The following is a 72,089-nucleotide window of genomic DNA, read 5'->3' as shown; positions in this document are numbered from 1 at the left end:
TCCCAAAAAGAAGGAAGAATTGGAAGCATTTAAAGTGACCAGGATGGATGAACATAGAATTTAAACACTTGTTAAAAAGTAAAAAATAAATGTATATTAAATGGAAAGAGGGGGGAATATCTAAAGAAGAATATAATGCTGTCTGCAAGGAATGCAGGGCAAGCGTTAGAAGAGCTAAAGTCAGTAATGAAGTGAGGCTTGCAAGGAATACCAAAAGCAATAAAAAAGGATTTTGGGGTACGTCAAAAGCAAAAGAAAAGCCAAAGATGCTATAGGATTTTTACAGGATGAAAAGGGTGAAGTGGGCAAATGTTGTCCCTATCTTTAAAAAGGAAAGAAGATGTAGCCAGGAAATTACAAGCCAGTGAGCCTTACTTCTATACAAGGAAAGATCTTTGAACAAATTATTAAACAGCATGTATGTAAGTACTTGGATAAGAATACAGTAATTAACCAGAGCCAGCATGGGTTTGTAGCAAAGTCATGCCAAACTAATCTAATTTAGACTAATCTAATTTCCTTCTATGATAGAATCACTGACTGAGTGAATCAGGGAAATGCGGTAGATATACACTGCTCAAAAAAATAAAGGGAACACTCAAATAACACATCTTAGATCTGAATGAATGAAATATTCTCATTGAATACTTTGTTCTGTACAAAGCTGAATGTACTGACAACAAAATCACACAAAAATCATCAATGGAAATCAAATTTATTAACCAATGGAGGCCTGGATTTGGAGTCACCCCCAAAATTAAAGTGGAAAAACACACTACAGGCTGATCCAACTTTAATGTAATGTCCTTAAAACAAGTCAAAATGAGGCTCAGTATTGTGTGTGGCCTCCATTTGCCTGTATGACCTCCCTACAATGCCTGGGCATGCTCCTGATGAGGTTGCGGATGGTCTGCTGTGGGATCTCCTCCCAGACCCAGACTAAAGTATCCGCCAACTCCTGGACAGTCTGTGGTGCAACGTGACGTTGGTGGATGGAGCGAGACATGATGTTCCAGATGTGCTCAATCGGATTCAGGTCTGGGGAACGGGCGGGCCAGTCTATAGCTTCAATGCCTTCATCTTGCAGGAACTGCTGACACACTTCAGCCACATGTGGTCTAGCATTGTCTTGCATTAGGAGGAACCCAGGGCCAGCCACACCAGCATATAGTCTCATAAGGGGTTTGAGGATCTCATCTCGGTACCTAATGGCAGTCAGGCTACCTCTGGCGAACACATGGAGGGCTGTACAGCCCTCCAAAGAAATGCCACCCCACACCATTACTGACCCACTGCCAAACCGGTCATGCTGAAAGTTGTTGCAGGCAGCAGATCGCTCTCCACGGCGTCTCCAGACTCTGTCACATGTGCTCAGTTTGAACCTGCTTTCATTTGTGAAGATCACAGGGCACCAGAGGTGACTTTGCCAATCCTGGTGTTCTGTGGCAAATGCAAAGCATCCTGCATGGTGTTGGGCTGTGAGCACAACCCCGATCTGTGGACATCAGGCCCTCATACCACCCTCATGGATTCTGTTTCTAAAGGTTTGTGCAGACACATGCACATTTGTTGCCTGCTGGAGGTCATTTTTCAGGGCTCTGGCAGTGCTCCTCCTGTTCCTACTTGCACAAAGGCGGAGGTAGCGGTCCTGCTGCTGGGTTGTTGCCCTCCTACCGCCCCCTCCACGTCTCCTGGTGTACTGGCCTGTGTCCTGGTAGCGCCTCCAGCCTCTGGCCACTACGCTGACAGACACAGCAAACCTTCTTGCCACAGCTCGCATTGATGTGCCATCCTGGATGAGCTTCACTACCTTCTGTGGGTTGTAGAGTCCATCTCATGCTACCATGAGTGTGAAAGCACAACCAACATTCAAAAGTGACCAAAACATCAGCCATAAAGCATTGGTACTGAGATGTGGTCTGTGGTCCCCACCTGCAGAACCACTCCTTTATTGAGTGTGTCTTGATAATTGCCAATAATTTCCATCTATTGTCTATTCCATTTGCACAACAGCATGTGAAATTGATTGTCAATCAGTGTTGCTTCCTAAGTGGACGGTTTGATTTCACAGAAGTTTGATTTACTTGGAGTTATATTCTGTTGTTTGTGTTCCCTTTATTTTTTTGAGCAGTGTAGTATATCTCGACTTCAGCAAAGCATTTGATGAAGTATCTCATACTATCCTTATTGAAAAAATGACCAAATATGGTATTGACAAGGCTACAGTTAGGTGGATTCATAAGTGGCTCAGTGATCGTACTCAAAGAGTGGTAATAAATGATTGCACATCCAATTGGAAAAGTGTTTCAAGTGGGGTACCACAAGGCTTTGTCCTGGCCCCAGTGTTGTTCAACATTTTTATAAATGATCTAGAGAAGAAAACTGAAGGAAAAGCTAATCAAATTTACAGACAATGAAAGGCTAGGAGGGATAGCTAATAGAGAAGACAGAGAAAGGATTCAGAAAGATCTAGATAAGCTTGAACAATGGCCAACGACTAACAGAATGGTATTTAACAGGGAGAAATGAAAGATTCTACATCTGAACAAGAAAAATGAAAATTACATCCACAGAATGGGAGGAATAGAACTAAGCAACAGCACGTGTGAAAAAGACTTGGGCATACTAAGGGCCCCGTCACACTAAGCGATGCAGCAGCGATCCCGACAACGATACGACCTGTCAGGGATCGTTGCTGCATCGCTAATACATCGCTGGTGAGCTGTCAAACAGGCAGGCTCACCAGCGATCAGGGGAGCAGCGATATCGTGGAAAGAATCGTTCCACGATGTCCTGCTCCCGTTACCAGCCTGCTGCAAGCAGGAGCAGGCTGGTAACTATGGTAAACATCGGGTTACTAAGTGCGCGTGTGCCCCTAGTAACCCGCTGTTTACCATGGATACCACTCTGCTACGGTGCGCGGGAGCCTCCGTGCACCGTAGCAGAGTGGTATCCATGGTAAACAGCGGGTTACTAAGTGCGCGCGTGCCCCTAGTAACCCGATGTTTACCATAGTTACCAGCCAGATCGTTGGTCCCGCTGGTCACACACAGCGATGTGTGCTGGCCAGCGGGAGGCCAACGACCAAAAAATGGTCCAGGACACTTTGCAACGATCAGCGACCTCACAGCAGGGGCCTGATCGTTGCAAAGTGTCACACACAGCGACATCGCTGGTGAGGTCGCTGGTGAGTCACCAAAACCGTGACTCAGCAGCGATATGGCTAGCGATATCGCTATGTGAGACGGGGGCTTAACAGACCACAGACTGCACATGAGTCAACAGTGTGATGCAACAACAAAAAATGCAAACAACGTTTTGGGATGTATGTTAAGAGAAGCATAGAGTCTAGATCACGTGAAGTAATTATTCCCCTCTACTCCTTCTTGGTCAAGCCTCATCTGGAGTACTGTGCTTGGTTTCTGGGCACCACATTTTAAAAAGACATTGAAAAACTGGACCAAGTTCAGAGAAGAGCTACCGAGATGGTGAGTGGACTGCAAAGTATGTCCTACGAGGAATGGTTAAAGGATCTGGGAATGTTTAGCTTGCAAAAAAGAAGGCTAACAAGAGACTTAATAGCGGTCTACAAATATCTGATGGGATGTCACAGTGTACAGGGATCATTCTTATTCTCATTTGCACATGGAAATATGAGAGGCAATGGAATGAAACTGAAAGGGAGAAGATACTGATTAGATATCAGAAAAAACTTTTTGACAGTGAGGGTGACCAATGAGGGGAACAGGCTGCCACGAGAGTTGGTGAGTTCTCCTTCAATGGAAGTCTTCAAACAGAGGCTGGACAGACATCTGTCTGAGATGGTTTAGTGAATCCTGCATTGATAAGGGGGTTGGACATGATGACCCTGGAAGTCCCTTCCAACTTTAAAATTCTATGATTCTATTATTCTAATGTTTACACTAGAGGTTTCTCATTTTTATATGGTGGTTGCTGTAAACTGATTGCATCGTTCGTGTCAGAACCTATTTTGTGTTTTTTAAACCCTTATAATTTACTTTTCAAAGCTTCAAAATAGCAAATAGTTTATTTCTCTTTTGAGCTGATGAGACATTTTCATTGACCGTTAAACACCATCTATATATATAATCGTCTAATTCCGTCTGTTTGTCTGTAACGGAAATCCCGCGTCGCTGATTGGTCGCAGGCCGCTGGAGCTACCAATCAGCGACAGGCGCAGTCCGGCCGCGAATTGGAGCGGGATTTGAATCACGCTTCGCTGATTGGTCGCGCCCGGCTGGCCGCGACCAATCAGCGATATTGGCGCGGCTACTTTAAATTAACCCTCCAATGTATCCCCCGGGGCCCCGAGCACAGGCAGCACGTGACCCCCGGCTGCAATCGGCTCTTGATTCTGCTTACGTCGCAACTATTTGCGGCTGCAGCCAGAGGTCTCCTGTTCCGCGTTTCACAGTAAGTGATGGGTTGTGGGCAGGGTTATCCCCCATCGCGTCACACCCGGCATCCACCGCGCGCTCTCTCAATGAATGGGCGCACGGTGGATGCCGGGTGTGACGCGATGGGGGATAACCCAGCCCACAACCTGTCACTCACGGTGGAACACGGAACAGGAGACCCCTGGCTGCAGCCGCAAATAGTCGTGATGTAAGCAGAAACTGCAGCCGGGGGTCATGTGCTGCCTGTGTGTGGTCAGCGATAGCGCCGCGCACAGGCAGTTTCGGCAATATGAGGTATTTCCGAAATTCATTAGGGGCCCTGGGGGGATACATTGGGGGGTTAATTTAAAGTGGTGGACAACCTCTTTAAACCCCGCTTCGCTGATTGGTTGCTGCTGGCCAGGCTCGACCAATCAGCGATATTGGTGCGTAATTTAAACCCCGGTTCGCGGATTGGTAGCGGCCCGCCGCGACCAATCAGAGATATTGACGTGGAATTTAACCCCCAGTCACAGCGCGAAGTAATTCACTCACGTTTACTGAACAAGATCTGTCAGTCACAGTGTGATGTAGTTCAGTCATGTTTACTGAACACGTTCTGTCAGTCACAGCGCTCTGAACAGATACTTCTTTACTGTACGCTATCATGATTTACGCTGTCTTCCAATGGGTCGTAAGCGAAAATACGCCAATGAGGATGACAGAATAAACTACGTACATATTCTAGAATACCCGATGCGTTAGAATCGGGCCACCATCTAGTTGTTATGATCTGCAACAAGTACTAAGGAAAGAAAGTGGAAAGCTGTCCCTACAATAAGACTAAGCTGAATCCCTACGATGTAGCGGGCTGCCTGTTCCTAGCGAACAGACCCGCCTTAGTCCTCGACTAGTCTGAACGAAGACCTATAGCATAAGGTCCTCTTAAGGGGAGGGGTCCCTAAATAAACTAAGGACTGGAACAAAAATGGGACACCTCCTAAACAGAGAAGTTGTTGCAGAACACAAAAAGACAAACTGACAAAAAGGTACTAGAGGTCCCAGAAGTACCAAGCAAACTGACAAAGAAAGGCACCGAAGTACCTGGCTAGAGAAACAGTCAAAACAACACTGAAGTCCAGCACAGCCAGGAGGGCAGAGCTGGAATATAAAGGCAGATGGTCACGTGACCACAAAACACAAGATGGAAAAACAAACAAACAGGAGGGTTCTAACAGTACCCCCTCTCTTATGAGGATCCTTCGGATCCTCCAGGCCCAGGACTATCCAGAAGCCTCTTGTGGAAAGCTTTAACAAGCCTAGGAGCAGAGACATCATCCGTCCTTACCCAGGAGTTATCTTCTGGACCGAAACCCTTCCAGGAGACAAGATACTGTAATCTCCCTCTATGCCATCTAGAATTCAAGATATGAGAAATTTCATATTCGCCGTCTTCCACCACAGGAGGAACTGTGACAGTGGCATCCCTATCTGATACATCAGCCTTTTTCAACAAGGAAACATGAAACACAGGATTAATCTTCCAGGAAGTAGGGACATCCAACCTAACAGCAGACGGGTTAACAACCTGAATCACTTTAAATGGACCCACAAACTTAGGACCCAGGTTTTTAGAGGGAATCCTCAACCGCAGGTTCTTTGAGGACAACCAAACCATGTCACCCACAGTAAACAAAACCTCCTTACGTTTCCTGTCAAAATACTTCTTGGACTTCTTGTTAGCCTCTTGAAGGTTGCAACATACATTAGTCCAAACTCTCTCCAAATCACCAGAAAAATTCTCCTTCTCCGGCACCTCCGACCCCAATTTGGAGAACGAAGCAAAAGACGGATGTCTCCCAGTACAACAAAAAAAAGGAGAACACCCAGCAGAGGAGGATGTATTACTGTTAAGAGCAAATTCCGCGAGAGGCAGAAACTCAGACCACACCTCTTGATTGTCCGCCACAAAATAACGCAAAAACTGTTCTACATCCTGGTTCTTTCTTTCTTTCAGTCTGTCCATTAGACTCAGGATGATACCCAGATGAAAATGACAAATGGACTCCCAACCTGTCACAAAAAGCACGCCAAAAGAGAGCCACAAACTGAGGTCCTCTATCAGAAACAATATCCGTGGGAACGCCATGGAGCTTGACAATCTCCTTAACAAAGGCCTTAGCGAGTGTCTTGGCGCAGGGCAACTTAATCAATGGAACCAAATGACACATCTTACTAAAACGGTCCATGACCACCCAGACACCTCGGACACAGGAAGATCAGTAATAAAATCCATTGTGCGATGCGTCCAAGGCGCATTAGGAATCTCCAGAGGGCAAAGCACCCCCGCAGCAGGAGTATGTGAAGCCTTTGACCTAGCACACACAGTACATTGACACACCCACTTGATGATTTCTTTATGCAATCCAGGCCACCAAAAACTGCAACTGATAAGTCTCTTAGTCTCAGAAATTCCATGATGACCTGCCAACCGAGACTCATGACACTCTACAAACAAATCTCTCCTAAAGGTTCTAGGCACGAACAACCTCCCATGGGGAGTGTTAGATGGGGCATCATCTTGAGCTTTCAGAATCCCATTCTCCAAAATGGAGTCCAATGCCGCCACCACAACTCCTTTCTGTAAAATGCTCTCCTCCTCCTCAGCACTGACAGTAGGAGAGAAGCTACAAGATAAAGCATCAGCTTTAACATTCTTAGTACCAAGGATATAGGTAACAGAAAAATGAAACAGAGAAAAAAAAAGTGCCCACCTAGCTTGACGGGCATTCAAGTGCTTGGCAGCATCCAGATAGATCAAATTCTTATGATCTGTGAAAATCTGAATATGAAATCTAGCACTTTCCAAAAAAATGACGCCAACGTTCAAACGCAAGTTTAATAGCCAGCAACTCCTGATTTCCAACATCATAATTCAGTTCGGTTTCCGCACCTTTCCTGGCGAGATCGGTTAGAGGCTTAACAAGTACAGAAAAATTGTTAATGAATTTCCTGTAATAATTGGCAAAACCTCAAAATCTCTGTATAGATTTCAAACCAATAGGCCTAGGCCATTCCTGCACAACCTGAACCTTCATAAGGTCCATCTCAAAGCCCTCGCTGGAGACAATGTAGCCCAAAAAACTAATTTTCTGCTCAGCGAACTCACATTTCTCCAGCTTAGCAAAGAGTGAATTATCACTCAATAACTGCAAAACTTCACGTACACTCTGCCAATGGGACTCTAGATCTGGTGAATAAATCAAAATGTCATCCAAATACACAACCACATTTTTACCAATCAAAGGTCTCAGGATGTCATTAATAGGGATCTGAAAAAATGCAGGTGCATTGGTAAGACCAAAAGGCATCACCAGATTCTCAAAATGACCTACCGGAGTGTTAAAAGCAGTTTTCCATTCATCACCCTCCTTCACTCATAGCAAATTGTATGCCCTCCGGAGATCAATTTTAGAGAACCACTTAGCCCCCACTAACTGGTTAAACAAGTCAGGAATTAATGGCAATGGATAGGAATTGCGTACAGTAATCTTATTAATTTCACGAAAATCCAGACATGGATGTAAACCCCCGTCCTTTTTTTTTAACAAAGAAAAATCCAACTGCCACAGGCAACTTAGAAGGTCTAATGTGACCAGCAGCCAGGCTAGTCTGTATGTACTCCTCCAAGGCCTTTCTTTCAGGGATAGTCAGATTACACAAGCGACTCTTGGGAAGAGAAGCTCCCGGAACAAACTCAATGGCGCAATTATAATCCCTATGAGGAGGTAAAACTTGCGACTTCTCCTCCGAAAAAACCCTTCAAAAATCTTGAATAGGTACAGGTAATTCCCCTTTTTCCACAGCCGCCATGCGACCATTACAACATTTTTCATAGCACTTCGGACTTCAAGACTTAATCACATTAGTAGACCAGGCCAGTAAAGGATTGTGCAGTTTTAACAAAAGCAATCCTAGAACGACTGGAGAGGGTAAATTATCCAATACAACCAAGTCCAAAATTTCTTGGTGAACTCCATTGATAGTGAGGAGAAATGCAGCAACCTTGTGAGTAATACATTTCAAGGGAGTGTTATCAATTGCAATCACAGAAATAGGTGATGACAAAGGTTTGGATTTCAATTTAAGTTTTTCGAAAAACCCTTTATCAATCACATTAAGTGTTGAACCACAATCCACAAATACATGAAATTCAATCAAATCTTCCTGCAAAGTAGTACTCCCAGAAAGAAATACTCCTGCAGAGCGTAAACAAGCAATACGAGCGTACCTGACCTCTTTTTTTTTTCTTTACTTAAACGAAGCTCACAATACTTAATCAAATGGTCAGCTTTACCACAATAAAGACACAATCCCTCAGCGAACCTCCGGTCTCTTTCCTGAGAGCGGAGCGACATCACCCCAACCTCCATCGGTTCTCCGCCGTCAGAGCAGATTTTCTGGGGACTAGGACCTGACATTACAGGAGTCTTTACCTCATGCAGCCTGGAGCTCAGCCTCCTGTCCACACGAACAGCTAATTGCATGGCATCCTGCAGAGTCTCAGGTGCGGGAATGCAATTAGCAAATCCTTAACCCCTTCACTCAGACCACCAAGAAATAAACACTGCAGAGCAGGATAATTCCATTTGACTTCTGAAGCCCATCTTCTGAAGTGTGTGCAATAATTTTCATCATCACCTGACCCCTGATTTAAACGCCTGAGTCTTGCCTCAGCAGATGAGATTCGATCAGGATCGTCATATAACAGCCCCACAGCAGAAAAAATTCTTCTACCGACCTTAATCATGAATCAATAGGTTGGAGAGAAAAGGCCCACCCTTGTGGTTCACTGCGCAAAAGTGACATAATAAAACCAATGCGCTGTGATTCATTCCCAGAGGACCTTGGTCTCAAACGAAAATATAACAAACAAGCATTTTTAAAGGAAAAAAAATCTTGCTGTTTACCATAAAAAACATCAGGGTTCCACAAAATGTGCTCCAGAACAGCTACTCACGTGTTGCTGGAGCTCGGCCACCTCCAGAGACAATCCCTGCAAGCGTTGAGCCAAATCCTGGACTGAAATCATACTGATCCCCGAATTTCTTTCCTTTTAGTTTTTTGGGCTGGACTTACTGTTATGATCTGCAACAAGTACTAAGGAAAGAAAGGGGAAAGCTGTCCCTACAGTAAGACTAAGCTGAATCCCTACGATGTAGCAGGCTACCTGTTCCTAGCGCACAGACCCGCCTTAGTCCTCGGTAGTCTGAACGAAGACATATAGCATAAGGGGAGGGGTCCCTAAAAGAACTAAGGACTGGAACAAAAATGGGACACCTCCTAAACAGTGAAGTTGTTGCAGAACACAAAAAGACAAACTGACAAAAAGGTACTAGAGGTCCCAGAAGGACCAAGCAAACTGACAGAGAAAGGCACCGAAGCACCTGGCTAGCAAAACAGTCAAAACAACACTGAAGTCCAGCACAGCCAGGAGGGCAGAGCTGGAATATGAAGGCAGATGGTCACATGACCGCAAAACACAAGATGGAAAAAAAAAAAACTGGAGGGTTCTAACACTAGTATGATATAAAGGTCCAGCTATTTTTTCTGTATTTGTTTTTATTATAAATGGATTTATTTTTCTGCTAAAGAGTGGGGTTCTGCTTGGATGTGATCAGTGAATAGACTTTTTATTGTGCTATATTGGATAATTTGTTTCATAATACTGTCAACTTTTTTAAATAAGGCAGATACTGTAAAGACAAAACCTAAGAAACAATCGCGGAATTGCATTTTTTCACCAATTCATCCTATTTGGAATTCTTTTCCCATTTTTCATCACATTATATGTTAAAATGAATGACATTATTCAAAAGTACAACTCGTCTCTGATGTAAAGCGCCATGGAATAAATGGCGCTATAATAATAAATAATAATAATACGTCAATGTTGATAAAAAAAAGGTATGGCTCTTGGAGGTAGTGAAAGAAAAATTAAAGCGCAAAAACAAAAAATTCCCTGCTCCTTAAACGGTTAATAGATGATTAGTCATAACTCAGCCTACGAATACAACTATGGTGCGTAGCTCTCTTTTGACATACATCAAATAATACAGGTAAGCTACATCTGTAGGAAAAAACCCTCATATTCAAGTCATATATGAAAAATTGAAGGGTTTGTAAAGTCCTTCACATATGAAGATGTCTGTCATAAGCAGGGATCTTGCAGAATTCAGGACAGACAGTAATCAAATGAACAGGATCAGGAGAGAAGGGTGATGCTTGTGTAGATTTTCCAGAATGACTAATGAAAGCTAACTGCCCAGGGAAGTAAGTTTACCCAGTTGACTTGCCGAAAGGAGACAAAGGCAGTGATTCATCAGTGTTTTCGCCAGAAAATTGGCATAAAACATTCTGAAGAGTCGCAATATTTTTGCGCAATGTGGAGTTAAGCAAAAATGTTGCTACTTTTGGCGCCTCCAGTTTGAAGCAAAATGGGCTGAGCTTGGGAGGGGCATTGCTACGCCCACTCGTCAAAGTGAGCAAAAGTGCCAGGATTTCTGATGAGGCAAGGCAGTGAGAAGATGCACCAAATTCATGAAGTGGCATGCACCTCTTAATGAATTCGGAGCATCGTACTCCGGCAAGCCCTTCAGTAAGACTGGCGTGTGCAATGCCAATCTTACTTAATCAACCTGATGTTTCTGAAAATGTTCTCCAGAATCTGATTTATTCTTTCAGTTTGGAATAGTTGGATTTGGATTTAAAGGAGTCAAAAAGTATAAGTTGACTAGTTTGAATAGTTTCACATAGTGCTCATTGTCAGAGACTATGCCTTGTCAGAGACTATGTGCTAATTAAGATAGTGGAGGTAGAAGATGTGTGTGCTGAATATACTGGATAATGTGACCAAAGAGGGGAATACAACACTTAAGGGAATAGAGCTTTTTTAAAAAAGTGACCACCACTTGCAAGAAAAAAAGTTCTATGGAGATATCAGACCTTGGGGGTTTGTATGGAGCAGGCAAAGGAAGAAACAACTCCACAGATCAGATTGTTCGTATGACCCATTGTTTTGATCACCGGAAGAACTAACTACCACAAACAGTAAAGAATGTAGCTTGAATATATGATATATTGTGATTCTGGAGTTTCATGGCGAGGGTCAAAAATTATAATGTGGTGCTCTTTTTTATTTTTTTTTATCAGTCAGAGTTTTATGATGTGGACTGTACAGCAGATTCACTCCAAAATCTATGACAAAAAAGCTTTAAGAACTTCAAATTAGTATTAATTACTAACCGTACCTATACTGCACGTGCTTCTATACCTGCTTTTTCCATGTGTTAATAAATTTGTGATACTTTAGATAATTTTTAGGAGCAGAATAAACAATGCATTGGATTTTTTAAGTAGTTTCAGAATCAGATTTTTCTGCCAATAAATTCCATGTAAAAAACAACGCTTTGTAAGCATAACTTTGGGCTATGATTACCTGGACTTTTTGGTGTGGACATGCTGTAGAAACCACCTCAAACCGCTTGAAAGCCTCTCCTTCATTTCAATGTTAATCCACTTTGCTTTACATATGTTCAGTCATTTGAGTATTCTTTTTCTATTTAGGTTTTGAATAACACCTGGTGGAATAAAAAGAAGTGAATGCTATTTCTTTGAGATAGATTCCTCCTGGAATCCACTCCAAATATAGACACATTCAGACAAAAGGCTACAAAAGTCTTTATTCACATGCTGTGTTTTTGCCGCGGTTTGTCTGCTTGTTTTTGCAAGAGAAATAACACATTTTACAGTAAAAGCAATGCGTGCATATTTTTGAAGCATTTTTCCTGCCAAAACATTGGCAAACTTTGCCAAAGAGTGTGCACATACCCAAAAACCACTTCAAGAAACTCCTCAAGAGGTCTAGAAAAAAATACACTTCTGGAAAATAAAAGCTCTTCAAAAACTCTTTATTTTTAAACGCCTTAAAAAAAGCTCAGTGTGGACATAGCCTAGCCAATGTGTTGAGCTGAAAAAACACTGAAAAGTCGGAAATACTTACCGGTAATGTAATTTTCCAGAACACAAGATTGCACCACGGAGAGAGGGAATCAGCCCTTCAAGGACAGGAAACATACAGAATAGAAGGGTGGACCATCTCCCACGCATCAGTTGGATTACAGAGCATGAGAGGACACCCCTTTAACAGTTACAGTGCCTACAAGTAGTATTCAACCCCCTGCAGATTTAGCTGGCTGACACATGCGGAATTAACTTGGCATTGTGACATTTGTACTGTAGATCAGCCTGGAAGTGGGAAATGCACTGCAGCAATTTTTTTTTTTTTTTTTAAAACGTTAAAAGTTAATTCAGAGTGTCATTTATTATTCAACCCCTCAAACCACAAGAATTCTGTTTGGTCCCCCTAAAGTATTAAGAAGTAGTTCAGGCACCAAGAATAATGAGCTTCACATGTGTGGATTAAAGATCTCTTTTGCCAGCCTTTTCTGACTATTTAAGACCCTCCCCAAACTTGTGAACAGCACTCAGACATGGTCAACATGGGAAAGACAAAGGAGCATTCCAAGGCCATCAGAGACAAGATCGTGGAGGGTCACAAGGCTGGCAAGGGGTACAAAACCCTTTCCAAGGAGTTGGGCCTACCTGTCTCCACTGTTGGGAGCATCATCCATAAGTGGAAGGCTTATGGAACTACTGTTAGCCTTCCACGGCCTGGACAGCCTTTGAAAGTGTCCTCCCGTGCCGAGGCCAGGCTTGTCCGAAGTGTCAAGGCTAACCCAAGGACAACAAGGAAGGAGATCCGGGAAGATCTCATGGCAGTGGGGACATTGGTTTCAGTCAATACCATAAGTAACGTACTCCACCGCAATGGTCTCCGTTCCAGACGAGCCCGTAAGGTACCTTTACTTTCAAAGCGTCATGTCAAGGCTCGTCTACAGTTTGCTCATGATCACTTGGAGGACTCTGAGACAGACTGGTTCAAGGTTCTATGGTCTGATGAGACCAAGATCGAGATCTTTGGTGCCAACCACACACGTGACGTTTGGAGACTGGATGGCACTGCATACGACCCCAAGAATACCATCCCTACAGTCAAGCATGGTGGTGGCAGCATCATGCTGTGGGGCTGTTTCTCTGCCAAGGGGCTTGGCCATCTGGTCCGCATCCATGGGAAGATGGATAGCACGGCCTACCTGGAGATTTTGGCCAAGAACCTCCGCTCCTCCATCAAGGATCTTAAGATGGGTCGTAATTTCATCTTCCAACAAGACAACGACCCAAAGCACACAGCCAAGAAAACCAAGGCCTGGTTCAAGAGGTAAAAAGTCAAGGTGTTGGAGTGGCCTAGTCAGTCTCCTGACCTTAACCCAATTGAAAACTTGTGGAAGGAGCTCAAGAATAAAGTCCACATGAGACACCCAAAGAACCTAGATAACTTGGAGAAGATCTGCATGGAGGAGTGGGCCAAGATAACTCCACAGACCTGTGCCGGCCTGATCAGGTCTTATAAAAGACGATTATTAGCTGTAATTGCAAACAAGGGTTATTCCACAAAATATTAAACATAGGGGTTGAATAATAATTGACCCACACTTTTATGTTTAAAATTTAATAAAATTCAACTGAGCAACATAACTTTTTGGTTTGTAAGATGTATGCTTCTGTTCATAAAACCTACTCTCGTTTGCAGTTTGAAGGCTCTAACTTATTTGCATCTTATCAAACCAGCTAAATCTGCAGGGGGTTGAATACTACTTGTAGGCACTGTATATGTAGCACCCTGAGGATTCGGCTGCTACAGGGGTATTGCACCTCAGCCAGAGGTGTGGTATTCCACTCCCGGGTAAGGATGGAGTGTGGAGCTGAGCTCAGAAGGCTGCATGCACTACACACATCCCATTTCCGGAGGGCAGACCAACGGTACTCCCACTTAGAAATGTGCAGGTACGACCGAGTCTGTCCTTGGCTGGAGTGGGAGGGGGGGTGGACCATCCCAGTAGTGTAGGGGCAGATAGGGGGAGCAGTCTGGGTAGTGCTAGGAGCTCATTGGGTGCTGGTCACCTGAGCTCACACATAGAGGGAGTATAAAAGGTGGGAACCATCTAAGATCAGGGTCAGTCAGTAAGTCTTTGTAGAGGAAGAGAGCAGAGGAGCAGAGCAGCCCCAGAGCCAAGAGTGAGAGAGGAGAAAGAAAGACCCAGAGGGGGAGAAAGAAGGAACTCTGAGAGCCCAAATACAATCAAAGGGTGAAGAGTTGGCAACAGGGTACCGGATCCCAAGCTGGCAGAGGCTACAGCACACCTTAGCCAGGAACCGGAGGTCGTGGGCAGGACTGATCTGCCACGGCCACCCACTATATCCACCCGGAAGGCAGACCACGAATAGGGTCAGGGAGCCCAGAAACAAGGGTTCACCAACAAGAGGCCCGAGGGAGCCGGACTTAGGTGGATCCCTGGTGGGGAAGGCCAGAGACGAGGACAGGACAGAAAGGGAGCTCAGAACCACGCTCCAGAACTACTTGGGGGTTGGCCGAGTCCAGGACCTGGTGGACGCAGCACGGCTCGGGTGGTCACTCAAGGCCGGAGTGACCGGTACAAGAACAGCAGTAAGTAAAGAACCCTGAACTGCACAACCCGACTCTGACTCTCATTACCATCTTCCCTGCACTTCCACAACCACCATCCTCTGCACCTGACCCCCTGAGGCTATACCCCTCCCGTTGGGGGTTATACTACCTAAGCTGCACAAACACCATCAGCCTCAGCGGACCCTGCTGCAGCGGCGGCCGTAGTGACCGCAATTCAACGGGTGGCGTAGTCGACATAAAGAACTTTAGTAACATCAGTAAGGACTGCCACACACTGAGTTTGACACCCTGGGCACGGACCGGGTCACAGCCACTCGGAGACTACAACCCCCATCTGATCCGGCTCCGGGTATCCCTAAACAACACTGGCCCAGGGGGCGCGTCATATATACAACATCAAACATTAACACAGAATTGCTTTCCCAAGCACTACGTGAAACCAATGCACTACGTGAAACAAAGTGTCAGAAGGGAATATAAGGGTGCATGCCATTACCGGTAAGTAATTACGTCTTTTCCTATCACTAATTAATCTAGGTAAGTGGACTACCAATCAAGTTAACAATTACATGGTCAGCAAGGTAGGGAGTATTAATAAAATATAACTTTTAATTATGGTAATGTAATTTAAAATGCCTAAGGTTCGTGATATTACAGTACATTGTGAAAGTATTTGGCCCCCTTGAACTTTTCTACCTTTTGCCACATTTCTGGCTTCAAACATAAAGATATAAAATTCTAATTTATTGGGGAAGAATCAACAACAAGTGGGCCACAATTGTGAAGTGGAACAAAATTTATTGGATATTTTAAACTTTAACAAATTCAAAACTGAAAAGTGGGGTGTGCAATATTATTCGGCCCCTTTACTTTCAGTGCAGCAAACTCACTCCAGAAGTTCAGTGAGGATCTCTGAATGATCCAATGTTGTCCTAAATGATGGGTAATGATAAATAGAATCCACCTGTGTGTAATCAAGTCTCCATATAAATGCACCTGCTCTGTTCTGTTCCAAGTGCAGAGAGCATCATGAAGACCAAGGAACACACCAGGCAGGTCCGAGATACTGTTGTGGCGAAGTTTAAAGCTGGATTTGGATACAAAAAGATTTCCCAAGTTTTAAACATCTCAAGGAGCACTGTGCAAGCGATCATATTGAAATGGATGGACTATCAGACCACTGCAAATCTACCAAGACCCAGCCGTCCCTCTAAACTTTCATCTTGAACAAGGAGAAGACTGATCAGAGATGCAGCCAAAAGGCCCATGATCACTCTGGATGAACTGCAGAGATTTACAGCTGAGGTGGGAGAGTCTGTCCATAGGACAACAATCAGTACACTGCACAAATCTGGCCTTTATGGAAGAGTGGCAAGAAGAAAGCCATTTCTCAAAGATATCCATAAAAAGTCTTGTTTGACATTTGCCACAAGCCACCTGGGGGGCACACCAAACATGTGGAATAAGGTGCTCTGGTCAGATGAAACCAAAACCGAACTTTTTTGCCACAATGCAAAACGATATGTTTGGCGGAAATGCAACACAGCTCATCACCCTCAAAACACCATCCTCACTGTCAAACATGGTGGTGGCAGCATCATGGTTTGGGCCTGCTTTTCTTCAGTAGGGACAAGGAAGATGGTAAAAATTGATGGGAAGATGGACGGAGCCAAATACAGGACCATTCTGGAAGAAAACCTGTTGGAGTCTGCAAAGACCTGAGACTGGGACGGAGATTTATCTTCCAACAAGACAATGATCCCAAACATAAAGCAAAATCTAAACCTATCCAGGTGTTAGAATAGTCAAGTCAAAGTCCAGACCTCAATCCAATCAAAAATCTGTGGAAAGAGCTGAAAGCTGCTGTTCACAAACGCCCTCCATCCAACATCAATGAGCTTGAGCTGTTTTGCAAGGAAGAATGGGCAAGAATTTCAGCCTCTCGATGTGCAAAACTGATAGAGACATACCCCAAGCGACTTGCAGCTGTAATCTCAGCAAAAGGTGGTGCTACAAAGTATTAACTCAAGGGGGCCGAATAATATTGCACACCCCGCTTTTCAGTTTTTAATTTGTTAAAAAAGATTAAAATATCCAATAAATTTCGTTCCACTTGACGATTGTGTCCCACTTGTTGTTGATTCTTCCTAAAAAAATTTGAATTTTATATCTTTATGTTTGAAGTCAGAAATGTGGCAAAAGGTAGAAAAGTGCAAGGGGGCCAAATACTTTCACAATGCACTGTACAATGGACAAATAGACACATAATGGCTTAAAAATGACCATCATTTGTCTGGATAAGGTTACACTAGAATGTATTTTCAAGCATTGTGATACCCATCCAGGTGATGTATATATTCCGTATAATGAAATAATAGGAACAATCTGACCGTGTGATCAGGTGGTGTCCTATGGAGGAAGATTCAGGTCAGATCCCTTATGCAAGATAGATCAATTTCCATATGCCCGATAGAATAGAGGAAGGAAGGGGGGGGGGGGGGTTTCACAAAAAAAGCCACACATATGCACACAATTATTCTCCCAGGGATCAATAAAAAGAGTGTCCTGTGGTGCCCCCAATGCATTTTGTCATTGACTCATCAGGGGAGTGATGTGGTATAATATAACAGCCGTGTTAGCTGAGGCTTATGATTGCCACACAAATAAGCCCCAGCTAACACGACTTATATTATACCCCATTTCTCCCCTGATGAGTCAATGACGAAATGTGTTTTGAGCACTATGGGGCACTCTTTTTATTGATCCCTAGGAGAATAATTGTGGGGAAATGTGTAGTTTTTTTGTTACAATTCACCCCCCCTTCTTCTATCCGGCATATAGAAATTAATCTATCCAGCATAAGGGATCTGACCTGGATCAACCTCCATAGGATACCACATGATTACAAGGTGATATTGTTCCTATTATTTCTTTATACGGAATATATAAATAACCTGGATGGGAATATGCTAACTAGATAGCCTCTAATGAATCTAGCTAGTGTGCTTTACCTCTACAAGAATGACTCAATGATCGGGGAAGAAACAGACTGAAAGTTATCGAGAGCTGAACATCCTGAAAGACAAAGTAGTTGCTGCGATAAAGCTTCTGTCAAATAACAAAGCGCCTGGATGTGACATAATTCCAATAAAGCTAACAAAATTCTTCATGCGCGGGAATGGAACAGTCTAGACTAAATGTCCCCTGGCTAGTATTTCAACCATAGTTTTCTACGGGCGGCTTTAGATAGGGCAGCAGACCTAGCTGCCAACTGCATTGAGTCTGCTGAAGCTTCAACCAGGAATGCTGCTGCCCTCTGCATCATAAGAGTAGTGGATATTTTCCTTTGCTTTTTTTATTATTTAGTTGACCTTCCAACTAATCCAGCCAAGCCAAACCATCAGGCACCTGGCTGTACAGGTCACTGAAATGTCTGTCTTAAAGGAACTTGCAGAGGATTCCCAAGCTTTCCTCAGGAGACTATCTGCCTTCATATCCAGGGGGTCTTCAGAGCTCCCATATTGTCAAAGGGTAACTTCCCTTTGTTCAACACTTTTGAAACAGCCATATCAATTTTTGGAGCCTTGTTCCATATAGCTGGGGGATCCTTCTGACTCGCCCCCTGGGCCGAGGGGCACCCGGAACCGGGCTTCTGGGGGTTGTAGTATCCATGGCGGTGACCCGGTCCCGTGGCTCAGGGTGGTCAGGCCAATGGCGGTATTTTGTGGGTTTTAGGTTAATTGTCCGACTACGCCACCCGTGGATTGCGGTCAGGGTGTACCGCCGCTGCGAGGCAGTCCGCTGAGGCTGGTGTGGTGTGCGCAGCAAAAGATGGGATAACTCCCCACGGGAGGAGTATGGCCTCAGGGCAGGGAATGTGGATGATGGGAGTGATGGTGAGCGGGCGTCCCAGCACTAGTAGTACTGGTGTGGCGATGAGCAGGAAAGACTCAGAGTCTTTGCAGTGCAGTTCAGGGTCTTTACTGGTGATATGAAGGCAGACCCTCCCGGGAGTACTGGCTAGCATAAGGGGCCTGGTCAGTCTGCGAGCAAGCAGGAGTTCCCCTGGCCAGGTGGAGTTGTAGGCCTCCCCGTCTATCTGCACTCTTTCTGGCTACCTTGCTGTAAGCGGGTAGAAGTAGCCCACGTCCCTGAGTATACCGTGTGGTGCTCACCCGTATGGCTGGTGACTTGGGGCCTTCTGTTAGCCTCCGCTCCTGGATGGCGGTGCTGGTCCCTTCCTTGTGACTGAGCCTCTGGGCTTCTATGGCCAGAGGACCTGGAATCCCCTGCCGGCTGGTTTCTGCTGCTGGGTGGATATCAGTCCCCACAGCCTCGGACTCCGGTGTCCGGTTATCAGATTCTTCTGCCAGGGCGAGCTATATCTCTGCTTAGCTTCCAGCCCCCGGTCTTCTGCTCCTAGCTCCTACAGAGCTCCTTGCTGACACTGTCTCCAGGCTCTAACTCTCCTAATCCCGCCCCAGACCCAGTTTATAAGGGCAGATTCTTCCCCTCCCAGGTCTGGGCGGGAGGTGTTGCATGCTCAAGGGCTCCTGACCAGAGAAACCTCCCTCTTGCTCTCAGACGTAATATTTCTATTACTGTGGCAACCAGACCCCTGGGGTGCCACACTTCCTCAAAGTCATATTTGCATTTTGAAGGTGACGGTAGGGGTCCCTTCCTTTCGGGCTATTTTCACTCCCTTTTAATGAGGGACAGAACCTTATCATTACCGGAAAGGCTCTACGCTTCTGCTGCTCCAGCCCCCTGAAAATAATATACTGAACTGATTTTGGGGCCTTGGTTTCCTCTACTTCCATAGTTGACCTCACAGCTTTAATTAATTTGTCTGTTCCTTCTATCGGAAAATGTGGACGAGCTCCTTTCCCCCTGAACAGGAAAAGGAAGACAAATACTCCCCTTCTGAGATAATCAGCCCCTCAGAATCCAAAGGAACCACTCTGGATTTTTTAATCTTTCCTCTTTTAGTCACGTTATAGTGAATTAGGGATTTAAAGAAACTTTTAACTTCCATTTTAATTGAAGATCTTATATCTTAGGTGAAGTTAGTGGATTCCTCTAACTGTGGATTAGAGGGGAGGGGGAAACATTATAATTAATCCAGGAGGTGGGGATTTTTTGCGGGCCCCGGGTCTCCAAAGCATCAGAAACCTGTAGGAATAAAAAGAAGTTTCACAGGAAATAGACCTCTAATATGAGGCACACAGGTAGGTATAGATTTTCATTTCTATCACCTGTATGCCCATATTAGAGGTCAGATAAGTGCCAGGGGGTGACAGATTCCCTTTAAACTCTTCATGACAGATGACGTATATATATGTTATACATTTACTGCTATGTGTAACACAAGCGATCTAATGATCGTAGCTTCTAGTCTCCTATGGAGACTATTAAAGCAAGTAAAAAGTAGAAAAAAAAGGTTTTTAAAAAAATTACATTCAAAATAAAATAATAAAAAAAGAAAAACTACACATATTTGGTATCGCTGCGTTCAAAAATGCCCGATCTATCAAAATATAAGAAGAATTAATCTGATCGGTAAACACTGCAATAAGATGCAGTAACAGGCGATCAAAACATCGTATCTACCCCAAAATGGTATCAATAGAAACGTCAGCTCGGCACCCAAAAAATAAGCCCTCACCTGGCCCCAGGTCTAAAAAAATTGAGATGCTACAAGTCTTGGAATATGACGGAATTTTATTTATTTTTTTAACAAACTTTGGATTTTTTTTTCACTACTTAAAGATAACCTGTCACATCCTAGCTGCCCTCTAGACTGCCCCCATAGCATTGTTAGTGATGCGATGTGCATCAATAACGAGCTGTTTTCATTAAACTTGGTGCAGCTATAATGATTTTATAATGTTTAATATACTTAGATCCTACCTGTGTTTTCAGTCATAGGGGCTTGCTTGTCATATTCAGTCACGGGAAGCACTGCATTAACTCACTGCTGGCAACGCCCATCTATTTGAATCCTGCTCCCGGCAAGTGCTGATATTGTGGGGCGCAGGCGCACTTGTATATGTCCGGCCACCTGGCAGTGAGGCTGTGTGATTACCACCTTCACTGCGCATGCACTATGACGCTCTATTCCCCGTGTATGCGCAGTGAAGCTGTGTGATTACCAGCTTCCCCGCGCACGCGCCATGTTCCCCGCGCATGCGCAGTGAAGGTGGTAATCACACAGCCTCACTGCGCAGGCGGCCGGACATATACAAGTACGCCTGCGTCCCACAATATCAGCACTTGCCGGGAGCAGGATTCAAATACATGGACGACGTCAGCAGTGAGTGAATGCGGTGCTTCCTGTGACTGAAAAGGCAGGAAGGATCTAAGTATATTAAACATTATAAAATCATTATAGCTGCAACAATTTTAATGAAAACAGCTAGTTAGTGATGCACATTGCATCCCTGTTTTTTCATACATGATATGGTAAAACCAATGATGTTGTTCAAAAGGACAAGCAAAAAAAAAGTCCTTACACGGCCATATTGGCGAAAAAATATAAGTTATAGCTCTGGGAAGAAGGGACGCAAATAACGGAAATGGAAAATGGCCAGGGGGTGAAGGGGTTAACAAGGTGCCGAGATTAGAATCTGGGAAGTGGGCAGAAGCCGGGGTATTACATAGAGATGTGTGTGTAGGTTCTCCTGAGCGGTTTCTGATCCGTTTCTCAGGTGTATTTCCGCCTGAATAAGCTGTGGTGTGTACACTCCCTAATGCTATGTGCACACAGCTTGTGGGGGAGTTTTAGGGGTGGAAGCGGAGTCTTTATGGATTAGTAGAGGGTCTGCTACAAATACGGTCTAAGGTACATGATATAAGGAAAAAGACGCATCCAAAGAGAAGCTCGGCGCTCTCCTGTAACAGCAGCCATGTGATGGGAACCCCGGGGCCAGGCGGCGAGTGGCGGAGCCGCCCGTGACCCGCACAGGAGCGCCGGGGACACATTCTTCCGCGCCGCATCACTGCAGACTCCGGCAGGAATAATGGCCGGTCTCTGTGCAGGACACAGGAATAATGGCCGGTCTCTGTGCAGGACACAGGAATAATGGCCGGTCTCTGTGCAGGACACAGGAATAATGGCCGGTCTCTGTGCAGGACACAGGAATGCGCCCTCTCCTCCCGGCCCGGGCTGACTGCGGCTGGACGTCGCCCTGACTCACAACCGGTGACACAAGGCGGGGGACTTTGCTCTCCTCCCAGGTAACAGAATATGACTCTCCGCGCAGTCACAGGTGGGAGGCAATAAAAGTTTATTTATGAAACTGGCGAGGCCCCGCCCGGCGGGGAGGTCACACCTCTATGGCCTCCACCAGGGAGGGGACAGGTGAGCAGTGTGATCAGGGAAGACGGGCAGACAGCAGCTGAGTGTGCAGTGTGGAGGAGCCGACAGCCAGGACGGACAGAGCCGCACTGACAAGGAAGCCGGCGGAGTGTGAACCTTCCCCATCTTATCACCACCTGGAGCGGCTAACCCTTCACCTGCCGCGGGGACCTGCTCATCATGGGGTGCGGACGGTTGTGTCTTCTGGGCTGCTTCCTGGCGCTGCTCCTGGTGAGAGCCATTATTATTAGTGTTAACCCCTTCTACTTCACTCATCCGTGTCCGACACCATAAGACCGAAACGCGGTGTCAGGCCGCTCCTCAGCGACCACAAGTCAGAGCGCAGCCTAGTGGCCGATCCGTGGCTGTAACAGCAGAGATCGGAGGAGGGAGTGCTGCACGGACGGTGTACGGGAGTGCCACAAACCGATCGTATCGATGTAGCAGAGCTAAGTGTGTCATTAAGGTTAGATAATGGGGCATCACACACTGTAAGCCAGGAGAGGACAGGGCTGTGTGTGCCCCCCTCCTGATTGTGCCCCCCTCCTGATTGATTGTGCCCTGTGCTTCACCCTCTCCTGCTTTGGGTTTCCATATGCGCAGTGCCGGCCCCTGTAGTGGGACCCTCAGCTCTGCTCCACCTGTACCCCACACGTTCAGTCTTCTCTGGGGCTCGGTGTCCTCTCCGGCCTCTAGATGGCTGTGACATAATATTACAATCTAAAGTCTCACTTTATACCATTAATGCCCATGCCGCTCCTGATGGAGGCAATGAATGGCGGTGGTATCTCTGGTTGCATCTGATGTGGTAGAAATACTCTGGGATTTGTATCAGTCTGTTCTAATTATGTCAGTAATATATGTTTTGGCCTCAGATTATATAGAATCGGTGGAGAATTCCCAGTTGTCCTTTGTGTGCCGCCCTGACAGCTCGTGTCCTCAGCCAGCAGCGGGCAGCCAGACACTTAGACATGGCTTCCTATGTTTTTCCCACGTAAGGGCTCATCCAGATGTCACTTTTTGGTGTACAAGCTCTGTGTTTTTCATGGATACACAAAAAAGGGACACATCTGACTTTGATCTAAGTCACGATCAGACCCATATATGCAAGTCTGTGGAAAAATCGGACAGCACTCGGATGCTGTCGGTTTTCTGTCTGCGTTCCCTGTGTGAAAGAAGTTTGAGGAATCTTTTATTTTCCCCCACATCAGAGAAAACTGATGAAACTCTTGATGGTAAAAACTGACACTGATCAAATCTGATCCTAAACACTGCTGAAAATTGGTCATTGTTTTTTTTGTGTACGTGTGAAATCCCTGCCGTCTGAGCCCTGATGGTTTGACTGTTTGCTCTTACATTGCTTGTACAAATAGTAGCTCAGTATTTTAAAATACCTGAGGACCAAAAGTCCTATGTAAATATTTGGAAACAACACCATGAGTTTTGCCAAATTACAATCCCAGCACTGCTACATCTGCTTGGCCACAATTTGGTGTAGGAGTGTACAGGATTTAGTATGGTCACTACCTGTCAGTATGTTTGCCAAATATTTGCTTTTTTGACTCTTGCTAGATATGTAATATGCTTTGGTTAATGTGTGCCAGGACTTAACCCTTTGTTTGCTCAGTGCATTTATCAGTAGTGCGGAGGAGGTCAGGGTGTAGTAATTGTTTGGGTGTGAATGGATACCTTGGCTCTTGTCTCTGTGCTCTGGTATCGACACTAGCGAGTCATGGGTGGAGAGAAAGCCATTGCCCCATCATTGGGATGGCACTTATATGGGAAGTATTTGTCTCATGGAACATTTTACATCTGTGTCACAACGTGTGAGTGGATGATGGCCTGTGCTTCAGGTCTGGCTTGTTGGACGCTATTTTTTATTTAAGGCATAAATCATAAGTGGTATAATGATATGGTACAACATGGCAGCAGGAGCCGTGAACATCAGTGGAGAGAGGGTGATGCAATGCATTGATTAATGCCGGCTATTTACTGGTGTAGACTCGCTAATACGTGAGCTCCATTCTGTCTTATTTCTTATAAATATAGGAAAAGTAGGACAGAGCTTCGATTGGGCTGATGGGCCAACAATTGAGACCTGACGCCGTTGTGTTTATTTTGCAGGAGGTCTAGATCCTGTTTTCCTGGTCTCGCTTGTGTTGATGGCTTGTATGGCTCTTCTAGACATAGCCTTATAATCTTTCATAACTGCAGTGTTCACACACATTTTTTATGCTGGATTTTCAGCAGATAAGCTTCAAAATCAGTGTCCAGAAATATAACAAGGGATTTGATTGGTCATTTTATTTTTAAAATCTCTGCCATGACCTTTTTTCCAAGTACACTTTAAGGCCACTTTCAGTATTGGGTCAGTATTTTACATCAGTATTTGTAAGTCCAAAACCAGGAATGGAACAATCAGAGGAAAAGTATAATAGAAACACGTCACCACTTCTGTATTTATCACCCACTCCTGATTCTGGCTTGCAAATTGTGAACTTGACTTAAATGTAACAGGCCTTACATATATTAGAAGGGTAAATTTCCTAATAAATTATACCAAGCTTGAATTATATCTATCAGAATCGATACAGGAAATCCATAAAGGGCTTTTATGACTACATAAAATAAGCTTTTGTTTTCTTGAGAAGTGTCGTTGTCTTTGTTTTTAATCACTTTGCACTGGTACAATGTCTGGTACAGTAGCTGTGGCGGATTGTATGTCTCACCCAGAACTATATGCCAATAATGTGGAAGTAAAGCTCCTTTCTTTGTACTGTACATAACAATCCTGCATGTTAATTCTGTAATGACAGCCCGGCTTTCATACTTGTTAAGTTCTTTTAAGTTGGATCAAATAGGCTTGTATATCCGGGAGTTTCATATACAGCAATTGCCTAATATGCTTCTATTGCCTGTGTTTTGTTAGAGCGTGAGAATGATAATAGATCTCGGGTTGGTATTGTATTTCTTTATTGTGTTGGCCAAGCCTGTAATAGAGGGTACAGTCTCCCCCTTTTTAGTTAAAAACGCAGGGCGTTTTTGTGCATTAGTGTCTTATCTGCATTTTTTTTTAACATTACATGTCGTGTATTTCATGGATCGCGTGATTTCAAGAGTTCTCATAAAATCACAAGTTTTGATGTGAAAAATGCAACAAAAGTATGACCTTGGAAAACGCTAAACAATTTAGACAAAATCCATTGCGATCTGAGCGAAAACCCGCCGCCAACCAAGAGACCTAGTGCATGTGGGATTAAAAATAAAAACAAACAAGCCAAAAAAAACAGTTCAGCTATCAATAAAATGTATATTGTATGGAGGAAAAACACAAACTGATCAACAGAATTTCCTATTTGGTTTTTGAATAAAAACGGTCCAATAAAACCAGCATTATTTTTCTCAACGGTTTGCACGACGGCTTACTGAACTGGACATTAGCCAAAAACCAAGGGTATTTGGGATTATTTATTATTTAATGGCCTTCAGCTTGATTTTCAGCCGTGGTGACTTGATGGATGTACACCCGGTTGGAAGATCGATCTTATGAAAGACTAGATAGGTCCACCAGGGTCTCCTCCGCTGTTATTTTGATTGTATCAAGCCATCGGGTTGCTGGTCTTCCTCTTCGCCTTATTTCTGTTCTTCCGAGTATAATGTCCTCTCTTCATATGATGTGTCCAAAGTTGGCAAGTCGTTGCTTGGTGATCCTTACAAAACGCTGTGGACACTGTATACTAGTTAGAATATTGCAGGAGCCAATTTGACCTTTAGAATGGCCCCTGAATACCAATTTTCACAGACCTTAATAGAGGCGACCTGTGAGAATGGAAACTGCTGTGGAATGTTGGTGCTGTATAAATAATGAGAATATTTATGTAGGATAGCTATAGAGAGCTATGTAGCATCAGTACAAGTAGTTATTCATTATCGGGTTTAATTTAATCCTCATTCACACATCCATGTTTAAACACGTACGTGCTAAAATGGTGCCGCTGTCCTCAGTGTGGTCATCCGTGTTTTTCATGTATGTATAAATAAATGACAAAGCTTCTCCTATACTTTGCCATGGTAAATACAGATGGCACACATTGTACACTGATGCCATCCATGTGCTGTAGGTGTTTTTCATAGACTTGTATTGGCTCGTTTCATCCGTGATACCGGAGAAAAATAGACACATGGTCTGTGAAAAAACAGATGTGTATAGCACCATAGGTTATAATGGGTACATGTTGTATCTGGGAACAAAATGGATGCCACACGGATGTCTGAATCAGGCCTAAGATGTATGAATGTACAAATTAAATTTAAAGAACTGAAAATAGTTTAATTGCCCCCTAAGTGTTGAGGACCCCAGTACTGATCTAGAGGGCATGTGGTGGCACTATATGATTGTGGACGTAGTGCTGGGATTTCACCACATTAGGGTGTGAGGCTGGTGTTTTTTTTCCATTCATTACAAAATGCTGAATTCTCTGAATAACCTTTTGAACTGGGTTAACTACTGCTCCTTTATTCCCAGGATAAGCAGTAAAGTGATCTGTTCCTCTCCAGGAGACGTGCTGATGTATTCTGTCCAGAGATGCTTTGGTCTCATGACCCCTAACACAGGTTACTTAGGAAAGACCATCACCAAGACGCAGGAATGTGGAGGGTGGGCACTTGGGAAGCCCACTGACAAGCAGATGAATTGGTTTCTGATAAATAAAATTGCTTTACAGCATTCCATTTTACTTTTTTTTTATACTTTTGAAATGGGTTTATAGGAGATTCTGCAAGATTTAAATAAGAAATAGTTAAATGTGTTTCCTGACAAGAAAACCTCTTTCTGGTCTCTTTGTGTCCCACACATTTTACAAGGAGCTGAATAAAGCAGCATGTCATGTACATAAATCTCCATGATACTGAATGTCTTCACATGTTCTTATGTATGTGCCCAGCACAACTTAGGGCATGGTCTGTGCAGCCCGAGGGAAAAAGATAGTGGAAAACCAAACGATAATGAAAGCTGCAAATAATTCTCCTACAACAAAAATGAACCTGAGTGGATCTAAATTTCTGCTTATTTTGCTTAGAAGCTGGCATGTTCTGGATGGGCAAGTGCTTTTACCTTCGTTTTCTGTGCGGAAGAAATAGGCCCCAATTCATCATTTGTGGGATTTTTTTTAAGGCACTTTACTTTCCTGTTTTGTGGTATTAGTTGTCGTTTTTGGCATTAAATTCATCAAAATACTGAGGTAAAATACTGACCGATCAAGAGGAAAAGTATAATAGAAATGACGCGCCCCCTGGGCCAGTGTTGTTTGGGGGATACCCGGAGCCGGATCAGATGGGGGTTGTAGTCTCCGAGTGGCGGTGACCCGGTCCGTGCCCAGGGTGTCAAGCTCAGTGTGTGGCAGTCTTTACAGATGTTATTAGTTGTTCTTTGTGTCGACTACGCCACCCGTTGATTTGCGGTCAATACGGCCGCCGCTGCAGCAGGGTCCGCTGAGGCTGGTGGTATGTGTGCAGCTTCGGGTAGTATAACCCCCAACGGGAGGGGTATAGCCTCAGGGGGTCAGGTGTAGAGGATGGTGGTAGTGGTGGTGCAGTGTGGATGGTAAGAAGACTCAGAGTCGGGCTGTGCAGTTCAGGGTTTTTACTTACTGCTGTTCTGTTGGTCACTCTGGCCTTGAGTGACCGCCCGAGCCGTGCTGCGTCCACCAGGTCCTGGACTCGGCCAACCCCCAAGCAATTCTGGAGCGTGGTCCTGAGCTCCCTTTCTGACTGTCCTTTCTACTGGCCTTTCTCACCAGGGGTCCACTTATATCCGGCTCCCTCGGGCCTCTTGGTGGGTGCACCTCTCCGGGGTTCCCTGACCCTATGCCTGGTGTGCCTTCTTAGTGGACTTAGTGAGGGGCTGCTCCACATGTAATGTCGCAGCCTCCGGTTCTTAGCTGAGGGTTGTTTCTCTCCTCCACTAATTTGGGATCCGGTTCCCTTGCGTGCCAACCCTTCACCCTTCTGGTTGTATACTAGGTTCTTGGGGTTCCTTCTTCTCCCCCTCTGGGTCCTTCTCTTCTCCTCTCTCTTCTCTCTGCAGGCGCTCCTGGACCTCTCTCAGAACTCACTCACTCTCTACAGAAGACTGACTGACTGACCCTGATCTAAGATGGTTCCCACCTTATATACTCCCTCTATGTGTGAGCTCAGGTGACCAGCACCCAATGAGCTCCTAGCATTACCCAGACTGCTCCCCCTATCTGCCCCTACACTACTGGGATGTTCCACCCCCCTCCCACTCCAGCCAGGGACAGACACTGTCGTACCTGCACATATACCTAGTGGGAGTACCATCGGTCTGTCCCTCGGAAATGGGATGTATGTAGTGTATGCAGCTAACTGAGCTCAGTTCCACACTCCATCCTTACCCGGGAGTGGAATATCACACCTCTGGGTTGAGGTGCAATACCCCTGTAGCAGCCGAATCCTCAGGGTGCTACAGAAACACGTCACCACTTGTGTATTTTTCACCCACTCCTGGTTTTGGCTTACAAATACTGGGGAAAAAAACTCACCAAATACGGAACATATGCATGTGGCCTGATCTGTCTTGAGCGGCTTTTGTGACGATTGGTGCCAAAAGTCACACGTTTTGCAAAGTGGTGCAAAAAAAAAAAGTGTCAAAATCCACTGGGGAGAAACTGGATCAGCGTTGCACCAAAAAGGCAAAATAGTATAATTGGGTTCAGACATAAAGGCACAAAACTAGACAAAAAAAACAAACAGGCGCAAAGGCAATGATAAATCGGGACCAAGGTGCTAGCTAAGCCGAATGAATTAGATATCTTATTCTAGAGACATTTTTGTTACGACTAGCGCACATTACTTATTTCTCTATTTTTATTTCAGCCATTGATCGTCTTGGGAAAGTCATGCCACAAAGTGAAGCTCACAGTACCACCTGTTATCTACTCCGGGTATTCGGTTGGCAAAGGTGAGTTGGGTTTTGTCCTTTTACTTGTTCCAGGTAACTGTAGACCATCCCTGTGTTTAGATTAATATTTTAAAAGGGGTTTTCCAGGATTTTGATTTTGTCTCATAGGGAAAGTGATAATATAGTAAAATAACCCTTTGAAATCTGGCTGCACTGGTGGTCCTCATCGTGTATATATTTCACATGACTGCTGCAGCCAGACACTGGACTTGGTGATGCCGGCTTGTGCAGCATGAGACCACCTGGTGAGACATGGTTATGTTATAATGTTATTACATTGCCTGCTGTTGGGTGAATTTCGTATAGTCCTGGAAAAGATGGTTGGAGTGTGCTAGTGAAATTGTGTGGCTAGTAATGATGAGCGAAAGTGCTCGTTACTCGAGTTTGCCTTGGGTATGTCAGACAATCTCCGCATGTTTTGTGTATAAAAGCTGAGAAATGTGTGGCCGTGAGGACTCGAACATGTCACTCGAGCAGCCGTGATACTCTGTGCATACCCGAGCACCCTAGGAAAACTCCAGTAACGGGCACTTGTGCTCATCACTAGTGCCCAAGCTTTAAAACACAGGGTACATATGGATTTGTGAGCCAAAGTGACTTCTAATAGCATAAAACATTTTTAGGTCATTGATATTCTCAAATAGGTCAGTGGTTAGGACGTAGCTTACCCAAAATGTTATTGAGCACACCCAGCTTGAGAACGGGGCCCTGAAGTAATTGGTCATTTATAAGGAAATTATTTTGACTACAATGAAAAGGTTTGACCACATTCTTCAGTTCCCGCATTTATTACCACTTTTATATTACATAAGTTAATAGGATGCCGCATAACCACAGCGATGCTCTCCGACTTTAATTAGTGACTTGGCTAAAATTTATCTTTTAGGGTGCCTGCAGACGAGCATATGGAAAATCGTCCCAGTTTTCTAGATGAAACTCGGATAATTTTCCATACAGTCGTCTACAAGCACTCTAAAGATGATTTTTTGTTTTTCCCCTCATTTTCATACATGTGCCATTCGTGTCTGTTTTTATGTGCGATCCATTTTCATACAACTACATTAAAACCTGTGCATGATCACTTACATTTTCCTAGGTTTATAATAAAAATCTTCCCTGTAAAAATCAAATGCCACGTTTTTTTTTTCCTTCATGGTCGCTCGGACCGAGAAAAAATTGACTTAACTGAACAGCACTATTAAATAACATGGGTCCGAGCGCTGTCCGATTACAAATGGCACACATCTGATTTATACACTCGTCTGCTTGAGCCCTTAGGGTAAGAATACATTCAGATAATACCATGCTTTTCATGATTGTTAATGGTCGTACAGGTTTGCAGGTAGAATTGCCGTCTTAGGCTTATGTCCACAGAGTTTTCTGAGGAGTTGACATCATGGTAGTAACATGACAACTACACATTTGTGTCACATGGACAAATGATGGTAGTATAAATATTCAGTGCTATTGTGTAACACCGATAAAGCCGATACATTGGTTTGTTTTTAGTGCTGTTTCTTTTCCTCGAATGTTCACTGAATATTTCGGATAGCACATAGAGATTCTCTCTTATAATTTTTTATATATTTCTTTTTATTCACTAGTTGACCTGAAATCATGTATGCATCTCAATGATGTTATCAATGGAACAGACAATCCTGATTTTGTTGTTGAACACGTGGATTCCCATTACACCATATATGCTACTAAGAAGATTGCAATGGCTGGCCGTTCTCTGTCATTTGGAATTATTCTGAAAGATGAAGTTTCCTCCTCTGAGAAGATTATTTCTGTGAAGCTTGTAACAGAATCAAAGGTAAATCCAATAATTTGGATAATTTAATCTCATGTGAAGTCTTGAACTCCCAATGCAAACAGGTACAGCATTTCTTGCTGTTCTTATGAATACTGCGCTTTACTGGGAACCCAGATATACAAAACAGGAGCAACCGCTTGATCTAGTATAAGATTTGACACTTCACACCAGCCACATCAAGGATTTTCCATCTGACTTGCACAATAGGAGCTAACACACCATCTCTCTCCGTTTCAGAGAAAGACTAGCGAGCAGATATAGTGCAATCACTGTATACATCAGATGAGTGCTATCCAATTTTTTATTTTTTGTGTCCCTTTGAACAATCAACTCTATAGAGCCTTTTATCCAGTTGGGAATTGATTGCACTACGTCCACTCACTTTTTTTCTATCCCCAATACAGAAATAGATGGGGTGTTTAAACTCTAATGTGGAAATATGGTGCTCAATTCACATTAGCTGTTACCAGTATTATCAACTCTTGTCTTGAATGATTAAAAAAAAAAAAAAAAAAAATCAGTTGTTTTGTGGATGGTTTCATGGAGAAATGCAACAATTGCTTATTTTAAAGGGAGTCTGTCAGCACAATATGAATTTCGCAGCCTGGCATAGGCTCTCGATGCACCTTTGTGTGGCTGAGTAGTTCAGTGCACCTTCCATCTATCTCTGCCCTCCTCTACCTCTTGTACAGTGAGTGCTATCAATCAAGGAGAAAGGGGGTGGAGATAGATGAATAACAGATGGGTGGGAAGGTCCATTCATGCCAAGAGTACACCGATCGCCTGTGTTTGGTTTGAACAGTCGTTTTGTTGTGACAGACTCCCTTTTAATTAACTTTGAATTACTGATCCTCGATGTATCCTGCTGACGTAGCTTCAAACTGCTGAGTCTGTGTGTAGCCTGTGTGATGTGACCTCAGTCTGGTCCCTGTCTCCTTCTTCTGATAGTTTCTCCCAGTCATCTCTTACCAGCAGAAGGCAGGGGAGCACTGAGAAATTGCATTTCGTCCAATACACAGGCAATTCTGCACACAGCACTTGTGGATAAAAGAAGTTTTCTTGCTTTGCAGCTCATCATTGTATACACTCACCTATCAACTTTCTTATATAACAGAAAAGAAATTTCCGCTTCAGGGGGTCAAACATAGGATGGTGGAGATGTGAATGGAAGGGGACAGAGTGACCTCTTGCCAACAAAGGAGAGCGTGTACTATATTGGTGGTTAGACGGGGATGACATGACACTGCTGCCTGTAATGATTTGTTCAGAATCCCTGGCTGAATCTGAGCTGAGGCGAAACTACTTGCTCTGCCATTATTGGTCCGATCAGACAGCAGCTTACTGCATGCAACGGAAATTCCGCCCACTGAGATGGTCATACACTATAACTGGGGAAAAAAATGCTAAAGTGCTGCTTTAACAGCACACAAACTTTGTATAATATGTCCTGTTTGTCCTCAAAGAATGGCCCATCACCATGAATGTTGGGTGTGTAGTGCTAAAAATAATTTACAGAAAACACCTGCAGAAGCTTTAGATATCTCTTGCAGGTAAGAAAAGTCTGATGAAAACATTGGACCTGCTTTACATGGTATTCTTTATAATTGTGCCAAGCTTATTTTCTGTTATTTCTTAATGTAATTGATCATGAGGCTAAGATCCCTTCTTGAATTACATTATTTGTGGTGTAAAAAATGCCACCAAAATATGACCTTAAATGGGTTTTCCCACTTTTAGAAAAGTGGACCCCCCAACTGATTTCCGTAATGTAGAATAACAAAGATAGTTTTCTGCCTCCCCTGTTCTGCCATCTCTTCCCCGATGATGCTCCAGTGCCTATGTTTTGGCTGCAGCGGTGATGTGAGCTGTGACCGCTGCCAGCAAAGCCGGTGCTAAACACGAGGAGGCAGATTATTGTGGGTCTGGTCTCTTATTTTAAATTACTGGAGTGGAAAGCCCCATTACTAACAAGCTTTTTTTTTTTTTTTTTTTTTGTAAAATATTTCACCTTAGACTTTAATGCAACATCTCTGAATGGACAGCTAGACAACAATGCTGAGCAATGGAGAGAGGACATAAACTTTTAAAACGCTATTGTTTCCCTGTTTGTGTTAATATTCTGTATTTTGTTTTTTAGGCTAAAAAAACAAGACATGCCAGAGAACTATTAAAGCGTACAAAAAGAAGATGGCGCCCTATGCCCTTTTCAGTCCATGAGAACTATAGAGGAAAATACCCTTGCTTCGTTGAACGGGTACCATAGCACTAAGCTTTGTCTCTCTTATGTCTTAGTACCATTTTTTTTTTTTTTTACTATAAGACGCACCCCAGGTTTAGATGGCAGAAAAAAGGATAACAAATTGTCCTACTAATTAAAATAACCCTGGTGGTGTAAAGTGGAGGGGTCATTCTCATTAATTTTAATGCACTAGGGAGGTAATAGTGCTATTGTCTCTCTAATATCTTGTGCATTATACAGGTATAGCTTCACAACACAAACACACACACACACACACACACACACACACACACACACACACACACACACACACACACACACACACACACACACACACACACACACACACACACATACACATACACATACACACACACACATATATACACACACATATATACACACATACATACATACATACATACATACACACACACACACACACACATACACATACACATACACATACACATACACATACACATACACACACACACACACACACACACACACACACACACACACACACACACATACACATACACATACACATACACACACACACGTACATTTACCACACACTTCCATTTTTTCCAGGTTTTTCTAGGCATGTGATTGATCACCAAGTCGGGTAGAAGGTATTTCAGCTGCTTACGACATGCCCTATACTGATCAAATAGATCAATGTGGGGTAGGAGGAGAGAGAACAGTTCTCTCTGATCAGGAAGGATGCTGTGACAGCATTCACCTGCATCACAGGAAGCTGCCTCCAAACTAAAAGACACGCACACTTTTTAGCAAGATTTTTTTTCTTGCTAAAAACTGCGTCTTGCAGTCTGAAAAATATGGTATATGTTCTATACATGTGAAATGCTCTGCAGCTCACCACTGGTGTTAAACCCAAACTGACACCTGACAATTAGGCTGAATTAAGACGTCCAATACAGTTGGTTTCCTGAATCCTCCACAGGACTTCTAACCTAATAGGTATATTTGAAGTTTTTGACTTTGGGTCCGGAAATTGTGGTCTGTTCTTGAATTCAGCCTTGCATGCAGATGGACAATGGAAGTTATTATGGCTGTATACATTTAAATTATAGCCAAATTACTCAGATACAGTCATTCATAATGAATAACTTTGTGATCCAACAGCAATTATTACTGAAATTTGGAAAGGAAGGTGTTTGCATGTCGGTCTAATGACGAGGGTAGGCAACTGCATGCACCCCTTTATATAACCAGGTGTGGGGAAGCCAAGCAGAATCCAGGTTTTTGGGCTGTTTTATGATAGCATCTGTTTGCAGCTCTATAAAGAGGACATATAGCACAATTTAGTATGGTGTAAACCTAACAGGTGGTGATGGGGCATCTGTTGCTGTTTTAAGTTCTTGCTTGTATCGTAAGTGATTGCAAGGATGTCCTTTATATGGATGGGATGGTTTATGTAGTTACTGTTAAAGGGAACCTCTGATTAGCTTCATGCTGCCCGAACCTTGTCCAGCATGGATCAGAGCCTGGCTGCGTGATTACAGCTATGTATGATTTATTCTAAAAGTAGTAGCATTTCAGAGAAAACATAATTTGAAAACTTGGCGGTGTCCTCCTTTCCTCCACTCTAGAGACCTGTCAATGAACTGAAGTGGGACAGGTTGAAGCTGGCTACGGGTCCGCCTGGGTTTCAGACTGTTCACTTTGAAATGCCGCATTGTTTTAGAGTAGAACATGCCTGGATGCAGTTGTATTTTCGGCAGCATGAATCTAGTGACTGGTTCCCCTTTAATATTTGTGTACATACACTAAGACAGATGAAGAAGAATCAGAGGCAGGTTCTTATGCTGAGTTTTGAGTTTGCTATGTGCTCTTCCTCCATGTCAATGCTAACTACCTTCTCAGTTTTCATGCATTGTAGTGATTTTTTTTTTATATTCTCAGCCAAACTTAGGGCATGTTTTGCCATTCTATCAAACCCCTAGCATGCAGTACAGTATGTCTTCCTACGAATTTAGTATGTGTAAGTTATTGACAAGTGTTTAAAGAATCTATTTTTTTTTTCTCCTGCAGATCCAGTCCGACACTCAATTAGATTATGAAATCTACTACTCTATCACAGGACAGGGGGTAGATCAGCACCCTATTGGATTGTTTGAGATAAATCCTAAAACTGGTGATATATATATTACTGCCCCAGTTGATCGTGAAGAATTTCCGTTCTTCCAGGTATATTTTCCATTTTATTTAATCTGATGTGAGAACATATTGTACAAAACAATCACTTAATGTTGTTGTGCACTACTAGGACAGCCTCTTAGCGATCTGAATGTTATCCTCCACGAAAATAAAAACTCTTATACTCGCCTCCCGGGCAGGCGCTGTTCCAGTGGTGTCAGCACTCGTTCTCCCAAGGCTCACGTAAAGTTATGACACGTGAGCCCTGCGATCAATCGGCGCTGGCGTCACTGTCCCCACCTTCGGCCGTAGAAGTAATCAAGAGGTAGTGAGCGGCCAGCTGCAACTCTCACTTTTTCTTGATTACGTATATGTTCAAAGGCGAGGACAGTGACGCCAGCGCTGATTGATCGCAGGGCTCACGTGTCATAACCGTACACGAGCCTTGGGAGAACAAGTGCCGACACTGGTGAAACAGCGCCAGCCTGGGAGGGGAGTATAAGTGTGTTTATTTTCACTGGGGAAAAACATTCAGATCGAGAAGGGATTATCCTAATGGACAACCACTTTAATGAATTAAGAACTATTCAAATTATTGTCACCTGGATGTAAAACAATAAATGTCCTGATTAATATGTCTGCCTGCAGAGGGTCAAACTGTAGGGAATTAATAAAAAACGACTAGCTCAGTGAGTTTTATCATTTGCCATTTTAATTGTTACTTTATTTTGCTAAAATAGTAAATTGAGGAATGTAAGCTTTTAGACTTTGATGGGCATTGTCTTGCCAATTTCTTTCACAGCCCAGTCTAAGAATAGAAAAGCACATTACCTTTAATAATGCATGTATAGGGCTTATTAGCATCTGCCTTTTACACTTTGTTTTTAAATATTCTTTGTATTTTGCTTGTAGCTTATGGCTTATGCAAAAACAAAAGATGGCTACGCACCTGAATCTCCCCTCGACCTGCCAGTCATAGTGGAAGATGACAATGATAATGCACCTGTTTTTACAGAAGCGATATTTTGTGCAGAAATTCTGGAGCATAGCAAAGCTGGTAAGTCAAAACTTTAGCAATATTATTTCCTGTCACATTGGTGCATTAAAATGCTCTTGTATATGCTGCCATCCAAGTGTTGTATCTAACCATGTGGTCTTATAATGGTTATTTTGGATGTATATGAGGCACTTTAGCATGCACAAAAGTGCCTGACAACTGGCATTTACATGTAGTTAAGAGACAATAAGATCAGCACTGTCATATTTTATTCTGCAAAGCCATCTCATATCTCAACGGACATTGCTGCTACTTGTCATTGCTGCATTACAGTGGGTGCTGGCATTTATATACAGGGCCGTTCAGCATAACCATTACCACTACTGCTTAGAATTTTGGAGGTGTGAGAACTTTTCCACCCATTAGGCTTCACTTGAGCTCAGGCACTTTATCGAGCACCACAATCCTTTTGATGTAGGATTTGGCAGGGATTTAAGCCCGCGGTCGCAGATCTAACAGTTGGCGCTTCTGACACGCTGTGATGGCATTTCTCAAGATGTGTTTATTTGGATTGGCAGACTTCCTCTTTTAAAGGGAACTTGTCATCAGAAAATAGCCAATTGTATAAATCAAGTTTTTATGTCAAAGGGAACCTGACAGTGGATCTGCACTTAAAAGCTGACTAGGGACCAAGCCACACAGGTGACTAGTTGAAAAGGCTGATCCCCCAGTGGCTTTTCCCCTCTTAATGCAAATGATTGACAGGTCTCTCCTTATACATGCACACTACAGAGACCCATCGCTCAAGGGGAGCCGGTGGGGGCTTGGTTCCCAAACTGCTTTTAAAGTGTGTTTCAGTGTCATATATACATGTCAGCCATCACTCAGTCAGCGTCTAATATGTGCTGGCCTTGGATCGGGCAACATGTCAGGTTCCTTTTAACACAGAAACCTGCATTATACAATAGGTCATCTTTTGATGATACGTTCTCACACGACTGTAGATTATCTTATCTGAGAGAATCTGGTTAAATACGCTAATGCCACATTGATCAGAATTTAATCAGAGAGTCAGATGAGAGAATCGGAGCACATGGAGTTGAAGATAGAGAACAGAATTTCTCCATCTTCTTCATTCTGTGAGTCCGTGGAAATCCACGCACCTATAGACTTGAATGGATGATTCGGATCCTACTTCAGATTGAAATCGCAGCAGGCTGTGTTTTTTTGTTTTTTTGTTTTTTTTACTGACTGATTCGATCAGTGCAAAAAAAAAACGGGCATCAATATTGCCCCATTGAACAACATTGTCCCGAGTGCTATCTGATAAAAAATCGTCTAGCACTCGTCCGATGTATACGCTTGTGTTTGCGAGCTTTCAAGGTAAAATTTTCTTCTGAAGTGCATTGTCATTTTATTTAGTAAACGACTTTTTAGTAATTCTATATTTAACTATAAAACTTATTTGTTTGCTCATGCATTTTCCATTAATGTTTTCTTATTTTCCTGTGTAGGGAGTGTTGTGGGGAGGGTAAATGCTACAGACAGAGATCTCCAAGGCACAAGGCACACCCTTCTGAGATATGCTCTTCTTCAACAAATTCCTCCGTCGCCTATCATGTTCAACATACACCCAGAATATGGCATAATCACTACAGCTTCAAACAGGCTCGACCGAGAGGTATTACATTTTCTTCTGACACATGAGTTGTTTAGTTTAGGCTTTGGAGTATACAGCAAGAGGACAGCTGACCGTGCAGAATGCTAGCGAGCCCAAGCTGTCAGCTCTGACTCCAGGAGAGCTAGAAGACCTGCCACTATTGTAAGGCCTGACATTGCAAAAATAAATGCATTGTATTGAAAATAATATTACAAGAACGCTGGGTAAAGATGAGAAAACTTTCAGACAATGAACGCTCTTTCTTCTCCGTGGATTTTGAGGTGAGAAATCAGCAGTGTAGTACAGCAAAGTGAATGAGATTTTACCAAATCTTATCCACACGCTCTGAAAAAATCTGCAGTGTAATTTGACCTTCGATTTTTAAATTAGAAACAAGTCAATTTATGTGTTGACTGTACCCACTGAGGGACATAAGTACTATAAAGGAATAATCTGGGCAAAATAAAACCTTTTGCGGGTGACTTTGAGAAGCACATCATTGGATGTTTTGTAATCACACACTGCTCAGCCACTTGACCACTGCAGCCAATCACAGTATGCAGCGTTCCAATGGCTGGTTGAACTGTGACTTTTCTTCCTTTCCCTGCGTAGACCAGTGGGTGCCAGGAGGTGAGAAATTGCTGAAGGTTTTTTTTTTTTTTTTTTTTTTTTTTAAACATCTTGCCCCCTTTTGCAAGACTGTAACATTTTGCCCAATAAGTCCTTTTAAATGTTTCTCAAACTTATTAATAGAGGTGCTCAGAAACCATTCAAAAGGTTAAATAAGAAGGAATGCCAGAAAGTTGTTAAATTAGAAATTCTTTGTTTGTAGCAGAATAAAATGTAGCTTCCCATTAGACAGACAGACTTTTGATTCTATGTTTTAACTTTTATGTGCGGTCTTTGCTTATGTTCAAGACTCAAAACCAGTACACCCTTATAGTTGAAGTTCGTGATATGGGAGGCGGCATCGGTGCTTTATCTTCCACTGGAACAATGTCTATAACTGTCGTGGACGTCAATGACTATGCTCCCGCTTTCGTTAAGCAATCAGTAAGTATTTCCATTTTCTGTAGTATCCTTGATACACTAACATATATTGACTTATTGGGTCTTTAGAACAAAGCGCCAGATTTACTACAGGAAGAGACATTACCAAGTACTGAAATCTGTGAATACATCATTTTCATCTCCGTGTCCTTTATTCTACATTTACTAATATTCCTATGATTTTTTCCATCAGTATCAAGTAGAAGTAAATGAAAATGAAAGTGGAATGGTCATACTGCAAATCCCGATAATAGACAATGACCTGGTTGACACGCCCAACTGGAGAGCTGTGTTTTCTATCACCCAAGGAAACGGTTTGGGTCATTTTAATATTACTACTGATCCAAAAACAAATGAGGGATTGCTCCGTGTTATAAAGGTAAAAAGACTTCAGATTTTGATGTACTATTGCTTCTTCTGTTACATCTTTGTTGCATACAAATAAATGACAGTATGGTAGTTTCCGCTAAGCTAAACGTAGGAAATCTCTTGGTTCTTTTTTTTCCCCTGAAACAGATCTTATCTCTGCTATTTGTTGTGTATGGTATTGAATTTCCTTCAATGAGATGGAACTGCAGTACCAGACTTGTCCATTACATATGTGTGGTACTATTTCTGTCGTAAAGCTATAATCTCCCACTGCCACTATAAGAAAGGTTTAGTATATGGGCAGCACGGTGGCGCAGTGCTTAGCACTGCAGGCTTGCAGCGCTGGGGTCCTGGGTTCAAATCCTACAAGGGCCAACATCTGCAAGGAGCTTGTGTGTTCTCCCCGTGTTTGCCTGGGTTTCTTCCACATGCAAATACATACTGATAGGGAATTTAGACTGTGAGCTCCAATGGGGACAGTGATAAGTGCTGTGGAATTAATGGCACTATATAAGTGAGTAAAATAAATATATGGACGTGAAACATTCAGGCTTTGTTTATGAACATTAGCACCAAAAATTGAACACGAAAGGGCCAAACAAGCAACCGATGCCTCGGATCATTAGTGCAGACTTGAAAATGACATCTGTAATAATCCATCCTCTCATTTTATTCATGTCTATATATTATATTATATTATAAATTAATAATTTTTTAAGGGGTTGTCGCATCTTGTTAAATGGGTAAAATTCTAAAGTGGTATTAAAAACAAATAATATTTAATTTACCTCTGGATGGGGAAGGAGAAGCTTTTAATTCTGTAGTGTATTGCTCATTGCCTTGACTGCAGTAGTGGCCGGTGTCCTAAGCAGGGAGCGCCTACTCTGATTTTGAGCTTACAAGCGCGGCTCACAAGCTGGCTGGGTCTGGTCAACCTCTGAGCCGCCTCCTATGCCAAGCTGCCTCTGCTTCTAGCATGGAAGAGCACACAGATCAGACTAGCGCTGCGACTATGTCACTGGTCCGGGCGCTCAGTCATGAGGAGCACATTGTCTACGGCAAGCAGTTAGCTGGACCTAAAATGAGAGAAAATAATTTTAATGCTTTTTTTACCTGATTATTTATCTGGCTTACCATTCTTCACATGCAGATCAAGTTACAATGCACAATTCTAAACTAAATTACATATGGAGTATGTGATAGACATGCATGGAGAAAGGATGCAGTCCATGTTTTACTGATCTTCACATAATCAAATACGGACCGATTTTATTTTCGTCCGACCGTGGTTTGAGAGTGGTCTGTTTTTCTCATGTAGAGAAAATATTAAAAAAAAAAAAAAATCTCCATTCTGACAGTAAAAATTGGACTGTAGTCTGAGTGCAGGCCAATTTTTTTTTTTCTTTCACACACATTGTTTTTCATTGCCGAATCTTGGATAAAAATTGGACATGTCTCTGTGATTTTCCTAGAACCTCTTTCCTCGAAAAATCACGGACGTGTGAACGGCCCCATAGACTGTCACAGGTATGAGTGTTATTCATAAAAAACTCGGATGGCACTCATACATGAAATTCGGACATTTGTATTTACTATTCAGCAATGACTCGAATGTGGACCACTGTCAAATAAACTTTCTTTTCTCTTCAGGCAATCAACTATGAAGAAACCAAACAATTTGTATTACAAGTGGCAGCTGCTAATGAACTGAACGTTGTAACACAGGCCGGGACAAAAACCAGTGGTGTAAACACTATTCCAGTTACGGTCATTGTAAAAGATGTGGATGAAGGACCCGAGTGCCATCCCATGATTAAAGAAGTACGTGTGAAAGAAAATCAGACAGCCGGAATTATTGTTACTGACTTCCCAGCAATCGATCCTGAAACTAAAAGCAGTTCTGGAATACAGTAAGTGACTTTGTTCGATGTATTTATCCACTCTAAAAGGGACTGTGCAGTACTAGAAAATCATGGCTGCTGCCAGTAACTGCACCGTTCCTGACTGTGGGCTGTGCATGCTACAGCATCTCTGCTCCATTGTGGCGAGTAGGGCTGAGCTGCAATATCGTACCCAACCTGCGGACAGGTTGTGGTATGAAGGCAGCCATGTTTTTGGAATCCTAGGCACCTACTTGAAACGCACTGGTTCTCGTATCTTTCATTTTTAGTGTACTAATAATAAATACTTCACCACAGGTACAAGATTCTGACAGATCCTCTGTCCTTGGTTAAAGTTAATGGAAATACGGGCCAGATAACAACGGCAAAAGTATTGGACTATGAGTCTAAAGAAATTCCAACTCATCAATACAATGTAACAGTTTTGGCAACTGATCAAAGTAAGCTTTTCTCCTTTTTTTTTTTTTTATTAGCAATGTTTGTTTTGGTGCGGTTTTATTTTACTTGAATTTTGAGCCTAGAGATACGTAATGGCAATGTTTGGATGGAAGAATGAGCTCAACGGGTTGCAGCTTATTTCAAGTTTTCATGATTCTTGAGTATAATGCCTTAACTACCTTTGCATAAAGAATAATGGGCATTTCACACCATTAATGCAATGCACAGTTTGTGGTTTCTAGCTAGCCATGGGAAATCATGTTGGTGGTGGAGGTGAGTGGGGGGGGTCTGGGGAGGGGAAGCATTATTAGCACTTCTCAAAAAGTCTGTAAACTGAGGCTTGGTCAATAACATGAGTGATTTATGACCGTGAGCTTGTGTATCCAGAAATGTTATATATTGCATGAGACACTGAAATTGTAGAATTGGAAGGATTCCCTATAATGTCGCCTTGAGACCTCCTGCAACATAGTCACAAAGGTTGACGATTTTCTGTCACTGCTTACAAGTTGCACACTACTTGCATCAATGCCAAGGCACATGCATTGTGATTATTTTTTTTTTTTACAGCAAAATCACCGCTTTAACATGGCCTCACAACAAGAAGTCTCAGTCATTTTTTGTTATCTATGAACTGCTGTTGCATCTCGCACACACGTTTATAGTAGCGTTTTCATGTGGTTGCTTTCTAATCTTGAAATGATGCAGCCTCGTTTTCTCCCTATAAGTGAAAAAGGTAGAACAAAGGCAGATGTTTATCCAAAGGAATACATTTTATACTGAATGAAAGAAAGTGGAAATCTTGAAAGTTGCTAGGCACTTTCATTGGAAAATTGTATACCTTTCATTATTGAACACATTTCATTTTTACATAAGGAGTTGAGCAACTGTGGTCAATGTGTCAAACAAGATTGCAACTCCATCCTAATTTTTTTTCCTTATAACTAGGTGGAAAATCTGGTACCTGCACATTAGTGATGACAATTGAAGACGTGAATGACAACTTCCCTGTTGTACCAAGAAGTGAATATACCATTTGCCAACTTGGCAGGACCTATACACTGGTTGAAGCGACTGATGATGACAGTGTGCACCATGGCAATCCCTACATTTTTTCCTTGGATAGCAGCAGAGATGCAACTGTCACAAAGAACTGGCACATTGAATCTCAAGACGGTATGCACTGTGGCTGGATGTGTTATGCAGTTGGTTATGTGTCTATGGATAAAAAATTTAATATATTCACATAATACTGAATATTTCCATTATGGATAATTTTTTTTTTTTTTCTTAAAGTCTGTGGCCAAATTCATTTAGACTTGCCCATTTCATAGGTGGTGTTATATACATATGTATTAAAACCATGCCTCTGAGTAATTTCTAGCTGCTCTAAATTATTATTGGCAATATTGAAACAGTCTAATTGGTTTGTAAGACTTATTGATTAGCCCAAAAGCGTGACTTTTGCCTAATACATGAAAAAATGGTAACAAATTTCAGTTTGACTACATTCGTATATCTGTCTTCTGTAGGAAATTCTGCACGTATAGCAGAAACGGGCAGCCTTCCAGTTGGAAGTTATATAGTTCCATTGATGATAGTTGACAAGCAGGGTTATGGCGTTACACAGGAAATCGTTATCCGAAAGTGCGATTGCTTCGATAGTCTCTCTTGCTCCAACCGAGCGACCGATAAAAATGCTTCTCTTGGAGGTCTGGCTATTCTCGTCATGGTCCTGTCAGCGCTGCTGTTTGCGTTACTTCTTTGTAAGTTCATTTTTATTTGTGTTCTTGTTTATTCAGTTGACTATCAAAGACTTTCAAGAAAGTGAAAAAACACTCCATCTTAAACACCAAGTAACTGTATTCATACTTCCAATCTTATATTCTAACAGCCATGTTTCATAAGTGTGTGTTTTTTTTGTGGGGTTTTTTTTTTTTTTTTTTTGGTATAGATATTTAAAGCCATTATATTATGTTATATGAAAAGGAATTTATTTTATTTTTCCAGGCTGGCTAACATCAATTGTCGGTATTCCTTTGATTTTTTTTTTTTTATGACTTGGAATTAATAGTAATGTTGCACCAATTATAGACCTAGGGGCTTATTCTAGTGACTATGACGGTAACCCATCTGTATGCTGTTATTGTGTTGTGGTGTGCCTATGGCCACACAAAGCATCCTCCTCATGTACGACACCTTACATGCTATGGCTGCTGTTGACGGTGTCCCAGGAATTATTTCTTATAATTATTCATTTACATTTTTTCAACAATGGCCAGATCATAGTGACAACTTAGCCACACTAGTGGTCAAAGTCCAGTTTAAGCCACTATAATGTTAAACTGTGCTCAAAATTGGTAATTTGTATTAATAAACCAAACCTTGCTGTTCTCAAAGTGGTCAGATGCAATGCAATCTGCATCTGGTTACTCCTGCCAAAGTTAAAGGGCAGCTTACTTAGACCCCTAACTTTATTTTTAATACCCATATGATGTTACCACTTTGGGGGGGGGGGGATAATATAAATATTAATTATGTTTCTACATCCTATAGGTTTGTTAACGGCCTGCCTGTGCGGATCCGGAGCAGGTATATCGAAAGCGGGCTTTCCTGACGATGGACCACAGCAAAATCTACTTATCAATAATACTGAAGCACCTGGAGCAGATGTTATGGTGAGTGTATGGGACCTTTTTTTTTTTTTTAATTTTTTTATTTATTTATTTATTTTATTTTTTTTCTCCCCCTGCTTTAATGGTTTTATTTTTATATCGACATAACTCTTGTTTCTTGCAAGGAGAGATGTAGGTTTGAATAGAATCATTAATTTTAGCCTGTAGTATGTTGGAAAAATAGTAACAATTTCATTTAGGGTTGAATTGTTTCGTTTTTACGATGGTCACTTTGAAGTACAATTAACCTGGTAAATTTGTTTTATGGGTTAGTATAATTGTGGTGAGGACAACAAATGTTCTTATTTCTTATTAGTTGTTTTGTGTGTGGGATGAGCCATACTTTTTATTGGTACTATTTTGAGGTCTAAACAACTCTTTTCCTGTTCCATGTTTTTGTCTGTTTTGACATTCACCATATGTGATCAGTATTATATCCGTTCAGACAACTGTTGCCTTACCAAATATGTTAATTCGTTAAAACTTTATTTAATTAGACCCACTAAGTTGAAACTGTGATTGCTTTATATAATTGACATTCTCCTATGGCATACCTGGGAGCCTTTTATGGATCTCAGACAGCCATGACTACACCACCGGTACTCCACCATCACGTGGAATAGGTGGGTGGCTTGGACAATGGAAAAAAATCTCCTCTATTTCCAACCACTTAAATGCTACTTTCAAGATTGGCAACAGCATCTTAGGGGTTTAGCTGCTGCAATTGGAGCACTACATCTGGTGCTAGTTGTATGACATAGACCCACCCTCACAGTATGAAACATTGCATGGTGGATGTCTACAAGAAGTTAAAGGTAATCGTCCCCTTCTGCCTAACAAAAGTATTGATAGACAAAGGCCTGTTTTAATATTTTTTATTACTTTCTAAGTTTGAGTACCTTCGACTATTAAGTGATATCATTATCTTACAGGAGGGCAACTTCAAAGTTCCTGTGATCATGGTAAATCCTGATATTGTTGGAAATGCTCCACCCAGTCTTCATGAAGGTGGACAAAATGTTTCACAAATGGGACAACACCTTACGCAGACCATAAAACAAACCAATCTGCATTCAGACTCCACTGGTGGTAGACTAACATACCAGTCCCTCAGAGATGGACATCACATGATGGAAGGAAGCAGGCACAATTATGGAGAGTGGCACAGTTTCGTGAACACTCATCTTGGAGATGTAAGTATTTTCATGTGATGCTTTGTCGGCGATATGTTAGCTAAATGTGATGAATTAGTATAAAGGATAGTATAAGTTTGTTATCATATATGGCCAACTATTACATACATAATTAAAAACACAAAGGAAAAAACTGCATATGCCCTCATGCATAAAAGCAGACCTTAAAAAGTGTCAGATGCCCATAGCAAATTTTCTTTCAAAGCAGAAATCAGAGTGAGTGAAAGGATTGCAAACTACAAAAGCAACATAATTTCATCCATTTTGTTGCCTTTATAAATGTATTACATTTTGTTTATTCTCCATTGGCAGAAATTATACATGTGCGGACAGGATGAAGAACATCAGCATGGTGAAGATTATGTTGTGCCATATAACTATGAGGGTAAAGGGTCTGTGGCCGGGTCTGTAGGCTGCTGCAGCGAACTTCGAGGAGAAGACGACAAACTGGACTTTTTAAATCAATTAGAACCTAAATTCAGGACATTAGCAGAAGTCTGTGCAAAGAAATAAATGAGCTTTTTGTCTACGAGTAGGAATTCTTTTAAAATTTTGCTTAGGTCTAAATTCTTACAACATTTTAAAGCTAAAGCCAATTACAAAAGTTTGCAGTTCCGTATGTTTATATGGAAAATCTCTTCTGTAGCAATTACGTTTTAACACAAATATTGCCATATACAATATATTCCATATTGGCTTCAATTAATTGCCCTTGGTACAAAAATTAGAGTAGAAATACATTTTCAAAGCAAAACGTATGTTGCAAGTTTATTTTTAAGAGTCTTGGATATAACCTTTGATAGTTCTCGAGATGGATGATATGTGTCTGTATATTGAGTTTTCTATGTGGAGTTCTTGTTGTTTTTTTTCTAAAGCCAAATTACTTTTAATGTTTGTCATACACTATACACTATTTATCGGATTGGTCGAACACTGAATCCAATTTGGCACAAAATTAGAACACTTTTTATACCTTTTGTGCAGCTTTTTACTAACAATTACCACTTATACCTTTACCTTAGAGGAGGAGGGTTTTCTAGCTCACATGTCACTAATATAAATTGGACACTTCCTTTTTAAGACACTGCACCTTATCAATTTATTTTTTTTAAGAAATTAGTGAAATTTAGAAAAAGTATCTTTATATTCACCTGAAAATATAAAAAAATCCTAGTAAATATGTACACTAATACCTATGTACACACATTTTCCTTTTTTTTTAATGTGTATTTATATTTCTGTGTAACTGAGAACTAGTCTTCTATTGAGTATCTTTAAAAAGAAAATGCGCCCATCATTGAGCCGTAAACTATACACAAGATTTCCGTCAGAGGTGTAAATTGAATCTCTTTGACTCTAATGCAAAATCCATTACCATGCCTCACAACTATTATACGTTTATAGAGCTGCTTCCTTGGTATCTGGGGCAAGGGGACGCTGATTTCAGCAATGTCATTTGTGGGTCTACAGGCTATGATTTTGACAAAATCATAGTTTTCTTTGCTATAGATTTAACAGTGCTCTGAATGCTGAGCTCTGTAGCCCAGCTCCTACCACTGATTGGCATCTTTCTGTGCACTATGTACATTGACAGAAATCTGCCAATCAGTGGTTTGGTTGTGGTTGCATAGAGCAGCAGGACTATATGGCATGAGACACCTAGTCATGTAGTGATAATCTTCTGATAAAACACAGATTTTTATTGAAACAACAACACGCAGCCTAGTAAGAGACTAATCTTTGGATTCAGGCTCTGAGACCCTACATCGTGCAGCTTTCCGATTAGTTGGCAAAACACTGTTGACAGATTCACTATAAAATATTTGTTGTGAGCACTTCTATAAGCCACAGGGCCTTAGTACGACAGTATCCTCAGCACCCAATAATTGTGCCTTCACTTTCAGTAGTCTGTTATACGTGGTGGTCACGTGAAGTTGTGTGAATACTATAAGTGAGAGCAACTCTAAAACCCATTCTCTGCTGTCAAATATGTCACTGATAAATTGTGTTTATTTCCTCCAATGTAAATTGCACTGGTATTATTTAAATTGTTAATTTGCAAAGTATATGTTAAGTATGCAACTTCTGTGGAATTTAAGAATTATTGCGAAAGTGATGTCTAAACTAGATTGTACACTATGGGCCCGATTCGTTACACCCTTTTCTCAAGAAAACTGTTGCAAAATTTTGTGGGCAAAAATTTAAAGACCTTCTTTTTTTTTGCCAGTTTCGGCATCTTTTTGAGAAGTGAAGGGATATGGTCTATTTTAGCCTAACCAACTTATTATAATTGACAACAAAAAAGTAGCATAAATTGCAACAACTAAGCTATGATCATAATTCATTAAGCAGTGGACTTCTCTCAATGAATTTTGTACATCTTATTCGAGGGGATTCTGCATCTAGAATGGCGCACAAGACCAGAAATCTTGATGAATCGGGCCCTTTGTGCATTGCACTAACTGAAACGGGAGGAAAGTGTACAGTGTTGTTACTTTTTATGTTTTGTTTTTTTTCTCTTTTTTTGTGGCTTTCAAACTTTTACTTTTGTAGATGCAAATAAAATGAAAACCATCACTTCCAATACAAAATGTACAGTGTTAAAATATTTTTGTAAGAATATGCTTTTTAATAACAATTTCTAGTCAAATATAGATAGCCTTGTTAAAAAAAAATACCGCATAATGTGTATGAACTGGTTTTAAACTGTTTAGTACTTTAACTTTTATTTACCCAGTCGCCTTTAATCACTGAACAAAAAAGGATACGTTATGTAATATGCTTGGGTTTCAAATATTTGTTACTTTCTTTATCGCTAATAAGCCAGCAAACATCAAGAAATATAATTGTATCCATTCCAGAAAAATACATCAGCAAGGTCACATTTTTGTTTTATCCTGCTGCAATGTCATTTATCCACCACAGTGGATTGCCTAGAAGCAAGATTGTGTTTTCAGTCTCTAGTTGCAAACAAGAATAATTTAATTCATCTACAGTAAGCATAGATCTTGAAAATGTGAAGTTAAATATTAAAGGGGTTTTCGAGGACTATTTTTTATTTTTTTTTATTGGGAAAAGAACTGATAGGGCAGGTAATTTTAACTATTTTCCTTTTTCTGACCGGCGTCGACTGAGTGATCACAAGCTGCTCCTGCCAACGATTCAGCTGCTTCACGTCAACAGAGCAGTTCTTCCTTTTCCGGGCTGCTCTGTCAATGGGGCGTGACTGCCGGCATCAAGCCGATTTGATGGCCAGCTCCCTATAATTATGCACAGGGAGTCCTCTATCAATCAACATGGCAAGTTCTTAGGTCCATAAGAAAAAAATTAAATAGTCCCTGATTATCTCTTTTTAAGCTTTACTTAGATCAGTGTTTCCAAACTCCAGTCCTCATGGCCCCCACAGATCATATTTTCTGGATTGCTTAGTATTACACAAAAGAATGCAGAAATTTCTACTGCCTTGATTGTTCAATCACCTGTGCAATACTAGGGAAATCCTGAAAACATGATCTGTTGGGGGGCATGAAGACTGGAGTTTGGGAAGCACTGATTTAGATAAAGCCTTTTGAGTTTAACATGTTTTATAAATGACTTAAGATTTGGCTAAATCAAAGACTTTACCATATAAAAGCCATTGTCACTGCTTATTCCCAACGTCAGGCAGCAGGACAAGCTACCACAATTTCAGATAATCCTGGATGGAGAGGCAGCGACTTGCATGCTTTTCCGACAGTTGGCAAAGTCTATTATGTAGCCGGCCTGATGAGCCGGAATGACTCTTATTATTGCTAGCTTAAAGGCTTCTGCTTCTTTCATTTTCTTTTAAAAGTTTTTATATATTGTAAATAGGATTTCACCCAGAACAGAAAATTACCCATATTACCCACATAGTAGCCACAGTGTAGTAATTATAGTTTGTTTTACTTGCAGACATTTTCTGTTAAGCTGTAAGAGACAATTTTTTGCCAAAGTGAAAACTGGAAGTAAAGCCATATATTGCTTATCATATGAAATGATATTCTCAGAATATTGTATCAAAGTGATTAATAGTCAAACTGGTAACCAATATGGCTTCAGTTCCTGTCGCTACTTTGGGGAAAAACGGCTACCTCGACAAAGCCCACCCCCAAAAAATGGAAATATCTCTGTGAATGAAAAAAATTATAAGTACCAAATTTTTGATGCGACATATCTTCCAGGTTTAGGAATATATTATGTGTAACATGATGCAGTTTTAAATGGAATCAAATTGTTTGGAGATAATGGTATTTTTATGGTATGTTAAAAATGTCTGAAATTTTAAACTGTTCATAAAAATATTGACATGTCACACATTTGTGCAGTATTTTTAAATAAAAGCTAAATAATACACTTGTGTTTGTTCTTGCTTCTTCTTCTAGCCCATCAGATTAATAAAAATGTATGCTAGAAAAATAAAAATGTACTCCAGTCCCCGACACTTTCTTATACTGGCGCGCACGCCTTTTAATGAATTTGTCTTATCTTTCTTCAGCACTCCTTTCAAGACTGGCACACAAAACTCCAGCCTGATGAATCAGGGCCTCAATGTCTGCATTGTCATTAGGAACAATGCCTAAGCCTGTTTAAAAAAAAAAAAAAAAATGTTGTGATTTTGATACTCATGGAAGATTAAATGTCCATTATGACCACCGATGAATGAGAAAACTAAAGATGATTGATGCTCATTTAAGACGCCTTTTACACGGTCCAATGAAAATGGTATAGGGACAAATGATGTATTGTTTGGCCCACCTTACAGTTTGCACATTGTTCGTAGCACCACCGCTATTTCCATTGAGATATACAGTAGTGTTCAAAATAATAGCAGTCCAATATAACCAGATTAATCACTGTTTTTGGTAGAAATTATATTACCACATGTCAAACAATTCACCAGTTGGTGCAGTAGATTCTAAGAAAACCAACAGATTCAGCATTCATGATCTGCATGTTTTTGAGTCTGTATTTGAATAATTAATTGAAAGAGGTTGTGTTCAAAATAATAGCAGTGTAGAGTTCAATTAGTGAGGTCAATCATTCTGTGAAGAAAGAGGTGTGAATCAGGTGGCCCTTATTTAAGGTTGAAGCCAGCACATGCCATTTCTCCTTGAAAGCCTGAGAAATATGACATTGAACAAGACATTGTTCAGAAGAACAGCGTACTTTGATCAACTTTTTAATCGATTGGAGAGGGTAAAACTTATAAAGAAGTGCAGACAATGATAGGCTGTTCAGGTAAAATGATCTCCAATGCTTTATAATGGAAAGCAAAACCAGAGAGAAGTGGAAGAAAATGGAAGACTACCATTCGAATGGATCGAAGAATAGACAGAATGGCAAAGGCTCAGCCATTGATCAACTCCAGGATGATCAGTCAGTCTCAAGTTACCTGTGAGAACTGTGACAGTTAGAGGACGACTGTGAAATTAATCTCTTAGCAAGAAGTCCCCGCAAAGTTCCTGTTTCTTTAAAAAAAATAAAAAATAAATACTGAAGCGGATCCAATTTGCAAAAGAACACATCAACTGACCTAAAGAGAAATGGGGAAGATTTTGTGGACTGATGATAGTAAAATTGTTCTTTTTGGTTCCAAGGGCCACAGACATTTCGTCAGACAACCCCAAAACTCTGCATTCAAGCCACAGTACGCTGTGAAGACAATGAAGCATGGTGGTGCAAGCATCATGATATGGGCATTTTTCTCTTACTATGGTCCTGGACCTATTTACCGCGGATCATAGACCAGTATGCATATATTAAAATACTTGAAAAGGTCATGTTGACTTGCGCTGAAGAGGATATGCCCATGAAATGGGTGGTTCAACAAGACAATGACCCTAAACACACCAGTAAACGAGCAAAATCTTGGTTTCAGTCCAGCAAAATTTGAGGTTGTGGAGTGGCCAGCCCAATCCCTGGACTTTAATCCAATAGAACACTTGTGGGGTGACATCAAAAATACTGTTTCTGAGGTAAAGCCAACAAATGCCAGAAAATTGTGGGATGTAGTCAAAGCATCCTAGGCTGGAATAACCGTTGACAGGTGCCAGAAGTTGGTTGACTCTATGTAACATAGATGTGAAGCAGTTCTAAAAAAACTGTGGGTACACAAATATTAGGTTAGTGATTCACAGGAATGCTTAATCCTCAAAAAAGAGTACATATTGTGAGTTTAAGACAAATGCAGACACTGCTATTTTTTTAGAACAGCCCAATGTTCATTTTTTTTGTTTTCTATAAAGTAGTTAAATTATATACCTTTCTCTATATTTTGAATTAGAAAACCGTATGCAGTGTTCCCAATGCATGGAAATAAAAACTAGTACAGATTTTGTGCTTAACTCATGTTTTTGAACACTACTGTACTGCTGACAGCAAAGATCCTTTCATATATATTATAAATGCAATTAGGCGACACACAGGTTTTGCTCATGCACATGTCAGATTTTCTCACGTACGAGAAAAACGGACCGATTAACTTGATCAGTTTGGTCTGAGTGACATTAGTTTTACTCGTACAGTACAGACCAAAAGTTTGGACACAGGGCTATTTGACCAAGTAGGAGAGTGATGGGGTGCTATGCCTGAAGACCTGGCCTCCACAGTCACCAGACCTGAACCCAATCGAGATGGGGTGAGCTGGACCGCAGAGTGAAGGCAAAAGGGCCAACAAGTGCTAAGCATCTCTGGGAACTCCTTCAAGATTGTTGGAAGACCATTTCCGGTGCCTACCTCTTGAAGCTCATCAAGAGAATGCCAAGAGTGTGCAAAGCAGTCATCAAAGCAAAAGGTGGCTACTTTGAAGAACCTAGAATATAAGACATATTTTCAGTTGTTTCACACTTTTTTGTAAAGTATATAATTCCACGTGTTAATTCATAGTTTTTGATGCCTTCAGTATGAATGTACAATTTTCATAGTCATGAAAATACAGAAAAATCTTTAAATGAGGTGTGTCCAACTTTTGGTCTGTACTGTATGTCACGCAAAATAGTTAATAAATAACACTTCCCACATGTCTACTTTACATCAGCACAATCTTGGAGCCAACATTTTTTTTATTAGGAAGTTATATGGGTTAAAATTTGACCAGCGATTTCTCATTTTTCCAACAAAATTTACAAAACCATTTTTTTAGGGACCACATGACATTTGAAGTGACTTTCAGAAGTCTTTATGACAAAAAATACCCAAAAGTGACACCATTCTAAACAGGGCACCCCTCAAGGTGCTTAAAAGCACATTCAAGTTTATTAACTCTTCAGTTTCTTCACAGGAATTTTTGGAATATGGAAGAAAAAATTGAGCATTTCACTTTTTTCACAAAAATGTTACTTTAGACCCAATTTTTTTTATTTTTGAAACGGTATCAGGAAAAATGGACCCCAAAATTTGTTTTGCAATTTCTCCTGAGCACGCCGATACCCCATATGTGGGGGAAAACCACTGTTTAGGCACACGGCATGGTTCAGAAGGGAAGGAGCGCTATTTGACTTTTTCAATGTAAAATTTGCTTGAATAATTACCGGACGCCATGTCGCATTTGGGGAGCCCCTGATGTGCCTAAACAGTGGAAACCCCCCACAAGTGACACCACTTTGGAAACTAGACCCCTTAGAGAACTTATCTAGATGTCTGGTGAGCTCCTTGAACCCCCAGGTGATTCACAGAAGTTTATAACGTAGAGCCGTGAAAAAAAAAAAAAAATCAAACTTTTTCTCTAAAAATGAACTTTTAGCCCCAAATTTTTTATTTTCAAAAGGGTAAGAGGAGAAAATGGACCCCAAAACTGTTGTGCAATTTCTCCTGAGTACGCCAATACCCCATATGTTGGGAAAATACACTCTTTGGGTGCATGGCAGAGTTCAGAAGGGAAGGAACACTGTGTAACTTTTTGAACGCAAAATTGGCTGGAATCGAGAGGGGACGCCATGTCTTGTTTGGAGAGCCCCTGATGCACCTAAACAGTGGAAACCCCACTAAGTGACCCCATTTTGGAAACTAGACCCCTCAAGGATTTTATCAAGTGGTATAGTGAACATTTTGAACCCAGAGGTACGACACAGTATTTGATAACATTAGGTCATCACATTGAATAAGTTGTCATTAGGCTTGAGCTCAAGTGCTCGCTAGTTGAGTTTGCATCGGGTATGCACCAAGTGTCTTGGGTGCTCGAGTGACATGCTCGAGTCCCCGGCCCGCATGTTTCACGGTTGTTAGACACCCAAAAAAAACATGCGGGGATTGCTTGTGCATGGCAGGCAATTCCCGTGAGTTTTTTTTGCTGTATAACAGCCGCAAAACATGTGGGGACTCGAGCATGTCACTCTAGCATCCACGATACTCTGTGTATACCTGAGCACCCGATGCAAACTCAAGTAGCGAGCACTTGCGCTCAACACTAGTCGCCATATCGTCATCATTTTTTTTCTTTACTTTTGAAAAAATCCCAACCCCCAACCTTAGCACAATCCTAACCCTAGAACATCCCTAACCCAAGCACAACCCTAACCCTAGAGTTTATTTTTTATGCCGTTCCTCATGCCGTATAAGTGATTAGATGACTTTATTCTTCGAGACAATGCGATTACAGCGATACCAGATTCATATGGAGTTTTTATGTTTGGCAGCTGTCACACACTAAAATATGCTTTTTTTTGCAAAGACTAGTTTATCATTTTTACGCATTTCGGTCGACAGGGCTGTAAGGGCTTGTTTTTTGCTGGACAAGTTGAGATTTTTATTGGTACCATTTTCTGGCACATGCCATTTTTTGATCGCTTTCTATTCCGATTTTTGGGAGGCAGAATAAACAAAAAACAACAATTCAGGAATTGTTTTTTTTTTTTTTTTTGCTGTTCCTCATTACACGTGTGGTAAAATTGATAAGGTAACTTTATTTTTTGGGTCAGTACATTTACAGCGATACTACATTCATATCTTTTTTTATGTTTTGGCGCTTTTACACAATAAAAACTATTTTATAGAAAAAATAATTTTTTTGTATCGCTTTATTCTGAAAGCTATAACTTTTTTTATTTTTCTACTGATGGAGCTGTACTTGGCTTGTTTTTTGTGGGACAAGATGTTGTTTTCAGCGGTACCATTTTTATTTACATTTGTCTTTTTGATCGCGTTATATTCCATTTTTTGTTTGGCGGTATGATGATAAAACCTCGTTTTTTGCTTCGTTTTTTTTTTTTTTTTTTTTTTTTTTTTTTTTACAGTGTTCACTAAAGGGGTTAACTTTTGGGACAATGTTATAGGTCAGGTCGTTCCGGACGCGGTGATACCAAATATGTGTACTTCTATTGTTTTGTTTTTTTTCCATAATAATATTTATTTATAGGTACAGTATATTTTTATTTTTTTATTTTTTCATTTTTTTTTTTCACTTCCTGACAATTTTATTTACTTTTACACTTTGTTCCACTATGGGACTTTCATTTTTTGCAGGCTGTTCGCTTGCATAGCATAGAGATGCAGTAGGATCTCTATGCTATGCAGGCTGTCAGCCCTGCACAGGCACAAGTTACTTTGATCGTGCACTGCGCATGATCAAAGTAACTTCCTGATGCCTGGTGACCAAGATGTCATCATGAGCTGTGAGCACAGGGTCCCGATTCAATGTAAGAGGGGCGCACTTACCTCCCCTTGCTCCCGGAATGCTTTGATCGCAGCATTTTGGGGGTTAATGTGCCGGAAGTGGTGCGGGACCGCTCCTAGCACTTAGTACCAGGTGTCAGCTGTGAGAATCAGCTGACACCCGGTGGTGATCACCCCGCACAGCTTTTGTGCGGGCGCGATCACATTGTGCGTAATAGTACGTACCTGGTCCATAAGGCCCAGGGCACAGGGACGTACTATTACTGACAGTGTCAGTAAGGGATTAAGGCTCATTTACAGGACCGCATTTTCAGCCGAGTGGTGTCCATCAACAAGACGGACATCACTCATACCAATGTTATTCAATGGGGCAGTGCAGATGAACAACTTTTTTTACTGACCAAATCTGCATGTGAAAAAAATCGCACCATGCACTATTTTCTTCTATCAATCGGATGAGACTCATCCATTCAAGTCTTTGGGTGTGTAAAAAAAATCATATAGAGAGACTACAGTATAGCATCTGATTTTTACGGATACATTACCATAGAAAGCTGTAAATAACTTTGTACATTTTTAACTGCAGCTGTAAAAATAAAACAGATTGCATACTAAGTGAGAAAAAAATTGTCCCACTTTTCTGAATGAAATATTTTTGATACGCTTGTGTGAGCCTGGCCTTATACTGATGACATTATACACAGAATATTTGGGGGAAAAAGTATATTCTGGCAAGTCACTCCTCAACAACTAAGCCACACCACACCAATGCCAAAGTGTCATTGAAAAAAAAATGGAAATATTATCAAATGTGTAATTCTATTCTATTTACTATGAAAATATTTTTTTCAATCTGAAATTAAAGACTCTTTATGATGATAAGTGTCAAAAGTGATTCAAGTCAAACAATGGAAAATGCTCTTATTAAATTTGGGACAGATTTATAAAACCTGTCTTAGAAGAAAAATTGTCTTTGTTTCCCATAGCAACCAACTATTGTGCAGCTTATATTTTTCAAGGGTGCTCTATGAATTAGTTTTCAGAAATCTTCCACTCCGTACAAATAGAGGGTTGCTTGTTACTGCAGTAATACTGCACACCACAAGATGGTGCTATAACATAACGTAAATTGTATTCCTGACGTAAATGTAGAATAAAATGGAATTTTATAAACATTATGTAAATGCACATTTTTCACCAGAGACAACACAATAAATAAATCACTGCTTACATTTTTTTGAAACTCAAGTTCAAGAGTTCAAAAACGTCTTAAGCCCTATGCATTTGAACCTGCTGTTGAAGGTATATATTGATATTTCTTGATGTGCATATATTCCTCTAATGGAAAAATTACAAAATCAGCATTACTCAACTACCCCTTTGAGCTCCAGTGCAGCCTCTCCCCTGTTGCCCCCTGGTTATTATTGACATGACAGCAGCAGTGATATCACATGACCGCTGCAGCTATTCACTAGGCTCATCAGTCTGCTGCCGTCTTCATCGGCATATCAGCTGAGTTCATTGCCTGAATCAAACATGCTGTGGTTATGACATCACAGGTACTGTCATATCAACATAGCGAAGAGGCAAAGCTTTAGCTGCAAAGGGCAGATAATGTCCATTCTGTTTTTTAATTCTTTTTTTTGCATAGGCATCCTACATGTAAAAGTTACATTAAAGGTCTATGAAATTCTTATGTGGCTAAAATCATATGATGCTTGTAAATAAAAGCAGCTTTGCAATTTACTTCCTATTACAAATCCTCTCCATTCTCAATGATAACAGGATTTTTAATCTTATGTTGTGCAGCTCATTTCTTAGGTTGTTGGACCACCTTGCGGTCTTAGAAGGGCCGGCTACTGAGTTAAGGAGTGCGTGCTATTTGCAAGCTTTTAACTTTAGAACTCAAAAAGTTTGGAACCCGGCTAGATGTGAATAGTGTCAGTCCCCCTGCACTTTTCCCATGCTGCTGAGGCAAAGATCCCTCTGCTAACAGCCTGGGAGGACGCACAGTTCTGGCCAGCAGCTGGACCATGCTACTAGTGTGATCCATCAGTCTTCCTTAAAGAGGTTGTCCACTACTTTAGTATTGATAAATTATCCCGCCGCCGGCCGGAAATACTCACTTGTGGAACTGTCCGTCTTCTGGTAGTGGCCGCCGCAGGGTACTACACATCTGCCTCCTATTGATTTGAATTGGAGGCGGATGTGTAGTACCAAGCCTCGGATGCATTATCAATTCTAAAGTAGTGGACAATCTCTTTAAATAGAGCACCTTCCCCTGGCTGCAGGAAAATAATCCAGAGGAGCGGTGCTCTCCTGAAAAAAAGTTGAGACAACTCCTTTAAACCTTGAAAACCCTTTTAATTCTTTAAATATCTCTTATTATTTTGAATAATTTGAGCCACCACAGGCTTTCAATAATGGAGCTATATTATTAAATGACAAATTAAATAGCCATATTGCCATATTCTGTACTTGAAAGGGTCCTATAGTTTTAAACTTCTTGGTTGTTAATTTGTTAAATGTTCATACAGTATTATGTTCCTCACAGATCCCCCTCAGTATTATGGCCCCCATAGACCTGCACTTTGCATGATGGCCTCCATAGCCCCTCATTCAGTCTGATCAGCTCCACAGCCACCCCATACAATGTGATGTCCACCATAATCCCGCACACAATATGATGTCCACCTCAGCTCCCCACGCAGTATGATCATCACAGACCTCATACAGTATTGTCACCAAAGCTCCCACACAGTATGATGTCCACCGCAGCCCTCCACACAGTACGATGTCTGACACAGCCCCCACACTGCATGATATCCCCCACAGCAACCATCATAGAATGATGTGTTCACTTGTTAATGTTCATACAGTATTATGTTCCCCACAGCCCCTCTCAGTATTATGGCCCCCATAGACCTGCACTTTGTATGATGGCCTCCATAGCCCCTCATTCAGTATGATCAGCACCACAGTCTCTCATTCAGTGTGATGGTCACCACAGCCACCCCATACAGTGTGATGACCACCACAGCTACCACTCAGTATGATGTCCACCATAATCCCCAACACAGTATGATGTCCACCACAGCTCCCCACACAGTATGATCATCACAGATCCCATACAGTATTGTCACCACAGCTCCCACACAGTATGATGTCCATTAAAGCCCTTCACACAGTACGATGTGCGACACAGCCCTCATACTGCATGATATCCCCCACAACAACCCACATACAATGATGTACCCATGCAGTATAATACCCCTTCTATCTACCTCACAGGCCCAATAATTAGAAAAATTAAAAAAAAATTAAAACTTTATACTCACCTAATCCTGGTACCCTTTCACCACATCCTCAGTTTACTCTTCTATCTTGTCTCACAGTGAGCTGGCTCAGGCTATGTGATGCAGTGACGTTGCCGTGCCACCTGATATGCACTGCATGGCGCCAGCATCCAGCAGGCCGCACCCAGTAAGTAAGCCTGTGGCCCACTAAAGTAATTGATGGAGCCAGGAGCTTGTGGCTCTATGCTCTACCACAGCTGTTAACAGTACCTGTGTCTTGAGTATGCCGTTACTGTTAACAATATCGTAATCCATGTAGATGGTAGAGAATTAGTCAGATAGGAAACTGTATGGGAGGAGAATGCACAGAAACATATGGTGAATTCTACACTTAGATTAGCTTGATTATAACTCAGAGAGATGGAACTTTCCAGGACGATACTAGGAAGAGATTTGCAGCACTGAGGAGGAAGGTGCTGCTGGGAAATATCGTTTTAACAGTGTAAGAATTGGACCAACCATTCTGCTATACGATGGTAGATACACAAAGGGGCTGATGGAGATGAAAAAGCCAAAAAGAAAGATACAAGAACATTTTTTTAGACTGTATATAATAAGTTTATTTACTGTGCTTTGTTAAAAATAATGCAATTGTATGAAAAACCCTTTAAGAGTGTCAAAACAGAGAAAAATAAACGTCTTCTTTCAATGGTGTGATTACATTTACTCATAGCCTGCAAAATGTCTTTTCGTGATGGTTGTTATGTTTTTTGTTGCATTGACTTACAGTTTCAGCAGCAGTATCAGGATTAGTAAAAAGTACTAGAGTACCAGAGCCACCAATAACATTCTCACTGTTAATGCTTGTAAGAGACAAGACTGGCTAATAGTTACTTGTGCATTGGCGAGGTTTGCGTCGCCATCCCTGAACACCCTGCTACGGTACTCCTCAGTATGTGTGGGGTTTGCTGCTTACCCCTTTTCAGGCCACAAGTGGTATGATGGTATGGGAACCTTAAATTCAAGGGATGAACCAGGGAGACCAACAACTGTTTCAAAAAATTAAAAATGTCTTTACTCGAATTATTAAACCATATCTTCAACATCTGATAAATAACATGCATTTCTTTAAACATTTCTTCTGCAAAAGGCAGAGACTCAAACTTTAGTTTCATAGCAAATGACATAACAATGTTCAGTTCCAGAGAGACAGAGTATTTATTCCAAAAGCTTCCTAGGTCTAACCTCCCACTGACCGTGTCCTCCACTTGGGTGCAGCACCCTCTGCTCCTTCCTGGTCAGAGTGGAATTCTACTTAGTCCTCCAGGATCAGTTTGACATGTTACCCTGTAGCCCACTTCTTGCTAGCTGCCAATGGTAATCATGCCTCCGTCAGCTTTGTTTGTGCTACAGCAGGTACTCACTGTTGGTGATGTATCTTTCTTATCAGTATAAGAGTCGCACAGGTCAATGTGTGTCGCTGTGACTTTCTTTCCATGAGAAAAGGTGTTGGCCGGTTTTCATCAACTTGGCTTAGCAATTTTGTGCGTTAATAAAAGGTCAGGACTTTATTTGGTATTGAATACCATTATCTTTTCTTACCTGAATTCTAACATAGCTCTTTCTATGAGCTGAGCACCACTACTGTGTTTCCTTTTCTATCTGCCTTGGGGAGTGTTTTAAGATCTGTGGATGGGTGTTTCCCATGGATGGTTGTTTCTAAGTAGTTGTTATCTTGAGTGCCGGTGAGCATTACGTTCTTTTTCACCAAAAAAAAATGTCTCTATGTATGTTGCTGGTATTAAAATATCTAATATAAAGTACATGAGTAAAAGATGCTTGCACAATAGCAAATGTTGTACAATGTACAGAGGGAAAAATAAGTATTTGATACACTGCCGATTTTGCAAGTTTTCCCACCTACAAAGAATGGAGAGATCTGTAGTTTTTATCGTAGGTACACTTCAACTGTTAGAGACAGAATCTAAAAATGAAAAATAGAAAATCACATTATAAGATTTTTAAATGATTAAATTGCATTTTATTGAACGAAATAAGTATTTGATCACCAACCAACCAACAAGAATTCTATATCATAGACTTGTTAGTTTTTCTTTAAGAAGACCTCCTGCTCTGCACTCATTACCTGTATTAATTGCACCTGTTTGAACTCATTACCTGTATAAAAGACACCTATCCACATAATTAATCACACTCCAACCTCTCCACCATGGCCAAGAACAAAGAGTTGTCTAAGGACACCAGGGACAAAATTGTAGACCTGCACAAGGCTGGGATGGGCTACAGGACAATAAGCTAGCAGCTTGGTGAGAAGGCAACAACTGTTGGCACAATTATTAGAAAATGGAAGAAACACAAGTTGCCTGTCAATCTTCCTCGGTCTGTGGCCCCATGCAAGAGCTCACTTCGTAGGGTAAGGATGATTCCAAGAAAGGTCAGGAATCAGCCTAGAACTAAAAGAGAGGACCTGGTCAATGACCTGAAGAGAGCTGGGACTATAGTATCAAACACTACCATTAGTAACATACTACGTCATCATGGATAAAAATCCTGCAGGGCACGCATGGTCCCCCTGATGATGCCAGCAAATGTCCAGGCCCATATGAAGTTCACCAATGACCATCTGGATGATCCAGAGGAGGCATGGGAGAAGGTCATGTGGTCAGATGAGACCAAAATAGAACTTTTTAGTATCAACTACACTTTCCGAATTTGGAGAAAGAAGAAGGATGAGTACAACCCGAAGAACACCGTCCCAACTGTGAAGCATGGTGGGGGAAACCTCACAGTTTGGTTGTGAAAAGGGGACAGGACGACTGCACTGTATTGAAGGGAGGATGGATGGGGTAATGTATTGCGATATTTTGGCCAACAACCTCCTTCCCTCAGTAAGAGCATTGAAGATGGGTTGTGGCTGGCTCTTCCAGCATGACAATGACCCGAAACACACAGCCAAGGCAACTAAGGAGTGGCTTCATAAGAAGTATTTTAAGGTCCTGGAGTGGCCTAGCCAGTCTCTAGACCTGTACCCAATAGAAAATATTTGGAGGGAGCTGAAACTTAATGTTACCCAGCGACTGCCCCAAAACCTGAAAGATTTGGAGAACATCTGTATGGAGGAGTGGGCCAAAATCCCTTCTGCAGTGTGTGCAAACTTGGTAAAGAACTACAGGAAACTTCTGACCTCTGTAATTGCAAACAAAGGTTTCTGCACCAAATATCAAGTTTTGTTTTTCTATTGTATCAAATACTTATTTCATGCAATAAAATGCAATTTAATTATGTAAAAATCATACAATGTGATTTTCTGGATTTTTTTTTAACATTTAGGCTGTGTGCCCACGATTCGTTTTTTAAGCCTTACCGCAGCGGCAAAAACGCTGCAGAAACGCTTAAAAAACGCATGGTAGAAGGCCTGCCATGTTCCCCAATGATAATCCGCATGTGCTGTGCACATGCTGCGGAAATTTCCGCTGCGGATTATCATTGCGAAAAAAAACGTAGCACTACCAATTATTTTGCGGAAGTGCTGCGTTTTCGCCATTGACTTGCATTGAAACGCATGGATTACGCATCACTGCATATGTAGATGCGCATTCCACGCGTTTCAATGTGTGGATGGTACCCGGGTCTGGAGGACAGGAGACTCTCCTCAGGACCCAGGTACCATAGAACCTGTGAAAAAATGAATAAAATAAAAAATAAATATTATATTTACCTTCTGATGGCCCCCTCTGTGCTCGTCCTCCCTTGCCGGCTTGGTGAGAAGGCAACAACTGTTGGCACAATTATTAGAAAATGGAAGAAACACAAGTTGACTGTCAATCTTCCTCGGTCTGTGGCCCCATGCAAGAGCTCACCTCGTAGGGTAAGGATGATTCCAAGAAAGGTCAGGAATCAGCCTAGAACTAAAAGAGAGGACCTGGTCAATGACCTGAAGAGAGCTGGGACTATAGTATCAAACACTACCATTAGTAACATTCTGATGGCCCCCTCTGTGCTCGTCCTCCCTTGCCGGCAGATCGCGGTGGACTGAAGGACCTGCGCTGACGTCATAGTCATGTGACGGCAGGTCTTTCAGTGTAGGACAAGGGAGAACGAAGCGAAGCAAGACTGCGGGGGCCATCGGAAGGTAAGTATAGATTCATTTTTTTTATTTTTTACCATTCTTTTACCGTCAGACTATATAAATCCATGCCGTTTGCATGGATTTATATAGTGTGACCAAGTTGACAAGCACTTTCCAAGTGATGACCCCCATGCGGAAATGCATGTGAAGAACGCTTCACTTCCACATGTCCCTGGCAGGAAAACGCATGTACAATCCGCATGCGTTTTTTTTACGCCAGGGAGATGCAGAAACGCTCAGGAAAAATCCGGAGCATTTCTGCATCGTGGGCACATAGCCTTAAGTTGAAGTGTACCTATGATAAAAATTACAGACTTCTTCATTCTTTGTAGGTGGCAAAATCAGCAGTGTATCAAATACGTATATTCCCCACTGTATCTGTGCTGCTACTATTGTTATACATCATAATTTACTTTGCTTTTTCAATTTATCAACTGTACATACTAAACAGAGCAATTTGTGTTTTCATTCGTGTATTTTTAAGTTGACTTTCAATTATTCTAGTGCTTATAAAGTTAATCTGTTTACATAAGTTACAATTAAAATGCAAATGGAAAACCAAAATTTAGCAATTATCATTATCCATAACAGTGGAGCAGACAACTAATAAATAAATGGGTCTACTAAATTCTGGCTTTTATTGTTGTGTTTAGTAATCTCTCAAACATGAATAAATTATATATTCATAGCATATAAAATGCAAAACATTCAGAAATTGAGTTTGATACTGCGTGTATCCTCCTCATATTCAACTCTTCTGATTTAGAGGGTATTTTTTTAGCAGTTAAAACCAAATTGTAAAACATATGATTTTTCCTAATCAGTTTTTATTTTGTGATTATATGTTTTTTTTATTGTACACTCCTCAGTATTGAACAAGTGACACCAAGAAAAAAAAGGAGTAGAATTATGGAAACCACAAGATCAGTATATTTGTTAATGATATGATAAAAAATGTCAAAACATCTTGATTTATCCAGTATTGAGTATGATCAACACTTGGTCTGTAGGAACCTGCTCTAAAAGATGACTGATTCCTATGGAAAGTAATATCATAGGATGAGGTCTAAGTTCAAAACACCATCAAAAGTATAAATGAAAACCATAACAATATATACAAATGTAGTCCCTATCTTCAAAAAGAGAAAGAAGATGGAGCCAGGAAATTACAGACCAGGTAGCCTTACTTTTATACCAGGAAAGATCTCTGAACAAATTATTAAACAGCACTTATGCAAGTATTTGGATAAGAATACAGTAATTAACCAGAGCCAGCATGGGTTTGTAGCAAACAAGTCGTGCCAGACTAATCTAATTTCCTTCTATGATGGAATCACTGACTGGTTAGATCAGGGAAATGAGGTAGATATTGTATATCTCGACTTCAGCAAAGCATTTGATAAAGTATGTCATACTATCCTTATTGAAAATATGACCAAGGCTACGGTTAGGTGGATTCATAACTGACTCAGTGATCGTACTCAAAAAGTGGTTATAAATGGTTACACCTCCAATTGGAAGAGTTTTTCGAGTGGGGTACCACAAGGCTCTGTCCTGCCCCAGTGTTGTTCAAAATTTTTATAAATGATCTAGATAAGGGAACTTAAGGTAAACTAATGAAACTTGCAGATGATGCAAAGCTAAGAGGGATAGCTAGCACTGGAGAAGACAGAGAAAGGATTCAGAAGGATCTAGATAAGCTTGAACAATGGGGAGTGACTAATAGAATGTTACTTAAGAAGGAGAAATGCAAGATTATACAACTGGGCAAGAAAAACAAAAATTACATCCACAGAATGGGAGGAATATAACTAAGCAACAGCACATGTGAAAAAGGCTTGAGTATACCTATAGACCACAGACTGTGCATGAGTCAAGAGTGTGATGCAGCAGCAAAAAAGGCAAACACAGTTCTGGGATGTGAGTGACAATTCATTTTTAAAAATGAGCAAAATAGCGTGTCCTTCACTAAAACGTTGAAGATATGTTCCCCTTGGTTGGATTCACACTGATGGATCCAGCACAACTACTATGTTATCCACTGAAATATCATGTTGAGATGCAGGCTTATAATTTGTTAAAATTATAATTCATTAACAACTTATTAATATATATACAGTCATAGCCGCAAGTGTTGGCACCCTTGAAATTGTTCCAGAAAATGAAATATTTCTCTCAGAAAGTTATTGCAATAACACATGTTTTATTATACACATGTTTATTTCCTTTGTGTGTATTGGAACAACACAAAAATACAGAGAATAAATTGCAAATTGGACAAATTTCACACAAAACCCCAAAAATGGTCCTGACAAAATTGTTTGCGCCGTCAATTTAATATTTAGTTGCAATAAATAACTGCAATTAATCGCTTCTTATAACCATCATCAAGCTTCTTACACCTCTCAACTGGAATTTTGGACCACTCTTCTTTTAGGAGGTCTGATCCTACTAACAGATTCCTTTTTAAAGACTGTTCCTATTCATTTATATTGTGAAATAATTTTGTTCAGTGTTTTGGGCATTATTTTTACCTAAGGTTTTGAAAAATGGCTGATGATAAAAAAGAAAGTTCATGTAATTTCCTTGAACCAGCTCCTGATGAAATCCACTACAAACTAGGTACTGTCCAATAAAAAGGCTGCAAAAATTGCTTCAGAAAAATCTTTTCTAAAATGCTTCTAAAATTCTTCAAAACTGCTTGGGGAAATGAAAAACTCCTCCAAAACTCCCCAAATGAGGAACATTTCCTGAAGCAGTTTCTACTAGAAAACTCTTCAGTTTTTCCACCACAAAAAAACCCATTGTGCACACTAATGGTGTGTAATATACACACTGCTATGATTCTGCTCTCCTTGCAACTTTGAGCAGTTGACACGTGACCGTAGGTATGCAAATTGCATATTTATGGTCATGTGATGACCGCTAGAACTGGCAAATCATAACACATTGCGTATATGGCTCACTACTGGGAATTGGCAAACTGCAGTGCTTGGTGAAAATTTTTCTAATTCTGGACAACCATTTGAAAGAGAAAACAGACGATAAATTCTATACAAATTGGAGTTACTTGTAATAAATATGTTATTACAAACTCTAATGCAGGAAAGCATAAAAATCTCATTGAAGTTGTCTGTGCATTAGTAGTGTATCAAATATCTTCTTTTTATGACTGGTAACTGAGCTGCGCCTAGGTCATATGTGCTGGATGCTGATAAATTCCAACAAGCTAATCTCAACATTAAATATTGTTACAAGAACAAACGTAGGAGGATATTATGCAGCTTACACCACTGATTAAAAGTTAATTAAAAAATGTCAGATTGTAAAACTGGCATCTTGAGCAGATTGTCTACTGTATGATTTATCAAAGGGAGACAAGCGCTTCAGAAATGTTAGAATTAATGCTGTATCCTTCCTTTGTATATTTAGGCAACACTGCCTTTGAGGTGAGTTCTGGGAAAAGATTCAGAGGTTGACACACAAGTATTCAGGGGAATCTGTCATTTTAAGAACTTTCAAAATGAGCTCAACAAACGCGTTGTACAGCACAGCTGTTCTGAAGAGATATCACTTTCTCTTTTCTGAGTTTCCATGCCGTCAGTTTTTATAGACCGCCAATCTTTAAATAAAGTGTTCCTATCATTACAAAAAACAAAAATGGCAATTACTTCGTAAGCAGCTGGGGATGTACAGTACAGACCAAAAGTTTGGACACACCTTCTCATTTAAAGATTTTTCTGTATTTTTATTTCCATGAAAATTGTACATTCACACTGAAGGCATCAAATCTATGAATTACCACATGTGGAATTATATACTTAGCAAAAAAGTGTGAAACAACTGAAAATATGTCTTATATTCTAGGTTCTTCACAGTAGCCACCTTTTGCTTTGATGACTGCTTTGCACACTCTTGGCATTCTCTTGATGAGCTTCAAGAGGTAGTCACCGGAAATGGTTTTCACTTCACAGGTGTGCCCTGTCAGGTTCAATAAGTGGGATTTCTTGCCTTATAAATGGGGTTGGGACCATCAGTTGTTTTGTGCAGAAGTCAGGTGGATACACAGCTGATAGTCCTACTGAATAGACTGTTAGAATTTGTATTATGGCAAGAAAAAAGCAGCTAAGTAAAGAAAAACGAGTGGCCATCATTACTTTAAGAAATGAAGGTCAGTCAGTGCGAAAAAATTGGGAAAACTTTGAAAGTGTCCCCAAGTGCAGTTGCAAAAACCATCAAGCGCTACAAAGAAACTGACTCACATGAGGACCGCCCCAGGAAAAGTAGACCAAGAGTCACCTCTGCTTCTGAGGATAAGTTTATCCGAGTTAACAGCAGATCAGATTAGAGACCAGGTCAATGCCACACAGAGTTCTAGCAGCAGACACATCTCTTCAACAACTGTTAAGAGGAGACTTTGTGCAGCAGGCCTTCATGGTAAAATAGCTGCTAGGAAACCACTGCTAAGGACAGGCAACAAGCAGAAGAGACTTGTTTGGGCTAAAGAACACAAGGAATGGACATTAGACCAGTGGAAATTTGTGCTTTGGTCTGATGAGTCCAAATTTCAGATCTTTGGTTCCAACCACCGTGTCTTTGTGTGACGCAGAAAAGGTGAGTGGATGGACTCTACATGCCTAGTTCCCACCGTGAAGCATGGAGGATGAGGTGTGATGGTGTGGGGGTGCTTTGCTGGTAACACTGTTGGGGATTTATTCAAAATTGAAGGCATACTGAACCAGCATGGCTACCACAGCATCTTGCAGCGGCATGCTATTCCATCCGGTTTGCGTTTAGTTGGACCATCATTTATTTTTCAACAGGACAATGACCCCAAACACACCGCCAGGCTGTGTAAGGGCTATTTGACCAAGCAGAGTGATGGGGTGCTACGCCAGATAACCTGGCCTCCACAGTCACCAGACCTGAACCCAATCGAGATGGTTTGGGGTGAGCTGGACCGCAGAGTGAAGGCAAAAGGGCCAACAAGTGCTAAGCATCTCTGGGAACTCCTTCAAGATTGTTGGAAGACCATTTCTGGTGACTACATCTTGAAGCTCATCAAGAGAATGCCAGGAGTGTGCAAAGCAGTCATCAAAGCAAAAGGTGGCTACTTTGAAGAACCTAGAATATAAGACATATTTTCAGTTGCTTCACACTTTTTTGTTAAGTATATAATTCCACATGTGGTAATTCATAGTTTTGATGCCTTCAATGTGAATGTCCAATTTTTATAGTCAAGAAAATACAGAAAAATCTTTAAATGAGAAGGTGTGTTTAAACTTTTGGTCTGCACTGTATAATGGATATTGTGCAGCCAAAATGTTCAGTGCAATCTGCATATTTTGTGTCTTCCTTCCCTCTACATCATTCCGGATGTTTCCTCTGCTCACGCTTGCTGAGTGGATCTTCTGTGCTTTATCTGAGCTGTGCTATGTGCTCTGAACCAATCAGATGCCTCCCTTTAGCTTCTCCTCCTCCATTTTTCCTGCAACTGCATCTCCCTCTTTTTCCTAACTACAGACCATACAATCAAGAAAACACCTGGAGGGTAAGAAACTTTCTCATTCATCTAATGAAATAATATAATTGCAAAGTTCCACATCTTTCCATGTAAAACGGATTTATGCAGAATATTTCAACCCTATCAATATCTTATATGTGGCATGGTAGCTCAATGGTAAGCACAGTTGCTTTGTAATGCTGGAGTCCTGGGTTCAAATCGACCAAGGACAACATCTGCAAGGAATTTGTATGTTCTCACCATGTTTGTGTGGGTTTCCCTGGGTTGTCTGGTTTCCTCCCACACTCCAAAGACATACTGATAGGAAATTTAGATTGTGATCCCCAATGGGGACAGTGATGAAGATGTCTGTGGAATATGATGGTGCTATGTAAGCAAAGAATAATAATAATTGCAGAAATTCAAGACATAAAATAATAGAGCATTTGCTTCGATCACTCTGGACCTTACTTGCTGTAAAGCTCTTATTAAAAGGGTTCCCTGAGATTTTTTTTCAAAATTGGTCAGAAGAACTTTGGAATATTCTAAACATAGAAACATAAAAAGTTAGAGTTGGAAGGGACCTCCAGGGTCATCGTGTCCAGCCCCTGCTCAATGCAGGATTCACTAAACCATCTCAGACAGATGTCTGTCCAGACTCTGTTTGAAGACTTCCATTGAAGGAGAACTCACCACCTCTCGTGGCAGCCTGTTCCACTCATAGATCACCCTCACTGTCAAAAAGTTTTTCTAATATCTAATCTGTATCGTCTCCCATGCAGTTTCATCCCATTGCTTCTAGTCTTTATTTGTTCAAATGATAATAAGGATGATACCTCTACAGTGTGACTGCCTTAAGATATTTGTAGACAGCAATTAAGTCTCCTCTCAGTCTTCTCTTTTGCAAGCTAAACATTCCCAGATCCTCTAACCGTTCCTCGTAGGACATTGTTTGTAAACTGGTCACCATCCTGATAGCTCTTCTTTGTACTTGCTCCAGTTTCTTCATGTTTTTTTATAATGTGGTGGCCAGAACTGGACACATTATTCCAGATGTGATCTGACCAAAGAGGAGTAGAGGGGGATAATTGCTTCACATGATCTAGTCTGTATGCTTCTGTTAATGCAACCCAGAATTGTGTTTCCTTTTTTTGCTGCTGCATCACACTGTTGACTCATGTTAAGTCTGTGATCTATTAATATACCCAAGTATTTTTCACATGTGCTGTTGCTTAGCCCTATTCCCCCCTTCTATATATGCTTTGTTTAATTTTTCTTGCCCAGATGTAGGACTTTGCATTTCTTCCTGTTAAAAACCATTCTGTTTGTTGCTGCTCACAGTTCCAGTTTGTTTAAATCTTTTTGAATTCTCTCTCTCTCTTCTCAAGAGAAATAAGCATTTCTTACCCATTCAGTTCTCTACCGCAGAAGCACCAATGGTTTATACCAGGGGTCTCAAACACGCGGCTCGCGGGCCCATGCGGCCCCTCCGGCTGCTTCTTGTGGCCCGCAGGCACAGACCCCGTAACAATCGCGCCTCTCTCCAGCAGCCGCCGACATCAGCGCTGTAATGCAGTGTATTGCCGCGCAGAGATCGGCTCTCTGCACAGCAATACCAGTGCCAGCCACCGGCCTATCAGAGGCCAGCAGCTGATATCTGCGTTCCAGCGCAGCGGCGTATGACATCACTGCCATGCGTAGATGTCAGCTGCTGGCCTCTGATAGGCTGGCGGCTGACACTGGTATTGCTGTGTAGAGAGCCGGTCTCTGCGTGGCAATACACTGCACTACAGCGCTGATGTCGGCGGCTGCTGGAGAGAGCCGCGATAGGTAATGGGGTCTATGTGCCTGCGGGCCACAGGTGCAGAAAGGACGCCGAGGGAACGGAGAACAGGTGAGAATCTTTTTTTTTTCTCTCTGTCATGTGAAATACACCACAGGGGACCTGTGCTCAGTATGGGGGGGACTGTGTGCAGTATGGGGGACGGGAACCCTGAATGCTGTATGGGGGGACGGGGACCCTGAGTGCTGTATGGGGGGACGGGGACCCTGAGCGCTGTATGGGGGTACGGGGACCCTGAGCGCAGCATGGGGGGACAGGGACCCTGAGCGCAGTATGGAGGGACGGGGACCCTCAGCACAGTATGGGGGGACGGGGACCCTGAGCGCAGTATGGGGGGACGGGGACCCTGAGTGCAGTATGGGGGGATGGAGACCTGTGCTTAGTATGGGGGGGCCCTCTGAGCGCTGTATGGGGGGATGGGGACCCTGAGTGCTGTATGGGGGGATGGGGACCCTGAGCGCAGTATGGGGGACGGAGACCCTGAGCTCTGTATGGGGGGACGGGACCCTGAGCGCAGTATGGGGGGACAGGGACCCTGAGAGCAGTATGGGGGGGACGGGGACCCTGTGCGCAGTATGGGGGGACGGGGACCCTGTGTGCAGTATGGGGGGGGGCGGCGACCCTGTGCGCAGTATGGGGGGGACGGGGACCCTGTGCGCAGTATGGGGGGGATGGGGACTCTGTGCGCAGTATGGGGGGGACGGGGACCCTGTGTGCAGTATGGGGGGGACAGGGACCCTGTGCGCAGTATTGGGGGGACGGGGACCCTGTGCGCAGTATTGGGGGGACGGGGACCCTGTGCGTCGTATGGGGGGGGGACCTGGATGGGGGACATGTCTGCAAGATAAGGACCAGAATGGGGGACCATGTCTGCAATATGGGGGACCATGTCTGCAATATGGGGGACCTGGATAGGAGACCATGTCTGCAATATGGGGACCATGTCTGCAATATGGGGGACCTGGATGGGAGACCATGTCTGCAATATGGGGGACCAGGATGGGAGACCATGTCTGCAAATATGGGGGACCTGGATGGGAGACCATGTCTGCAATATGGGGGACCTGGATGGGAGACCATGTCTGCAATATGGGGGACCTGGATGGGAGACCATGTCTGCAATATGGGGACCATGTCTGCAATATGGGGGACCTGGATGGGAGACCATGTCTGCAATATGGGGACCATGTCTGCAATATGGGGAACCTGGATGGGAGACCATGTCTGCAATATGGGGGACCTGGGTGGGAGACCATGTCTGCAATATGGGGGACCATGTCTGCAATATGGGGGACCTGGATGGGGGACCATGTCTGCAATATGGGGGACCCGGATGGGAGAGCATGTCTGCAATATGGGGGACCTGGATGGGAGACCATGTCTGCAATATGGGGGACCTGGATGGGAGACCATGTCTGCAATATGGGGGACCTGGATGGGAGACCATGCCTGCAATATGGGGGACCTGGATGGGAGACCATGTCTGCAAATATGGGAGACCTGGATGGAAGACCATGTCTGCAATATGGGGGACCTGAATGGGAGACCATGACTGCAATATGGGGGACCTGGATGGGAGACCATGTCTGCAATATGGGGGACCTGGAGGGGAGACCATGTCTGCAATATGGGGGACCTGGAGGGGAGACCATGTCTGCAAGATGAGGATCAGTTCAAAAGGTGTATAGAAAATAAAATGGTATCACTAAAAATGTCACTTTGTCATGCAAATAATGCGGCCCCCCAAATTAAATGTTTTTCTGTTTGCGGCCCATATGCCCAGCTGAGTTTGAGACCCCTGGTTTAGACCTTCCCTGGTAC

At 41.9% G+C, this 72,089-nt stretch overlaps 1 protein-coding gene across 2 annotated transcripts; it reads left to right on the top strand.

Moving 5' to 3' along the window:
- Positions 1-22,322: 22,322 nt before the first annotated feature.
- LOC141265739 (desmocollin-2-like) lies at positions 22,323-50,218 on the top strand. 2 transcript variants are annotated; one of them, XM_073679199.1, is made up of 16 exons: positions 22,323-22,594; positions 29,258-29,342; positions 30,947-31,158; positions 33,296-33,412; positions 35,459-35,614; positions 36,476-36,620; positions 38,075-38,241; positions 39,139-39,273; positions 39,464-39,649; positions 41,290-41,549; positions 41,838-41,980; positions 42,927-43,154; positions 43,511-43,744; positions 44,535-44,656; positions 45,586-45,846; positions 46,159-50,218. In XM_073679199.1, the coding sequence occupies exons 1-16, from the start codon at positions 22,544-22,546 to the stop codon at positions 46,357-46,359; spliced, it is 2,703 nt and encodes a 900-aa protein (XP_073535300.1). In that variant the 5' UTR covers positions 22,323-22,543; the 3' UTR covers positions 46,360-50,218. The 2 variants fall into 2 exon arrangements, with proteins under 2 accessions (XP_073535300.1, XP_073535301.1); XM_073679200.1 differs by lacking the exon at positions 22,323-22,594 and adding an exon at positions 22,782-22,829.
- Positions 50,219-72,089: the final 21,871 nt, after the last annotated feature.

The sequence above is a fragment of the Phyllobates terribilis genome, unplaced genomic scaffold (assembly GCF_046119375.1).
Source record: "Phyllobates terribilis strain yellow unplaced genomic scaffold, ASM4611937v1 Scaffold_4__5_contigs__length_816908805, whole genome shotgun sequence".
NCBI lineage: Eukaryota > Metazoa > Chordata > Amphibia > Anura > Dendrobatidae > Phyllobates > Phyllobates terribilis.
This window is presented reverse-complemented; position numbering and strand designations above follow the sequence as displayed.

Bases quoted from the DNA above. Each gene is read 5' to 3' on its own strand.
- LOC141265739 (XM_073679199.1), top strand. From the start codon at position 22,544: ATGGGGTGCGGACGGTTGTGTCTTCTGGGCTGCTTCCTGGCGCTGCTC. The intron at 36,621-38,074 runs GTAAGTCAAAAC...TTTCCTGTGTAG, and splicing joins TCTGGAGCATAGCAAAGCTG to GGAGTGTTGTGGGGAGGGTA. The intron at 43,155-43,510 runs GTATGCACTGTG...TGTCTTCTGTAG, and splicing joins GCACATTGAATCTCAAGACG to GAAATTCTGCACGTATAGCA.